The sequence below is a fragment of the Cantharellus anzutake genome (assembly GCF_015039405.1).
Source record: "Cantharellus anzutake strain C23 chromosome Unknown EI90scaffold_63, whole genome shotgun sequence".
NCBI lineage: Eukaryota > Fungi > Basidiomycota > Agaricomycetes > Cantharellales > Hydnaceae > Cantharellus > Cantharellus anzutake.
Genome location: NW_024067013.1, coordinates 281159 through 349942, shown reverse-complemented (window position 1 = coordinate 349942; position 68784 = coordinate 281159). Strand labels below are relative to the sequence as shown.

The 68784-nt window shown below is 48.4% G+C and overlaps 9 protein-coding genes across 9 annotated transcripts; 5 read left to right on the top strand and 4 right to left on the bottom strand.

The window, feature by feature from the left end:
* The first annotated feature begins 36890 nt into the window (after window positions 1–36890).
* EI90DRAFT_2366856 (uncharacterized protein) lies at window positions 36891–38359 on the top strand. Its single transcript, XM_039052936.1, has 4 exons — window positions 36891–37566; window positions 37618–37698; window positions 37760–38150; window positions 38251–38359. Exons 1-3 carry the CDS (start codon window positions 37009–37011, stop codon window positions 38024–38026), a joined length of 906 nt encoding a protein of 301 aa, XP_038911364.1. The 5' UTR covers window positions 36891–37008; the 3' UTR covers window positions 38027–38150; window positions 38251–38359.
* On the top strand, window positions 38056–39502 carry EI90DRAFT_3076250 (uncharacterized protein; the record flags this gene model as incomplete). Its single annotated transcript, XM_039061637.1, has 3 exons — window positions 38056–38158; window positions 38205–38519; window positions 38570–39502. Coding segments are annotated over 3 exons (866 nt in total), but the record flags the coding sequence as incomplete, so codon positions are not given.
* Window positions 39503–42284: 2782 nt separating this feature from the next.
* On the bottom strand, window positions 42285–43051 carry EI90DRAFT_3076248 (uncharacterized protein). Its single transcript, XM_039061636.1, has 3 exons — window positions 42978–43051; window positions 42587–42930; window positions 42285–42540 (listed from the first exon to the last, which is right to left on the bottom strand). Exons 2-3 carry the CDS (start codon window positions 42857–42859, stop codon window positions 42379–42381), a joined length of 435 nt encoding a protein of 144 aa, XP_038911362.1. The 5' UTR covers window positions 42860–42930; window positions 42978–43051; the 3' UTR covers window positions 42285–42378.
* Window positions 43052–43309: 258 nt separating this feature from the next.
* EI90DRAFT_2366715 (uncharacterized protein) lies at window positions 43310–45288 on the bottom strand. The gene is made up of 4 exons (XM_039052934.1): window positions 44983–45288; window positions 44191–44930; window positions 43755–44140; window positions 43310–43704 (listed from the first exon to the last, which is right to left on the bottom strand). Exons 1-4 carry the CDS (start codon window positions 45125–45127, stop codon window positions 43665–43667), a joined length of 1311 nt encoding a protein of 436 aa, XP_038911361.1. The 5' UTR covers window positions 45128–45288; the 3' UTR covers window positions 43310–43664.
* Window positions 45289–46435, bottom strand: EI90DRAFT_2366769 (uncharacterized protein). The gene is made up of 2 exons (XM_039052935.1): window positions 45666–46435; window positions 45289–45615 (listed from the first exon to the last, which is right to left on the bottom strand). The coding sequence occupies exons 1-2, from the start codon at window positions 46062–46064 to the stop codon at window positions 45451–45453; spliced, it is 564 nt and encodes a 187-aa protein (XP_038911360.1). The 5' UTR covers window positions 46065–46435; the 3' UTR covers window positions 45289–45450.
* Window positions 46436–46677: 242 nt separating this feature from the next.
* On the top strand, window positions 46678–47210 carry EI90DRAFT_2977346 (uncharacterized protein; the record flags this gene model as incomplete). The annotated part of the gene is made up of 2 exons (XM_039055909.1): window positions 46678–46816; window positions 46874–47210. The coding sequence occupies 2 exons, from the start codon at window positions 46678–46680 to the stop codon at window positions 46909–46911; spliced, it is 177 nt and encodes a 58-aa protein (XP_038911359.1). The 3' UTR covers window positions 46912–47210.
* Window positions 46977–50279, bottom strand: EI90DRAFT_3146937 (Vps16, N-terminal region-domain-containing protein; the record flags this gene model as incomplete). The annotated part of the gene is made up of 17 exons (XM_039065479.1): window positions 46977–47049; window positions 47101–47358; window positions 47396–47487; window positions 47622–47702; window positions 47820–47968; window positions 48026–48134; window positions 48185–48500; window positions 48540–48685; window positions 48743–48945; window positions 48999–49092; window positions 49160–49192; window positions 49232–49399; window positions 49434–49561; window positions 49619–49874; window positions 49930–50036; window positions 50090–50175; window positions 50227–50279. The coding sequence occupies 17 exons, from the start codon at window positions 50277–50279 to the stop codon at window positions 46977–46979; spliced, it is 2352 nt and encodes a 783-aa protein (XP_038911358.1).
* EI90DRAFT_2366551 (uncharacterized protein) lies at window positions 50085–51406 on the top strand. The gene is made up of 4 exons (XM_039052933.1): window positions 50085–50857; window positions 50910–50970; window positions 51024–51257; window positions 51315–51406. Exons 1-3 carry the CDS (start codon window positions 50530–50532, stop codon window positions 51214–51216), a joined length of 582 nt encoding a protein of 193 aa, XP_038911357.1. The 5' UTR covers window positions 50085–50529; the 3' UTR covers window positions 51217–51257; window positions 51315–51406.
* Window positions 51138–53747, top strand: EI90DRAFT_3076226 (uncharacterized protein). The gene is given in 7 exon segments (XM_039061635.1): window positions 51138–51257; window positions 51307–51642; window positions 51691–52054; window positions 52125–52260; window positions 52313–52927; window positions 52980–53718; window positions 53731–53747. The coding sequence occupies 6 exon segments, from the start codon at window positions 51246–51248 to the stop codon at window positions 53692–53694; spliced, it is 2178 nt and encodes a 725-aa protein (XP_038911356.1). The 5' UTR covers window positions 51138–51245; the 3' UTR covers window positions 53695–53718; window positions 53731–53747.
* The last annotated feature ends 15037 nt before the right edge of the window (window positions 53748–68784 follow it).

Sequence of the window (68784 nt, the reverse complement as noted above, 5' to 3'; positions counted from 1 at the left end):
ATAAGAGTCTAAAATGGGAAATTCCCATTTCCATAACAAGCTTGGCTTGTCACACTGGTCACCCACCTCCTCCACCATCCTCCACTCTCTGGACCAAGGTTGGCAAGCCCAAACAGTTTGATGGTAAAGACCCCTGTTGTCAGGGCGTGGGAAAACGTTACCGTGACTCGCCGTCGGCGACCGTTAAGGTCCGCTGCTCCGGTGTAACAGCCTGTCAAGGGCAGGGATGACAATCACAGCGGAAAGGGGTTTCGGCTTCAACGACTCATTCATGAGCGTTGCGCCTCATACTTGATGCAGCCCCAATATTTCAGAAGGCAGGAGGTGCGACTGGGTCAGACAGAGAGTGCAGGGGGTAACCCTAGTTGATTTTCGAACTAAAGTACGAGGTAGTGTACAAGCAGTATTTAAGTATAATGGGATGAATAGAATTAAGTTGCCAGATCTCACGGAGATTGCGGGCGGGGTTAAGAAGGAACGAAAACAAACAAAGAGTGTGGGAGAAGGACGGCCATGTACGGCCATCAAGAAAAACAAGCGTGATAAGGAAAGACTCATAGGCCCGTGACGGGCTGTGGAAACAGGTAGTGGTGACGGGGAAGGGTGGCAGGCTTGTTCAGGTGGCGTCGGGCGGGCGGTGGAGTCGACGGGGTCGAAGTGGAGGAGGGAGAAGGTGTGGGGAGTGATCACCTGACCGTGGGAATTGCCGGGTCGAGACAGTATCCCCCCCTTGGGACTGAACCCTTGAAGTCCCATGTGCGCGTGAGAATCCTGCGGCCTATGCCGGGTTTGATTCCAACAGCGATCTGAACAAAAGGACTTAACTTTGCTATCGCAACCCAAGATGCCCCCTAAGGCCTGCGCAATGGACCTCTCTTCCTGGAAGATTGAAGACCTCCAGTACAACTCCGGCGATGAGCAGGAGCTCATGCTCCAGAAATGCCAGGAACGCCACAGATGGCGCCGAGTTGAGGCTGATCATGTGGAGGAATTGCGTCGCGCAGAAGAGGCTTGCCGCAAGGCAGAGCGACTAGCGGCAGCTTGTCTCACTGCTGAAGAAGAGGAGAAGAAGAAAAGGAAAACGGCTGAGTCGGTGACAGGGAAGGTGAGTAGTTCTGGTCGACTGATTGGGGGCGCAGGGTGCTACTGATCATCCTGATCGTCTCAATCGCAGCGTCCTGCGGCCAGTAATCGACCATCTACAGTGGGAGATGATCCCCCACCTTGTGATCGTTGTGTCCAGCGTAAGGTTGCCTGCGTCTTGGGTACAGGCAATTGTGGTGTTTGCGCCGAGTGCCAGAGGCTGAAGCAGAAGTGTCGATGCAGGGACTGGACGTCACCCGTGGCGAAGCGCTGTAGGCGGGATAATCGCCCATGCGCAGAGCCGGCTCGGATACCCACTTCGACCATTCAGAAAACCCCTTCCATTCACACAATAACTCGACACGGATTTGGTATCTAAAAATAGTACTAATTCCTACGATCCCATCGATACCAAGAATGTCCTAATCGGTGGAGATTTGACGGAGTTCTATGTTGGGCAAGTTAGGCACGGGCATGTGCGGGCGTGGGAATCTCAAGCGGCAACCCAGAATTCCAGCCTCACTCGTTCCCACGGCGTCTAATAAATTGGTAAAAATGTTTATCGGCTGTGTGAGAGTTATCTCCGGCTACATTTCCAATTTCGGCTCATAATTCCGCAAATCCATTGAGAAATCGCGTATTTTCTTATATTTTCATATTTCACCATCATTTCAGTTATTGATTGATATTCTTTTATTGATACTGTTACCCTTTTCTATTATTTCGCCTAATAAGGTATGCAGGTGCCATATGGTACCAATATTTCCCATCAATTATTCTAAAAATAATTGTTCCTTATATCCTGTACATACCGGATTTTGGAATAGAAGTTCTCCCCTCCCCCAATTTTCTCTAAGGTGCTAGGACGCGCTAGAGTTGGTGTGAGTGTGTGGAATTCCAACAGTAGGAATAAGGGCAGCTGTCTAGCTCACAACGAGTGAGTAGTGGACGCTGAGCCCGGACCTTGCGGAAATCCCGGAGAACCCACACGGAGTTTAAGGATCAAGAGTCAAGCGAAGTTTGGAGAGAAAGTAGAGAGTTTAGGAGAGTTTGGCCCCACGAGCTTAGTCGGCATAGAGAGCCGCTAGCCCTCTTGCAGCGCCCACGAGTGAAGGGGCCTAAGGAGGACGCAGAGGTTTTGGACGTGGACGATGACGAATCGGACGACGAGGGAGAGCGTTCCACTGAGGATCACCTTGCGTGAATCCACAAGGCAATCCTGGCCGTGAACAAGACTCTGACGGGCCTGACCGCTATTGCGGGCCGCCTACTCGGATACGTCACCAATGCTGAGGAACGACGCCTAATGGACATGCGATCGAGGAGGGGACATGCGGAGGCTGAGGAACGGGGTGCAAGGTTGGGTGGAGAGAGAGCGGGACAGGCTGAGACTAGTACCTCTGACTCTTACTCTACTCTGTTGTTAGACTCTGCCTTTACCGACTAACAATCCCATCCTCTGTTGTCAAACGTGTTGCAGACCCACCAACCAGTGGCTGGTACTTCCGCATCACCATACACGCAGTACACCTCACGCATATTATTTGATAGGGAAGAGTCAGACAAACCGTTATTCAAGAGCTTCATGGCAGACTGGGCAGACTTATGGTCCTCAATGCTGGTGAAATGCCGTCAATACCGCTGGCAACGAACGCTGAGCGAAGTTGACAGCGATTCACTTGGTAATGAGGCTGAGTCAACGGCCCAGATACCAATCGAGCCGGTGCCAGAACCCAAACCAGAGCCCGAGCCAGCACCACGAGAGGAGCTACCCACCGATCCGCCAGTTACGGTCGATGAGATCGAAGAGATCGATATTGACCAAGCAGAGCAAGCCCTGCTGAGGGGACGCATGGCTTTCATACTCACCAAGGCAATCAGCGACCTTGCTCAAACCACTCGCGATATCCGCCAGATGATTCCGCCGCTGGCACCACCCCCAGCTCCTCCACCACCGCCTCGACCTGAACCGGCCTGTAAGAAGGTCCGTGAACCCGAACCATTTGATGGCTCTGACCGTAACAAACTCCATACATTCTTCGTCCAATGTGAAGTAAACTTTATGACCCACGCCCGAGCCTTCCCGACCGAGGCTGACAAAGTCCTATTCGCTGTCTCGTACTTGAAGGGGGCGGCACTGGACTGGTTTGAGCCCGATATCCTTTATGGCCACTGGCCCGGTCGAGAACCACGGTGGATGAACGACTGGACCAGGTTTGTGGGAGAACTTGAACGTAACTTTGGCCCACACTGTAGGAGAAATAACAGCCACACTATGGAAACCCATTATGGAAATATGCCAGATAAATCACAAAACCTCATACGACAAGTAGATATGAGAAAATAGAAGGACCTGAACTTTAACGAATTTTACGAATTTTTACGAATTATTATGACTATACACGATAAATCGAAAGAAAGAAAAATAGCAAAAATACTTCAAGCTTACCATCAACGAGACGGAATTCTCGGGGGAATTTATAGCAAATATTAAACCAAGAATTAGGACAATCGACCAAGATTTGACTATAAAAATAATCAGAGAACCTCCACGGAAACTACTTTCCCATGTCCGCACACGTAGCCAAGGATGGAAGTACCACGGAACAAAGATTCCTCAGGAACTAATGCAAAAGTCAAAGTCGTGTCTATAATAGGAAATGTAGATGTCCCCCAAACGGAACCAATGAAAGTAATTACAGGGGAAACTACCCATAAACGACGGAGATATGACTAAAACTCCTGCAAAACGAGGACAATGTCTAAAAGGCAAGCGCACAGATTAACTAGTAACGACCGAGACAAGCTTGATAGCCCATTAGAAAGGAAGGGATCTAATCTTAATCCTCCCAAAGTTTCATAATAAAAGGATCATGCGTTAATGAGATATCCAATAACAGGAATAGCAACATCAAAAGTCCGAGCTCAGGGAAAAGACGATGTTTGCGTAGGATCCATAATTAAAACATACAACTAAATTTACACAGAAATTATTAAAAATGGGGAACTATAGTTATGCAAATTTTCAGCCCAAATGGTCCAGCCGTTGTGAAGTTATACCCATGACAGGAATATAGAAATCCGCATCATGTATAATGACACGTGAGGGTGGCAATGTGCAGGGAACCGGCTGTTGGAACCGAGATCCGCACTTCGGCAGATCGCGAAGACCAATTTCCGTCCAAATAAGGAAGAGCCCGGTCAAAACAAAGCACGGAAAGTGCAAAACAACCTTAGATCATGAGGGAAAAATCTGAAATAAATCACAGAAGCCCATATGAAAGAAATAAACACCTGCGCATATCATGTATCCCGAACAATTAAACGAAAACGGCTCCCGCATACGAATGACTATGGGAACGATGCACGTGATTACTGAATGTGCGTGCGAATCTTTGCTAACTCAACGAATACCAGGAAATAGGACACAACCTTAGTACCATTGGAAAGGTGGGAATAAATAAAAATTTATGATACCAAGAACGTAAGAAAACATCCAGAAATGAATGAGATACAAGGACATGAAGTTAGAAACCTGAAAACGCGTGGGAAGACAGCTTCAAGAGGTCCAGAGTCCTAAATAAAATAGATAAAAATATGATATCTTCAAGGACAACCTACTATAACAACCAACAATACATATGGAGGATTAGGATGTGATAATACAAAGGGGAATCAGGGAATATGAACGAAATTCACGAAAACCACTAAACTACGATGGACCATGGCGGGAATTTTAGGGAACAATGTTCTAATGAAGTGGAGAGCTATAACACATTTGTTTGAGTAATGCTTGACTACTAGCAACTTTTTCTTTCAGTTTTAAACCTGAATAATTCACTCATTTATCATTTCAGTCTCATTTTAACTAAATGTCACTAAATAAAAATTGGAATAAATCAGCTGAAGGTCTCAGCACAGCCGTACGCATAGTAATGCGAAGTTTGAATTCAGAATCATCGAGTCATAGCAAATTTAATGGTATATATAGGGAATTTGAAATAGGTAACTGTGACAAATACAGCGCAGCCAAGTTCCAATTAACCATTAAAATAGCTTAGGCGAGGGAGGACAATAAGAATTCTAGGCACAGTCTGACCGCAGTAGAACCGCAGTTCAGCGCAGCACAAGCGCAGTAGAACTATAGCATGAAAATTTCATTTTTTATTCAGTTTGAGAAAAATACACTGTAAATAAATCCTGTAAATAGAAGGTAGAGCGTGAAAAAGGAAGGCGACCCAAGGAGTATAAAAGGGAGACCCTTTCTGCGACTTTTCGCCCCCCTTAGAGAAGTAAGAAAATAGAGTATTATTTTTCTCAAGCATTTCTGGTTGTCACTCCAGTGCGAAAAAGTGATATACAGTTAAGATTGCCACTGTAGTAAAAGGCAGCAATAAAGGAGAGAAATATTAAGTAGATATTTCAACAGGAGAGCTGGTTAACACTCCAGATTTCAAAGTGTAAACACAAAACAGTTATTTTGCTACTGTTAAAACAAGCAATAAAATAAGACAAAAATAAAACAAACTCAAGGGACACTCCAGACACAATCCAAATCCATTAACTGATTAGAATCTTTGAAACTTCACCAAGTAGAAGATTAAAATCCAAATTAAACAACGCTACACAGAATTACACCTAGACAAATTAAGAAATTTCAATAAAGAAACAGCTCCGCAGGGCTCGGTTTATCTGTAAGTCAATTCCCAGGAACTTTAAAACTAACCCATAAAAATAGAATTAGCCAAAACACTCGGATTGGTACTATAAATACAACAAATATTACTAGTACACTTCCCCATCCTAATAAAGAACCAGGGAACAGCTTGGTGGTGGTCTCGTTTGAACCTCCCAACTGACCTTCCTTCGTTCTCTCCTTCAACGCGACCCCGTCAGCGAAGCTGAAGAGCGTTTGTTCAACCTAACAATGAAGGATGGACAGACCATCGGGAAGTACATCACCGAGTTCAACCGCTACATGGGTAAGTTGGACAACTGGGGTGAAGGAGCCCTCTGCGCCCTGTTCTACCGCGGTCTGCCCAATCGTATCAAAGATGAAATCACTCGGTTCGGTAAGCCAACATCGTTATACAACCTATGGGACCTCGCCGATGAAATCGATACGTGCTACTGGGAACGAAAGACCCAGACCGATCGGCATAATAAACCCGCCTCCAACACCTACGATAAAGGCTCCCAGAAACCACACCCTGCCAAATCCCACCGATCCACTGCACCTTCCCCCGCCACACCATCCACATCCACCACCAATAAACCAAAGGACAAGCACCCTGACAGTAAGCCTAAATCTGACCTCGCTGCAAAACTCGGGAAAGATGGCAGGCTGACCAAGGAAGAGCGTCAACGGCGCTTCGACAATAACTTGTGCATGTTCTGCGGTAAGCCGGGACACGTAGCTGAAGAATGCTACAAGGCCGGGTCAAGTGTGGCCAAGGCCAGAGTGGCCAAAGTTGCCACACCAGAACCGGCCATGACACCAGAGCCGGAGTCAGACTCATCGTCTGATGCAAAAAACTAACCGGCAACCCTCCGGATGCCGCACGATCAGAGGGTTGTACTCAACCCCTTTGTGCAAAGAGGGAGGTACGCTTGAACGCATCCGCCCTATCGGACCCCAATTCTCTTTCTTTCTCTGTTTCTTTCGGTTCCTGTGATGGTTGATTTCCCGCTTCAAGGGGGAATGCCCCCGGCTCTCCCTTGTCTTCCAATTCCGGGGCCTCTGTCCCCCGTTCAAAAATGTTTTCCACTAATGGACCACCCTCATTTTCTCTTACCAACTGTGATCCCTCTTTTGTTTTTCCTGCTCTAATTGATTCAGGTTCTTCCGATTGTTTTATTGATACTAAGCTTGTTAATAAACACAATTTACAGACCTACTCCGTACCTGCTGAGGGAGGAGAACAGAAATCCTATAAAAGGCTGTTCTTTCTTCTGATACTTATATGTTAGTATTGGTACTTTAACTCAACCACTGTAGCGTTTTGGTTGCTTTGTGTATTGATATTTGTATGTGTTACTAATTGTTTGTGTGTCTATGTAACTCTCAGGGTTCAATTCACTTGTCTACCTGATTGTTCCACACGAAAATCGTGCTATAGACCTACTATTTTTAGTTGTTTCACCTCTGTCTTGTCACTTTTAACTCGGAGCGACTCCAACCGTCTTGACTCAACGTCACTATTTCTTAACTTCTTCTTAACTTTTTACTGAGGGTTGATCACTTTTACTCAGATGTGATCTGAACTGCACACTTATACTAATAAAACTTAATTTTTATTAGGATGCCTTATGACCTATGAGCCAGAGCACGTAGGGGAGAGGAGTAAAGAAGGAAGAGGGGTCAGACCAGAAAATGCAGTCTTTTATACCTTTCCTAAGGGCTCTGTTTTCACATGTCACTTTACTATTTACATTGCTGAGTAATCTTATATTGAGCTTAGCAATCCTCTTATGTAAGCGATCAGCATCCCATTCTGCTTCTAGAACTTTCTGGAAGTTTTGGTGTGGGAATTAGCCAATTGCATTGCCTAACACCCATCATGACCTTGTTTACCCTTGTTTACTCACTTTATTCTAGGTCACATGTCATGGGGTTATTTGTTAGCTTAAGAGTGTAGCTTTCCGTCGGTATAAACAACAGTAAACTACAAGGATTATTTATGAAGATATGAATTTTTCAAGATTTAATTTTGAGGTTCTCCAGATTGCTTTGGCATTAGCTCATCCATTTTCTTACGATTAATTCTGGATAAATTATGCCTTGTTCCTGGACTCAAACTCTTTAGTTTCGCATTTCTAGCTCATCCGTTTTAACCACAAACTCAGGATGTTTGAGCCAGTCTTCTCTGCAAGTGTGTTTTAATCTTGTTACATCCGTTTCTCCCTCAATTCTTCAGATTTTAACATGAAATCTTTTCGAACACAGACCTATACTTCAACTCTTTAAGACCGACAAATATTCATATTTTTCCCTATTTTCCTCGTATAAATATTTCCAATTCTTTCATCTTTTCCTCGTACCCGACCATTTTTCATTATATGAATGCCTTGATTTTCTTCCTATTTCTCTTTGTCATTCGTTTCGTACGTTCGTAAAACTATTTTCCCACGTTACCACGAATTTCTAATATTTTATTTGATACAGGAAACCTTGTTTTTGTTTTCATGTGAGTTTATTTGCTGTTTTTCTTCATTTTCTGAACCATCTTTTAATCCCTAGACTTGAAAGTTCGCGTAGATACTCAATCCATCGACTCTGTTCTTCATTATTTTTCCGATATTTTATTTCAATTCATTTTGTTGAGTTATGATTTTATTCCTATTTTTATTTCTGGTCCGTGGAGGTTGTATGATTTTTATCCAATTTTTTGTGATGGTTTCTGGTTGTTTTAGTGTTGTAACTTTTATATTCCTACACCGCGATGCAGCTCCACTTGTTCGACGGCACGACAAATCACATGATAACGCGCGCCATCGATCTCCCTGTCCACTTTGCTACTGGCAATGTTACCCCGACAACATTCTATGTCACCCCGTTGGATGGCTCTTGTGCTATCATCCTGGGACACAACTGGCTCGCCCGCTACAATCCGTTGATTGATTGGGCAAAGAGCAGTATATCTTTCCGGACGTCTGAACAACCCAGGCCGACCCCCCAGAGCTCTCCTGTAACCCCACCAAGTGTAGTCCCTCCAGCGGACACACCGGTCCCCGCCGCCAACACACCATGTAACCCTGACCACCAGGCCCCTTCCATCGAGTTTGTTAGCCCAGCGGCATTTGCCCAGGCCGCAAAACTCGACGGCTCTGTAACTTTCAGCCTGAGCATCCTGTCTCAAGCAAGCGAGCTGCATGCAACCGCGACCTCCGAGCCTGCCAACCTCGACGCTGTACCAAAGGCCTATCACGAATACGCCGATGTGTTTAGCAAAAGCAAGGCTAACACTCTGGCACCACATCGTGAATTCGACCTGAGGATCGAGCTAGAGGAAGGTACGCACCCCCTGTTGGGAACCTTGTATTCCCTATCCCCGACCGAGCTTGAGGCCCTTTGAGCGTTTCTCGACGAGCACCTAGCTACTGGCTTTATTAGGCCATCTTCGTCGGTGCATGCCGTGCTGGTGCTCTTTGTCCGCAAAAAGGACGGTTCACTCCGCCTTTGCGTAGACTTTAGGGGCCTCAACCGGATAACCAAGAAGGATAGATACCCGCTGCCACGCATAGCAGACCTACTGGACGCCCCAAGCCAAGCCAAAATTTACACCAAGCTCGATCTGCAGCATGCATACCATCTTGTGTGTATCGCCATGGGTGATGAATGGAAGACCTCCTTCCGCACCCGCTACAGCTCCTACAAATGGCTAGTCATGCCATTCGGTCTCACCAACACGCCCGCAGCATTCCAGCAGTTTGTCAATTCCATCTTCGCCAACCTCCTCGACGTCTGTGTTGTCATCTACCTAGATGACATTCTCATATACTCTGAAGACAAGGCCTCCCATGAGGAGCACGTCTGAGAAGTCCTCTGCTGGTTACGACAACACGGCCTCTTTGCAAACCCGAAGAAGTGTGAATTCCACACAGACACCACGGAGTACCTCGGGTACGTCCTTTCTCCCAACGGGCTAACCATGTCCACGGAAAAGGTTAAGGCCATCCAAGATTGGCCCAAACCCCGTAAGGTAAAGGACGTTCAGTCCTTCCTAGGATTCGCTAATTTCTATCGGCGTTTTATCCATGAATATTCCGATATTGTGGTACCGCTGACCCGACTCACCCGCAAGGGAGTCCCCTGGGTGTTCTCTGACAACTGCCACACGGCGTTTCAACGCCTTAAGCAGGCCTTTACCTCTGCCCCCATCCTAACCCATTGGGTCCCCGACGTGCCGATTATCATCGAGACAGACACCTCCGATTATGCAATATCGGGCATCATCTCCATCTGCTGCCCAGATGATGAGATATGCCCTGTTGCTTTTCGGTCAAGGACGCTGATGGTGCCGGAACTCAATTATGACACCCACAATAAGGAGCTTCTAGCCATCTATGAAGCCTTTCGAGGATGGTGGCACTACTTAGAAGGCTCGGGAACACCCATTGACGTGGTCACCAACCACAAAAACCTGGAATATTTTTGCACCACGAAGCTCTTGACCCGCCATCAGGCATGGTGGTCAGAGTTTCTGTCCCAATTCAACATGGTGGTCCGTTTCCGCCCGGGAAAATTGGGCACGAAACCGGATGCGTTGACTAGACGGTGGGACGTTTACCCCAAAGAGGGGGATAGGGACTACGCTCGCGTCAACCCTCAAAACTTCAGACCGGTGTTCGTGCAGGAGCAGCTCGCATCCTCCCTAAGAGCTACATACCTCGCCGAACCCTTCCTCTGCACAAGTTCCCTCGTTGACGTCAACGCTATCCATAAGGACATCATCACCGCCCTTCCCCATGACCCCACCGTTGCGGACTATCTTGTCAGAGACCAGACTCGAGATGAAGGAATGTCTCCGTAATGGAGGGCTTTGGCCTCAGCGACTTCTGCCAAGAGCGCTGTGCCTAGTGACATGTCCGTGCCCTAACTTACTGACTGGCAATTAGAACCTAGGGGGGGTAACTCTAGTTGATTTTACTACTGGGGCGTAACCTATGTACAAGTGGGATATATATATGGTTACAGTGGAGATGGTTCCGCAATTGGCGGAGCCGAACGGAGCGGAGCTAATGGGGTTGAACATTAGCCGACTGAATATTACCGACGAGTCGGTTTGTGGGGTTAACGGAAAGGCAGGCATTAACCCAGAAACGGAAAGGAGGGATAGGCCCGAAGGTGGGCTCTGCAGGGCAGGCGAGTGTATTGCCCAGTGGAGGCGGGGGTGTGCTAGCGGACGTCGGAGCTGTCCGGAAGTCTTCGGGGCTCCGTACTTAGGGAGGCGTAGGTAATAAATTGAAATGAGGGGGTGGTGACCATCGAGGGGTACCGAGAGGTTTGCGGAATATGGGGGCTCCGAGGTTGGTGAGAGAGGAGTGGAGTAGAACGGAGGGACCGGAAGTCGATGGCCGGGGATGGATATGACATATCTCACTGCTGTGATACCAGAGGATTCCCGCTGGTCTAGGGACGCAGACGGCCTCATAAGGCTAGACAACCGGATCTACGTCCCAGACGCCAATGACCTCGGGCTCCGCGTGCTGAGATACAAGCACAACCATCCACTCTCTGGGCACTTTGGATGGAACCGTACCTTGGATCTTGTCCACCGGGAGTATACTTGGCCGGGTGTGCGCACCTTCGTTAAAGACTACGTGTCTTCGTGCACCACTTGTGCCCGCGCCAAAACTCCCCGCCACAAGCTGTATGGCCTGCTCAAACAGCTCCCAATCCCCGAATGCCCGTGGCACTCCATCTCCATGGACTTCATAGAACACCTCCCCGCTTCTTCTGGTTACACCACCATATTGGTCATCGTTGACCGGTTGTCCAAACAGTGCATCTTCATACCATCTACAGACACCGTCACGGCGCCGGATTTGGCAAAGCTGTTCTTACTCCATGTCTTCTCCAAGCACAGCATTCCCTCCCACATCACCTTGGATAGGGGATCCAAGTTCATCTCCCACTTCTTCCGCTCCCTGGGCAAGGCCCTCGACATACAGCTACACTTCACCTCAGGATACCACCCTGAAGGCGATGGTCAAACCGAGCGGATGAACCAAACCCTGGAGCAGTATCTCCGCGTTTATTGTAACTACCAGCAGGACAACTGGTCGGAACTCCTGCCCCTCGCCGAGTTCACCTACAATAACGCCCCAAATGCTACCATGGGGGTCTCACCATTCTTCGCCAACAAGGGGTATCACCCCAACCTTGCCATCCACCCTGAGCGAGATCTGACCTCGGCACGAGCACACGATTACTTGGTCAATCTCGACTCTCTCCACCAGTTCCTCCGTGAAGAGATGACCCATGCCCAACAGTGCTACCAAGGCCCTGCAGACGCTCGACGGCTCCCCTTTCCACCGTTCGACATTGGCAGCTCAGCGTTTGTCAAGGCCAAGTATTTCCGCACTACTAGGCCGTTGGCAAAACTCGCTGAGAAGAACCTTGGGCTGTTTGAGATCATTGTGCAGCCAGGTTCTCATTCATGCACACTCTGCCTCCCCAACACCATGAAGGCTGTGCACCCAGTCTTTCATGTCTCCCAACTTGAGCCCGCGATACCCAATTCCATCCCCAACTGGGAACAGCCTCCGCCACCGCCAGTTGAGATCGACAGCGAACTCGAGTATGAGATCGCCAAGATCCTAGATTCCAAGACTGACCGATGGCGCAGCTGTAAGCTGCTGTACCTGGTATGTTGGCTTGGGTATGAGGGCACTGACGAGGAAACCGAGTGGCTCCCTGCTACAGAGCTAGAACACGCCTGGGATCTCGTTGCTGATTTCCACGCACGATATCCGGCGAAACCGGGACCAACCCAATCAACCCTATCGTCTCCGACCTCAAGTTGTCAACCTCTCTCACTCAATCACAGACCACAATTAATGGGGATTTGATTGTCTGCCCTCAAACCAGACTTGGACCTCCCATTGATTACACACATCATTAATGTACAGGCCAGATCTTACATCAACTACAAGAATGGGTTGAGATGGGAGAATCTCTCCCCATTCTCATAACACTCAGGGTACCAACCAGCCAGGTAAGGTTTGTTGAAGAAGATGGAAGGGAATGTATTGCAGGATACAGAATTGGGATAGTCAATGTCAGGGAGAAGAGTATGGTTGCCCACCTGAATGAGTCTTATGCATCAATGGAGTCATGATTGTTGGGAAGGGTGAGGTCCAAGGTTGGGCAAAGCACAAAGGTGATGAAAAAGGCAGTTGGATATTGTCAGGGAACCCACCCTGCTAGCCTGGACCTGGACCCACATATCTAGACCTACATGTGCACTCCACCCTGCACACTGCACACACCACAGAAAGAGGGCTTGCAGCTCTCTATGTGTGAGGTCTCAGTGGGGGTTGCTCAGCACATGAGGCCGTAAGTGAGATGAAGATGTGTATTCTACAGTGTGTGTAAGCGGTTAATGGAAGTTCCCACATGACTATATGTACATTGTAGTTACATATGGCTTGGGGTTTGGGGCTATTGCCCTGACATTCTCCCCCCTTGCGTTGCATTTGCGACACATACATGGTAATGAGGAAGGAAAGAAAAGAAGAAAAGAGTGTTACATTGAATTTGAAATTATCAATGAGTGTTTTGTTATCACCACTTTAAAGTGGATGATTTGTACATGTCGGCAAGAGAAATTGAAGGAGTGAATGGGGTGGGGCTGTCACTTTGAAGTGAATGGCGATACATGGGTATCACGAAGGGGAAAGTGATAATAGGGAGAACTTTTTTGAAAATAAATTTTGACCCAAGATTATATATCTTTGGTATTCCTCCTCACTTGTTCCATGAGGATTCATGTGTAAATGGTGTTTACACATGAGCAGTAGTGGATGTGGGTTGGATGGAGTAGAAATTTCCGTAATTGTTACTTGCAGTTCCTCACATACAATATTGTGTGTGGGGCCTCAGGTTGGGGGAAGGTGTTTTCACGGGCCCCTCAATGGCATATTACCATGTCACTTTCCCTTTCCTCAAGGGTAGAGTTATTGCCCCAGAGGAGGGTTTTCCTCTGGGTTGTTCATCTGGACATCTGATTGCTGCATCGGGTGCAATGTGTCAGGGCCCAGCCTCTGTCTGGGGGCAGCCCTACCTCAGAGCTGGACACTTGCAGTGTCCCAGGCAGCCAGGTGCTGGATCCTATCCTGAGCTCCTCAAACTCACTAAGCAGGGATTGAGTTGTCATGTATTATGGAAGGTAGCTACAACTTGCTTAAGTGGGGATTGAGTTGAGAAGAAGGGTAAGTTTCCCTATTCCCCACTTGGCTGCTATAAAAGGGAAATGTACTGTACAGTTCATAATGTGACTATGGGCAGAAGCCGAGCATGTTCCCACAATGCAGAAAAGGTGTCACATGGGTTAAGGCAAGTTGCTCACCTTGACCCATGTGATTTTTTCCCACAGGTTCACATGCAGGCTGTAGTTGTGAGAGGTGTGTAAAGATGGGAGGATGTGGGAAGTGGGGGGAGGTCAGGGAAGGTGGTTCTGGGGTTGTATGGTCAGGTGTGGTTGCCCTGACACAATGATGTAGCCTGAGCTACAGTGTCAAGCTGTGGGCTCAACAAAGTGGGTGCTTCCTGGGTCATTGTGTTCCTGAGCCACTTGGCTCAGGTGTGGAGTATGGTAAGTTTACTGTTCTTCCCATGGGGAAGGGTGGTCACTGGCTTGTTTGTCCAGCGTGGAGAATTTACTAGGGGTTCCCATGTGGTGTCCCCTAGCTCCCTTAAACCAGAGTTCATTATGAACCCATGCATGGTTTAAGATTTCCCGAACTACTGCTTCACAATTGGGGTCTTCCCCAAAATCGTAAAATATGTTTACTTCCCTATTTGGGAAGATTTCTTGGTTGTTCAGCTTGTGAGGTGCGAGCTGGGATACATGGAACCTTGGGTGGACTCCATGTTATTCAAGTTGTGGTGGCAACTTGAGGATGTAGTTCAATGTCTTGGGAAATATTTCCAGAATTTCATAAGGCCCTATATACAGGGGCTTTAGTTTGCCTGCCCCTCCTTTGGGAGGTTCAACCCATCCATGGATAAGTATGTGAGCTTGCCTTTTCTCAAAGGCGGGTCCGGGCATCTTTTCTTATTCACCTGGATTTTTGGGCAGTATTATTGCATCATGTGCTGCCATTAGGTTTTCCTTCACCTTTTGGGCGAAGTGGTTCACTCCTGGATAGTCTGAGGGTGGTGCTGTTAGGCATATCGTTGGCATGTGGCCATAGATTAATTCAAACAGGGCAAATCCTGTAGATGCATTTGAGCTCACATTGATTGCAAATTCTGCCATCGACAGCTTCACTGCCCAGTTGCGTTGATCTGGTCTGACCATCGCATGTAGTATCTGTACTACTTTTTGTATCATTCTTTCTGCTTGGCCATCACCTTGCAGATGGAATGCAGTTGTGAATTTCAACTGCACACTGAGTATTTGGTGTAGTTTGCACCAAAATTTTGAGTCTCAATCTGATATGATTGAGTGTGGTAGACCATGAAGTCTTACGACTTCGTGAAGGAATATGAACACTAGTTCTAATGCGTTCATTGTTGTTTTTATTGGGATCAGGTGGAGTTGGACATCAACCTGCAGATGATTACCCAGAGGTAATCATATCCCAAGCTTGTTGGGAATGGACCTGTGAAGTCCATGGCTATTGACAACCATGGTGTTTCCAGGGTCAGGAGTGGGTGAAGCAGTCTGGGATTTCTCCTGGTGCTTTTCTTTGTTGTCTGACAAGTTCTGCAAGACCTGCAGAACTTGTGGGTGTCCTTCCTCATCGACTTCCACCAGAAATATCGATGGAGGGTTTCCACTGTTTTCTTGGGCCCTGTCATGACCTGGCATATCCACCACTTCCATCAATGTGTCCTAGTGTCACTTGGCCCATCCCACCCGCTACCATCATCATCTGTCCATCCATCCTTCCACCTGTCACCCTCATCTGCACTTTCTCCCCACATGCATACCTTCTAACCAAGGTTACCCACTCAAGGGGTTCATTGTTGTCCGCCTGCCAGCTGGACGGCTTGCTAGATGGATGGCCTTTTCTCTCTTTTGTCTGCTTGTGGACCATTGTTCTCCCTTTGCCACTCCTTGTTTCTTACTTCCTTTTGTTGGCAAGGTTTGCCGATATTAGCCATTTGTCTATTTCTTCATTCATTAATATCGCACTTGATCCACCACTCCTTCCAGGCTGGTCCTATTTAGTTAGTTGTGCTTATAATGCATGTAGGTTACACTGGATGTACCTCCGTTCATACATTGACTTGGATTTCTCCCCCTTGTATCTTCTCCTCATCGTAAGGCTTCTGTCTGAAATTGGGACACCAACATAAGAACGAAGTGCAGCGCTCCACCTGAGTTGCTGAAGGTGAAGTCCCACCCCTCCAACCTTATGAGCCCAGATGACTTTGCATGCCTTGCAGACCATCTGGATATGCATCCGACACGTTCCTGACAGGCCCTAGGTGTCCAAGTGTTTCATGGATGTTTTTGAGGATTATTCCTCAAATGGACTTCCTTTTGGGACTACTATTTGGGTCATCCCTCCTTTGCCAATTCGGGTTATCAACCCATCTCTTGTGGAGAAGTTTTTGAAATTCCTGGGATTCTCTAGGATTTCCTGGTGGATCTGGCTTTGGATGTATCCAGATTTTATTGCCTCAATGAGGTCTTTTCCTTTGAATTGTTTTTGAAGGTTCTCTTCTGGAATTATAATTTCTTCCAGGTTTTGGGTGCTCCCCCTAGAGTTTCCTCTAGGTTGTTGCTCCCCCTAGAGCTTCCACTAGGGTATTTCTCATGCATATTGCTGCAAGTCTCCTTTTCTCTGAGTTTTCACTCAGAGTACTGTTTAGCAGCAGTTCTTCATCTCTGTTGGGGATGATGTCTTCTGCATTTTTATCCAGATGGATATCCACTGACATGTAGTTGTTGAAATGCAGATCCTCATCTGTTGACGAGTCGTAGTACCATGAAAGTGTGTCTGCCACTTTGTTCTTGTGGCCTTCCACATATTTTATTTTTCAATTAAAGCTTGCGAAAAAGGCTTGCCATCTTAGGTGTCTGAGTTGTACATCCCGTGGGGCATAGAGAATGTCATCTGGATCCATGTGTATTTGTTCATATGCATCCAACATATCGATCTTGGATTGGTATGTTGCACTGGTGACTGATTCTTGGATAGTTGCATGTCTGGCATTGGTGTGACATTGAGAATCATGTTCAAATTACAATTTTTTGCATCGATTACCATGCACAAAGATCCATCTGCTTTGTGGATGCACAGTAGTGGGCATGGTCACTCGCTGCTCATGGGATACCACCATCCTGTTTTCACATAGTGATCTATTTTGGCCACTAGTGCTTCCTGCAGTGCTGCAGGACATCTTGGGGTGTTTTCCCGAAATTTCTTGTTCAGATCCTTTAACGGGATTTGGTGGTTCACCTCCCTCAAGAGAGGCATTTCTAATGGCACTGGTGCCATTACGATTTCGAAGTTCTCTCTCCACCACTCCCTGAGTATTTCGAACTTGTCTGGAAGTTCTCGTCCTTCTGGACTAGGATTGGGCCAACCTTCAGGGTACTTCCTTCCAATTACCCTGAGATGTGTTTTTGTCTCACCTCCCTGTCAGGGAGGCTTCTTTTTTGGCTGTTCTCAAGCCCTTGCTCAAGTTTTCCACCTGTGTGATCTCATCACATGGTCTTCACTGACTCCAAGGGTGTCTATGTTGCCCTTGTTCACCATTCTCACTTTATGAGACTGGAAATCTAAACTTACCTGGTTTTTATTTAACCAGGGGGCACCAAATATGGCATTGTATATGTCAATGTTAAACACATCGAAATAGTGTTTTTCTATGTGGCCATTGATCTCAATGTCCACATTGATTCTGAACAAGATCTGTGATCTTGTTCCTTTCATCCCCATTTGGAGGACAACTGGGTTCTCCAATTGGAGGATTGGGATGTGGACTGCATGGACAAAGTCCGGCGATATTGTGTCCATTTCAGCTCCACTGTCAAATAGCACGTAGGCTTTTACACCTGCTATTTTTACGTGAGCCATCAGCATTCTCTTTGTTGAGAGTGGTCTGTTCACAAGATATTTTCCTGCATCTTTTGAGATGTGGAATTTCACATCAAAGAAGGGGGTTTGGGTTTTGATGGGCTTTTGGTCCTTCTTCCCTTTCTCCTTGTTTTCCTTGGGAACTCTTGCATATTTCCCCAAGGTGTTTGTTCTTGGTGCTTCCACCAAGGCTTCGGTGACTCTCTCATCTGCTGTGTTTTCTAACTGGCATGCCATGGCCAGTTTGATTTTGTAATTTATGTCATCATGGTCAATGACTGGCATTGGGCACCTAGACGACATCCTTACCTACTCGGAAGACATGACTTCACATCAGGAGCATGTCCGAGAAGTTCTTAGGAGACTCTGCAAACATGGCCTATACGCCAATCTGAAGAAATGCGAATTTCATATGGACACTACGGAATATCTTGGATACTGCCTTTCTCCCTCCAGACTCACCATGTCCATCAAGAAGGTCAAAGCCATCCAAGATTGGCCTGAGCCCCGTAAAGTCAAGGATGTCCAGTCCTTCCTTGGCTTCGCTAACTTCTATCGGCGTTTCATCCACCAATACTCTGACATTGTGGTCCCCTTGATGCGCCTTAGGTGTAAAGGAGCCCCCTGGTTATTCTCTGATGACTGTCACTCTGCTTTCAACACCTTGAAAGAAGCCTTCACTTCTGCTCCCATCCTGACACATTGGGTACCCAATGCCCCCCTCATTGTAGAAACCGATGCCTCCAATTACACAATCTCCAGAATCCTCTAGAACACTCTTGGCACCGGAGCTCAATTATGACACCCATGATAAGGAACTGCTTGCCATTCACGATGCATTTTGATCATGGCGTCACTATCTTGAAGGTTCAGGAACTCCAATTGACATTGTCACCGACCACAAGAACTTCAAGTATTTCTCCACCACCAAACTCTTGACCTGGTGGCAAGCCTGCTGGTCAGAGTTCCTCTCCCAGTTCCACATGACTGTCCAATTCCATCCTGGAAGACTCGGAGTAAAACCAGATGCATTGACTAGACGCTGGGACATCTATCCCAAAGAAGGGGATATGGGCTACGCTCACATCAATCCGCAGAACTTCTGACTGGTCTTCACTTTGGAGCAGCTCACTGCATCCTTACGAGCCATGTTCCTAGCTGCCACAGTAATCCGGGCAGCTGTACTCGTCGACACAGAGGCTCTCCATCGAGACATTCTAGCCTCCCTCTCCTCCAATACCACAATCTCTTCTCATCTTGCTTCCCCCAACCTCCCCAATTCCCACTGGTCCATTGATGCCGAAGGCCTGTGAAAGCTGGACAACCACATCTACGTTCCAGATTCCAATGATCTTCATCTCCACGTTTTGCAAGACAAACACGACCACCAGCTCTCCAGACACTTCAGTCAAAACCGGACTCTGGATCTAGTCCATCGTGAGTATACCTGGCTGGGCATCTGTAACTTTGTCAAGAGCTATGTCTCCTCCTGTACTTCTTGTGCCTGTGCCAAAGTCCCCCATCACAAGCCTTATGGCTTACTCAAACAACTCCCCATCCCTGAACATCCTTGGAACTCCATCTCCATGGATTTCATCCAACAGCTACCCTCCTCTTCCAGATTCACTTCCATCTTCGTTGTCATGGACCACCTGTCCAAGCAGTGCATTTTCATTCCTACTCACGATACCATCACCTCTCCGGAACTGGCTGAGCTCTTCCTCCTCCATGTGTTCTCCAAGCATGGAGTTCCTTCCCATGTCACCTCTGACAGGGGTCTGGAGTTTGTTTCTCATGTTTTCCACTCACTTAGTAAGGCCCTCAACATCCACCTCCACTTCACCTCGGGTTATCATCCAGAAGGAGACAGACAGACCAAACGGATGAACCAGATGCTTGAGCAGTACTGCATATCTAGAGTAACTACCAGCAGGATAATTGGTCCAAACTCCTACCTCTCACAGAGTTCACATACAACAATGCTCTGAATGCCACCACAGGCGTCTCTCCATTTTTCACCAACAAAGGCTACCATCCGAACATCACCGTTCACCCAGAGCGAGACCTAACATCGGTATATGCCCAGGAGTACTCTGTAGATCTTGACTCCCTCCATCACTTCCTCCGTGAGGAAATGCACCTTGCTCAGATCCATTATCAGGGCCTGGCAGACTCCTGTTGGAGTCCTGCCCCAGCTTTTGAGGTAGGAACTTCGGTCTATGTAAAGGCCAAGTATTTCCATTCCACCTGACCTTCCAAGAAGCTCTCCAAGAAAAACCTCGGCCCATTCAAGATCATTGCCCATGTTGGAACCCACTCCCTCACTCTCCACCTGCTGGAAAATATGCAAGCCATTCACCTGGTATTCCATGTTTCGCAGATCAAACCCTCCATCCCGAATGTCATTCCGAACCACCACCAGCCACCTCTGCCTCCCATAGAAATCGAAGGTGAAATGGAGTTCAAGATTGAAGAGATATTTGACTCCAAGATTGACCAACGTAGACGCAACAAGTTGCTCTACCTAATCAAGTGGCTAGGCTATGAAGGGACCGACGAGGAGACACAATGGCTCCTTGCCGGCAGACTCGATCATGCCTCCAACCTTGTCAAAGCGTTCCACTCTCGGTACCCAGACAAGCCTGGTCCCAAAGCTCCTTAGGAACCTCAACTCCTCTCCCATCTCTCCTTCTCTCCACTCCTCACTTCCGTTTTCATTTTTTTTCTTCCTTCTTTCCATAAGTACAGCTCCCCTCACCTTACTAATTCTGGGCCTTCAAGGGTTCAGGCCTAAGAAGGGGATACTGTCATATCCATCCACGACCATCGACTTCCACTACCTCTGATCCTTCCAGACCACCTCCACTCCTTCTTCACTAACCTTGGAGCTCCCATATTCTGCAATCACCTCTGCTTCCCTCAATGGTCACCACCCCCTCTTTTCAATATATTACCTACACCTCCCTAAGTACGAAGCCCCAAAGGCTTCCAGACAGCTCCGATGTCCGCTAGTGCACTCCTGCCTCTGCTGGGCAATTCACTTGCTTGCCCTGCAAGCCCTCCTTTGGGCCTATCCCTCCTTTCCGTTTCTGGGTTATCGCCTGCCATTCCGCTAACCCCATAACCTGACTTGTCGGTAATATTCAATCGGCTAATGTTTAACTCCGTTAGCTCTGCTCTGCTCAGCCCTGCCATTCACAGGCCCACCCTCGCTGTAACTATATATACTTAACTTGTACATAGGTTACACCTCAGTGATAAAATCGACTAGAGTTGATCCCCCTTTAGTTCTCGTTGCCAGTAAGTAAATTAGGGCATGGATGTGTAACTTGGCACAGCGCTCCTGGCTTGAGTCGCTGAGGCCGAAGCCCTCCGCCATGGAGACAAACCCTTCATCTTGATCTGGTCTCTGACACCCTTGGAGTCAGTGAAGACCTTGCAATGAGATCACACAGGTGGAAAACTCGAGCAAGGGCTTGAGAACAGCCAAAAAAGAAGCCTCCCTGACAGGGAGGTGAGACAAAAACACACCTTGGGGTAATCAGAAGGAAGTACCCTGAAGGTTGGCCCAATCCTAGTCCAGAAGGACTAGAACTTCCAGATGTACCACATCTGGAAGGTCTCTCCATGAACAGCCCCAAGTTCGAAATACTCAGGGAGTGGTGGAGAGAGAAATTCGAAATTGTAATGGTGCCAGCACCATTAGAAATGCCTCCCTTGAGGGAGGTGAACCATCAAATCCCATTAAAGGATCTGAACAAGAGATTTCAGGAAAACACCCCAAGATGTCCTGCAGCACTGCAGGAAGCACTAGTGACCAAAATAGATTGCTATGTGAAAGGAGGATGGTGGTATCCTGCAAGCAGCGAGTGAGCATGCCTGCTTGTTACAGGAATGGGTTCCGGGGAACCCAACCTGAGCTGTTCGGCTCACTAATGGAGGTGGCTGCATAGCCATCGGAGGGAGAGCAGAATAGGATGAGGGTATGGGAGTACAACCTGTGTGTCGGCCAACGGTAACTTGGCGCTCCTGGGAGCATACCGGTAGCGAGTATGATGTGGGCTCCTTGAGGGAGCCACCTGGCTGTCTGCTAATGGGGACTTGGCGCTCCTGGGAGCATGCCGGTAGCGGGTGTGCTGGGAGTGTCTGGCTAGCAGTGACTTGGCACTCAATGGAGCGTACCGGTAGCGAGGGATACTGGGACTCCCAAAGGGAGTCACCCAGTTGGTGGCTATCGGTGACTTGGCGCTCATGGGAGCGTACCGGTAGCAGGAGTTGTTGGGGAAAGTGGGCTGGTGGACCAGTGCACGGTAGTGGGTGACCGTGGGAAGTGGGACCCACGGGTGCGTGGCCAGGCATCCTGGAGCTGCCTGGACCGTATCCTTCTCCTGAGGAGGTGGGATAGGCTACAGTTCCTGATAGGGAACTTCTGGTTGGATGGGAGTAACCACTCGACCACCCAGTGGACTGGTGGGAGCGGACAGCAGGAGGCTGGGCATGGGAATGCCCTCCTCGTTGCGGTTTTGTCATGGAGAGGATGAATAGGGAGGTGGACATGGTTCCAAGGTTACAGGTTGAGTTTACAGTGGTGGCACAATGGTGAGGATGTTACAATTGTGGTACAAGGTTTTTGGGTTATGTATTTGATAATGAGAAAACATTTTTCGGCATCTGCCTTACACATCATATGACTTCTAACTATCTAATATAAAAGTCACAATGGTCAAGGGAAGTCCCTTGAAACTCAACAAATTCCCCAGCCAGCACCAAAACCCAGTGGGAAAGCTTGGCATGGGGTTTGACAGCGAAATAAAGGTGCAGGGACCAAGGGTTTGATTGTTCATAGTCACGGTCCATAAGATTCTAGGTCCATTCCTATAACACTGCTACTGTGCATCTGCAAAGCAGATGGATCTTTGTGCACAGTAATCAATGTAAGAAATCATAACTTGAACATGATTCTCAACATCACACCAATGCCAGACATGTGACTGATCCAAGAATCAGTTGCCAGAGCAACATACCAATCCAAGATCGATATGTCGGATGTGTATGAACAAATATGCATGGATCCAGATGGCATCCTGTCAGGGACTGGTCCGGGGTCGAGAGTGTCCGGGTATATTGCCCAGCGCTGAGGGCCCGGTGGGGTATGAAGCAGGCACATATGGGGACAGGTCCGGCGCAGGCAAGTGTCCCTGAAGTGGGAATAGTGTTAGGTATCATTAGAAGGAAAACTAAGCTACTTACCTGAAGTGGGAATAGTGAGAAGAAGACTGCTTCTCTGGTTCCCACCCCAGGTATGTTTATATACATGGTGCTCAGGTCACATGAGAGTTGCCACGTCGTCCCCATGCACAGCCCCAGCCACCCGGGTATCCCCATGGGGGATCCCAAAGGGATCCGCTGCAGGCACACGTGCTGGGTGTACCCGGGGGTCGTCCGGGGCATCCGGGGTTGGGTGCGTCGTGCATGGGTCACAGGTGGGTTAGTAGTACATCAATCAAGGGAAGTCGTCCATGTAAATAGAAATAGAAAGAATAGAGAATGAGACAGAGAAGAAATAGGAAGAGGGGGAAGTGGAGGGAGGAGGAGATAGGAAGGGGGAGAAGGGGGTAGCAGGTGGAGTGGAGCCAGGTGGAGCCAGGTGGAGCCAGGTGGAGCCAGGTGGAGCCAGGTGGAGCCAGGTGGAGCCGGGTGAGGCGGGTGTGCCCTGACACGTCCATAAGACAATGTTCTCTATGCCCCATGGGACGTACAACTCAAACATGATGCAGCAAGGTGACTGCAACACTCCATGTACTTTCCAGCATGCATTGACCTGGGAACAATGAGGAGAAGTAGGCAGATGTCTACACATCTGGTTCAATGACATCTTCACCAGCACAAGCTCGGTGGAGAACCACATCAGCAAACCTGGATGCGGAGGCCTGAGAGCTCATAGAGCTCATAGAGCTCTCAGAGCTCTCAGAGTTTCAGTACTTTGAAATTGCAGGTCCCCTTCTCTCAGAGCTCCCCAAAGTAGTCAAAGCTCATAGAGCTATATTTGCACACAGGGCACTATTATCTATATGAGCTCCCTGAGTATTTAATTTATCCGATATCAAAAATTAAAATTTAAGAGCATTGACTCTGGCATCATGTGATGAGTCACAGCCAAGTCCCTACCATGCAGGAAACTGAACAAACCAAGCTTAACTTTCAGCCCCCAATGCAGCACTACACACCAAGGGTATATAGCCAAATTAATATATAGACCAAATTTAGGGATATACATATATAGTTAATCTGAAATTACTCAAGGAAAATGCGGGAAAATGAGTGGAGAAATGGGGGGGAAAATGAGGGGAAATTTGAGGGGGGGAATGGGGGGAAATTGAGGAGGGAATTGGGGGGGGGAATGAGGGGGGAATGAGGAGGGAATGAGGAGGGAATGAGGAGGGGAATGAGGGGGGGAATGAAGGGAAATTTGAAGGGGGAAATGGGGGGGAATGAGGGGAAATTTGGAGGGGGGAATGGGGGAGAAATGGGGGGGAAATTGAGGTGGGAATTGGGGGGGGGGAATGAGGTGGGGAATGAGGGAAAAATTGAGGGGGGAAATGGGGGGGGGAATGAGGGGAAAATCGAAGGGGGGGATGGGGGGGATGAAGGGGAAAATGGGAGCAAAATGAGGGGGAACTGGGGGGTTTCTAAAAAGTCAGGGAAAATTAAGGAAAATTCAGAAAATGGGGGACTTTCTAAAAATGGAGAATGTCCAAAAAATCAGGGGAAATTAGGGGGAAAATCAGAAAATTTGGGATAAGTTAGGGAGAGATATTTCAGGAAATTGGGAATAATTGGAAAAGAAATTAAATCACTTTTTTGATAATTCAATGTGTATTGGAAAGTGCCAAAGTGGGGCAATGTAGCAATGCATGTTTCAGTGTTATGTCAAAGGCTTGGATGATATCTGAAGAATACATCAGCTTTTTGTTTGCTTTATTGGGTGGTATTTTTAATTTACTTCAGTTGGAACACTTTTTTAAAACTGATTTATACCCTACATAACATGCATGGTTACATTGCCACACTTTGGTGCTTTCCAATTCACATAGAATCATCAAAATTGGTTGAGTTTTGAGCAAGAAATGAGATGAAAGTGTCATATCCATACAATTCCGACCTCCACTCCGGGCTCCTGGAACTCCAAACTCCGACTTCCAGAGCCCTACTTCCCTTCCATCACCTTCTCCTTGCCGACTCCCAAGAGGTTATCCCACCTCCGGCTCGGACACCACCTTTGGTCCGACTCTGGAACATTCCGGGTCCGACCCCAACCTCGACACCTTCCAGACGAGTAGGCAAAACCTAAGCTCCTGACTCCGGACCTCCGCTCCAGAATCCCATTTGCGTCTCCGTCTCCGGAACCTCCGGTCTTAGCTCCGACCTCGGACTTTGACCCCACCTCTGCTTATACCCATTGTATTGGTTAGCTCATTCCATTTAATTATGTTTGCCAATATTCCGGAGTTTAACTTCCAAGTTCGGACTTTCCGGACTTACCTCGGACCTTGCAACTATTGCATTGTCCTATTCAATTCCGCTATACTCCCTCATTCCTATTTGGGCTGCTGCTTCCTTTCTATTCAGTCAGCTGGCCATTCCCCACTCCCATCCTCCTTCCTTCCTCCTTGGGCCTTGGCCCTTCATTCCTCCTTTGAGAAACACCATTGAGTCAAACCCTTGACCCTTGGTGTTGTTCCTCTTTCCATCTCCCTTTGTCTCCTTTCGTCCTACCCTCGCTCCTTTTGATTCCGGACCCCTCCTTATATACAATGTACATAGTAACTTGTAACCTCAGTCCGAAATTGACATGAATCCCCCCAAGAGACTTTCCCTCTGCTAGATCCGAAATTAGGGACCCCTAGGACAACCAGCAATGGCACAGTGCTCCACCTGAGTCGCTGAGGCCAAGGGCCTTCCACGCTAAGTCTCCAATTCCATTCCGGAGTCTCCGAATCTGCACGGTTCTAACAGAAAGATAAAGTGCAAATTTTTGAATTTCAGAGTTTTCCTCATATTTTGTAAATAGCAATAAACAAATAAGGTGCTGATTTTAGTAAACACGAAAGGTATATGAGCTTTCAGAGCAATGACAATGGCCATTTTACACACACATATATCCATATTATCTTTGCACTACTGGTGCCAAAATAACTAAGCAGATTTCATGGAGATATGAAGACCATCCATTATTTAAAAACAAAAAGCTCTATGAGCTTGATGCTGGCCATTTAATATGCATTTCCAAAAATGTATATACATATTATCTTTGCACTTCTGCATCCTTAGGAGAACAAAATCATTCAAACATTTAATTTTCTCCACCCAATGTGTAGAGGGTGCACAGCAAAAAGACTCAGTTTGCTCACAGAGCTCTGTGAGCTCTGAGAGCTCCCTACCAAGTTTGCTGATGCACAATAAAGCATTATTTTGGTTGTTCACTTGCCTCAAGGGGGCAAAGTTCTATATAAGCTGGAAGATATTCCAGCTGTTTGCTTGTCAGGGCACAACCCCTGACCCCACACACCCTCAGGTACCCTTCCCCCATTTTCTCCTATTTTTCCCTTCACTGTTCCACAATCCCGCATGCATGCAGACCCGTGGGAACGTTCTGGGTGAGTTACTTACCCAGAAACCATCACAGCCACAACTGTGGGAACTTTCTGGGTGAGCAGCTTGCCCAGAATCTTCCCACGGGGGGTGCCAATTATGGAAAGTCGGCAAAGAGCCTGTCAGAGACCAGATTCAAGACTAGGGAGAGTCTCCGTGACAGAGGGCTTTGGCCTCAGCGACTTATGCCAAGAGCACTGTGCCTAGTGACACGTCCGTGCCCTAACTTACTGACTGGCAATCAGAACTGAAGGGGGGGTAACTCTAGTTGATTTTATTACTGGAGTGTAACCTATGTACAAGTTGGATATATATATGGTTACAGCGAAGACGGGTCCGTGAATGGTGGAGCCGAACGGAGTGGAGCTAACGGGGTTAAACATTAGCCGACTGAATGTTACCGACGAGTCGGGTCACAGGGTTAGCGGAAAGGCAGGCGATAACCCAGAAACGGAAAGGAGGGATAGGCCCGAAGGTGGGCTCTGCAGGGCAGGCGAGTGTATTGCCCAGCGGAGACGGGAGTGCGCTAGCGGACGTCGGAGCTGTCCAGAAGTCTTCGGGGCTCCGTACTTAGGGAGGTGTAGGTAATAAATTGAAAGGAGGGGGTGGTGACCATCGAGGGGTGCCGAGAGGATTGCGGAATACGGGAGCTCCGAGGTTAGTGAGGAAGGAGCGGAGTTAGACTGGAGGGATCGGAGGGACCGGAAGTCGATGGCCGGGGATGGATATGACAAACATTGGCTAAGGGTGGTAGAATCGTGGGATTTGGCTTGTTTATGGTACACCAGCAAATCCCCGTTACACCGTGAGGTTGAGTGATCTGGGGGATTGTTTGGAAAGGACGTAAATGGCGGGTGGAGACACTGCTACTTTGGGTGTTAGCTCTGGGCATCTCTCACTTCTGTGGGTGGAGGATGCACTTTTCCTCTTTTTCTTTGCGATAACTCGATGAAATTTCTGCAGTGGCATTGACTCGTGCACGTTGCGGTATTTACATGGGTTATCTTTTACAGGCAGCCAACGCATCCCTCACCGGTTGCCTTCCTGAAAATCCCCTTCCTGGGGGTCTGGCCCCATCTCTCCCTCTTCTGCCTCTGGTCCCTCACCCAACTGCCTCTTCAGCCCTTCCATTAAAGCTCATAGGTCCTCCAGGTGCAGGCGTCGGACTCAGTGGACCTTGGGGTGCGGGCATTCTCATGCGACATGGCCCGGGGCGTTGCAATTGTAGCACAACCCCTTCTGTCTTTGGTCAGTCCTCGATCGGTCGAGGTCCATTGGTTGTGGACCTGTTCCTGACGTGGGACAGGTTGCGGGGGTTGGGGGTGCGGGTGCGGGCGTAGGTTGTGAGGTGGTGGGTGTAGGCCGCACATAGGGGGGGGTGGTGGCTGGAGGTGGCCTGGTTGGTGGGAGTGGGAGTCTAAGTGGGGGGGGGCTGTGGCTGGGTGGCTTGGAAATGTTGCCACTGGTTGTCGAGGAGGGTAGCCTCACGTTTCCATTCAGCCCAGGTGGTGGGCATAGGGCGGAGATGGTAAATGCTCTCGTGGAGCCGGGCATTGATCGCTTGCTTGAAGCGGTCAACCAGCCCTACATCACCCAGTCTTGAGGCAGGCCCTAATATTTCGAACTCCTGGATGACCTTGTCCACGGAGTCGCTTCCCTGTCAGATGGCTGCCAGCTTCTGCCAGGCAGTGGCTTCCTGATTTGGGTCCTGGAACATGTCGTCAAGTCCCATGTTGAACTCGTCCATGGTGAGTGCTGGGGACCCTGCCATCAGCAGCGAGATTGTGCACTGCATTGCCCATGCTCCTGCCAGTCCTCCCTTCATGTAGGACAACACAAAGAGAATCTGGGAGAGGGCGGTGGGGAACTCAGATGCGCGGACGTTGTAGGCGGGATAATCGCCCACGCGCAGAACCGGCTCGGATACTCGTTCACACATTCAGAAAACCACTTTTATTCATGCGACAACTCGATACGGATTCGGTATCTAAAAATAGTGCTAATTCGTACGATTCTGACGATACCAAGAACGTCCCAATCGGAGGAGATTTGACGGAGTTCCGTGTTGGGCAAGTCAGGTCACGAGTATGTGCGGGCGTGGGAATCTCAGGCGGCAACCCAGAATTCCAGCCTCACTCGTTCCCACGGCGTCTAATAAATTGGTAAAAATGCTCATTGGCTGCGTGAGAGTTATCTCCGGCTACATTTCCAATTTAGGCTCTTAATTCCGTAAATCCATTGAGAAATCGCTTATTTCCTGATATTTTCATATTTTGCCATCATTTCAGATATTGATTGATATTCTTTTATTGTTACTGTTACCCTTTTTTATTATTTCGCCTAATAAGGTATGCAGGTGCCATATGGTACCAATATTTCCCATCAATTATTCTAAAAATAATTGTTCCTTATATCCTGTACATACCGGATTCTGGAAAAGAAGTTCTCCCCTCCCCCATTTTCTCTAAGGTGCTAGGACGCGCTAGAGAGGGTGTGAGTGAGTGGAATTCCAACAGTAGGAATAAGGGCAGCTGTCTAGCTCACAACGAGTGAGTAGTGGACACTGAGCCCGGACCTTGCGGAAATCCCGGAGAACCCACCACGGAGTTTTAGGATCGAGAGCATAGCGAAGTCTAGTCAAGAAGTAGGAGTTTTGGAGAGTTTGGCCCCACGAGCTTAGTCGGCATAGAGAGCCGCTAGCCCTCTTGCAACGTGGAAGTAGATTCCACATTCGGCTTTGAAACGGTCCAGATCCTCGCTGGCTCCCAAGAAGGGCATGGGGGGCAACCTTAGGTGGCTTGGGCCTGGGAGCGGGTGCAGGGGTGAGTGCAGGGGTGGGCGTGGGTGCAGATGCAGGAGCGGGTGGGGGATGGCTAAGGACTTGGTTCTCCACAATAGCCTGCAGTTCCTGGAACCGGGCTAGGAGGTCATCGTACTGTTCTTCTGTCACCATGGCAGGGGAGGCAGGGGAGGCAGGGGAGATGAGGTTGAAGCCTTCTTCTGCTGTCAGGGACTCGTCCGGGGTCGAGGGGGCCTGGGTGTAGCGTCCGGGGCTGAGAGCCTGGTGGGGGGCGGATCGGGCATGCGTACTGACAGGGCCGATGCAGGACAGTGGTCCCTGGCCACTTCGACTGAAGTGGAAAGTTGTTATTATCATTAAAGGAGAAATATTGTACTGCTTACCTGAAGTGGAAAGTTGAGAAGAAGGCTACTTCTTCGGTTCCCACTTCAGGTTTGTTTATATACATGCAGCTTAGATCATATGATGGATGCCACGTCACCCTTGCACACGGCCGTAACCACCCGGGTATCTCCATGGGAGATCCCGAGGGCATCCGGTGCAGGCGCACATACTGGGCACAGCGGGAAGTCGCCCGAGGTGCCTGGTCCAGGTGCATGGTGGGCATGCTGCAGATGGGTCAATGGTACATTGATACAAAGAAAGTCGTCCATGTAGAATAAAGAGAGAAATAAAGAAGAAGTAGGATAAGGAGGAAGTGGGGAGGGGAGGATGAGGAGGGAGGAAGGGAAAGGGGGAGGAGGCAAGGAAGGGTGGGCAGCGGGGTACCAGGTCAGGTTGGGCCGGGTGGAGCCAGGTCAGGCAGGTGTGCCCTGACAATAAGGGGCACTTCCGACTAGAGTGATGCCTCTAACTTTGCGACTGGAGCTGTTCTCTCTCAGCTTCAAGAAGACCAGCAGTACCTAACCTGAAATCAAGGACCACCTTAGACAACAAACCAGCAGCACAGCGCTCCACTTGAGTCGCTGAGGCCAAGGTCCCTCCTTACTGAGTCCCTTCTCTGCTTCTGGACAATGTGCTCTATAACAGGAATGGAAAGATGAACTCCCTTTTGACTACAAAGAAACTGTAGTGCAGAGAGATCTAACTGAGAGAAGTATCCTGAGCTTAACTCCTTGAGTATTATCAGGAATCCCTGATGATTGTCCAAGACAGACCAGGTGTCTGGGATGGCTCAAGAGATGTGGGGGTAGTGGTGTAGTGCTTGGCACTAGTGGCCCAGACAGCAGCATGGTGGTGGGACTGTATGGTGGGATTGATGACTAACTGGCTAAATGTGAAGAAGCAGTAGTCCAAATAGGGGTGAGGGAGAAGTGCAAGATATACAGTACAAGTGGCAAAGGTGCTGAGGACAGTCCATGAAGCTTGGGGGTAGTGGAGCTTACAGAGCTTGTGGAGGCAGGGTTGGAAGTCCAAGGAATATTGGCAATTGTCATATCCATACATACCTGATCCCGATCTGACTCCCAGACCCTCCACTTCACCACCTCTGGAGTCCTACCCTACCCCTGTCCACTCCGATATTCACCTTCAGACCGAACAACACTCCTCACATTGCCTCCTCCCCTTTCATCCCTCTCCTACCCTACCTCTGTCCACTCCGATATCCACCTTCAAACCTGACACCATTCCTCCTCCCACTCCTCTCCCCACTCCTCTCATCACTCCAACCTGTCATGACTGACAAATCCTGGGGCTCTGTTGGCGGTGAACTAATGCCAATAGGTGAATCCACTGACCTGAAACCCATCCTAACCAGCCCCCAACCCACTGTCTGGCCCCCTGCCTTATTGCATGAGACTTGGCCAATAATCAGAACCTAGACCCTGCCGGTATTCCGACCTTACCTCCAGTTCCTGAGCCCTTGGTGCTCCCAGCATTCAGTCCCTCCAGTTCCTATGCCTGCCTTGTCTCCATCTGAACCACACTCATTGCTTCCCAGTATGTGGTCACAGCCATGCCCCACTTCCATGCATTCCACACCCTCTGGCCACTCCCTGCCCGCTGCCCATCTCTGCACCCTCTGGCCACTTCTGGTTGCCCTTGACACCTCTGGTCAGGTCAATGCTCCCACTCCCCTCTGTACCTCTGTTGGCCTTCGTGCTGTCCTTGTGTGACAGTGCTGACAGATCAACCTCTGTTCGCAGACTTGTGTCAGCACCGCACCAACCCCGCTTTTTGCGGACTTGTATCGGCGCCGTGCACTGACCTCCACTTTTGTCCTCTGGCCATTTTTGTCACTCGGCAACATAACATTCATTCCTTGCTGAGTGCCTATTATGTTCACCCCAATATTGGCATTTGATCCATGTGCTATTGCACTTTCCTATTCATTCATTTGATCTGTCAATATTGGTACTTGATCCACTTTGACTTTATTCATTCCTTGCCTCCCATTTCCCAGTTCTTGTCCTTGGTTTAGTTTGACAAGTCCCCACTCATTTCCGCTTATTTCCGCACCGGACCAACCAGTCCCTCTTTTGATTTCTCTTACCTACTTATACCTTGTAAATACTTTCGGGGACCTCAGTCTGAAATCAACTAGAGTATCCCCCTGTTCTGGTCTGAGTCCCTCCTTCTGCAAAGGGGGCTTCCCCCCCTCTGAGTCCATGCTCGCAGAGTCTGTGCTCCTCCTACAGGTCTGCTCCACCCACAAGTCTTGTTTGAAGTCTGCTGTAAGTGTCAGTCTTTAAATACAGGATCTCCCCCAAACATCAAGCTCAGGGCACAGCGCTCCACCTGAGTCACTGAGGCCACGATCCCACTCTGCTAACCTTGAACAGCGCTTCCAGACGCGCTGCTAATTTCCGCCTGCATATCCACCTGTGCACACTCCAACAGACCTCTGCCACAACATCCAACCCCAACTCAGACAGAAACCCAATCTGCCTTCCATCCATCTTCTGACAGTTTGTCCATCTCTGACAATATTCCAGTCTCTGACACAACCCTCTTCCACCAACCTCCACCAAAGTTATGACCTTCCGCCGCAGTCCTGTACCCTGTACTCGGACACTGCTCGTACCTTCACTCCAAAATCCTGTCAGGGTTCCGACCTCAGACTCTGACTCCACCTCAGTTGCATTGGTGACCTCATTCTGCATAAACCCCATTGCCAATATTTCTCAGACTTTCAACCCTGCCTCTGCAACCTCTGTAAGCTCCACAACCTCTGAGCTCCACAACCTCTGAGCTCCACAACCTCTGAGCTCCACAGACCATACTTGGCACTTTCACCACTTGTAATGTATCTTTCACACTTTCCCCTCATCCCTATTTGGACTACTGCTTCCTTTCACTTTTTAGCCAGTTAGTCATCAACCCCACTTCACCTCATCCTCCTGCCCCTCTGGGCTTCGCTATCAGGACACGGCAAGGAGGGGCAGCGTGCCTGGACCTTTCCCCAGAACGGAGGCCAGAGATAGAGGATGGGCAGAGGGACCATGGCCTCAGCGACTTGGAGGGGAGCACTGTGCCTATGTTCGATAATGCTTAGTGTCTGGTCCTTAATTTCAGAACAAGGGGGGCACGAACTCTGGGGGGATAGTCATTATTGTTGATTTTGCACTGAGGTGCCATCAACTACAGTACATGACTTATATACATAATACAAGACAAATTGGGACAAAGGGAAAACCCAAGAGGGACTTACCCACTTGCTGGGTCGGCAAGCTCATGAGAGAGTTGCCTTATTGAGCATTGTGGAGTGGGTAGGTGAAGGGTGGAATTAGTGACAGCTATTGGAAAGTGGGAAAACCTTTGCAGGGTTGGCAGAGGTCCTAGGAGGTCCATAGTAATATTGGGTAGGTAGAAATATTATTAAACATCTAAGATGAGGATAAGAGGTACTGGAGAAGGTACTGGAGAAGGTACTGGAGATTGGAGGTGGAGGTGGACCAGAGGTATACTGGAGGGTATGGCAGAGGTGAGGGAGAGGACAAACTGGAGGTGAACTGGAATGGTGGTGGAGTCAGAGGTTAGGTGGAGTTGGTATGGATATGACATTCACCCTCCCTATCTCCTTTTGGATGTACCACAGAGTCTAACCCATGACCTTCAGTACCACTCTGCTTCCATCATCCCTTTGTCTCCATTTGGACACCTTTGTTCCACTTTGGACCCCCTTTGATTTCCTTGTGCTTTCATTTCTCCACTATATACAGGTGCTTGTACATACTCATTTTGGACCCTCAGTCTAAAATCGACCAGAAATACCCCTAGAGACTTCCTGCTCACTGCTTCTGAAATTAAGGACCAAATGGACAAACAGCAATGGCACAGCGCTCCCCTTGAGTCGCTGAGGCCAAGGTCCCTCCTTGCTAAGCCTCTGGTTCCACTCCGGAATTGTCTGCTCTTGCCCAGTTCTAACAGCAATGGTGTTTACATGAAATGAGGTCACCAATGCAATGGACTTAAGCCAAGGTGGAGTCAAAGTCTGAGGTCAGGAGCATGATGGAATCTTGGAGTGGAGGTATGAGCGGTGTCCAAGTATGGGGTACAGGACAGTGGTGGAAGGTTGTAACTTGGTGGAGGTTGGCAGCAGAGAGTCAGAAGGAGAGGAGGGTGGTGTTCGGTCCAAAGGTGGAGATCAGAGCAGACAGAGGTGGTGAAGAGGAGGGCTGGAAGTTGAGTCAGGATCAGGTATGTACGGATATGACAGAAGGCAGACTTGCAGGGCAGGCAACTAAATGGCCCAGTGGAGGTAGGAGTACACTTGTGGATGTTGGAGCTGTCTGGAGGTCTTCAGGGTTCCATACTTAGGGAGGTGTAAGTAATATATGGTGGTGATGGGGGCCTCAGAGGAGAAGATGGGATTTGGGGGTTCCGAGGTTGGTATGAGCAAAGCAGAGGTAGTCAAGGATGCCCAGAGGTGATGGAAGGTGGTGGTGGTGGTGGATGGATATGACAGTCTATTCCACTAGGGTGGTTTCCACATTGAGCTCCTAAGTATCTTGTGGTTTGGCCATCTTGGAGGATTGTTATGTCATGGTGGAAGGGAGTAGGTGAGTTGGGGTTGAGTACCTTTGTGTTGTACAGGTTTTGTCAGTATTCTGGGGATCTGACTGGGATGATCACTGATTTTTCTTTGTTGAAGCAGGCACCTGAGGGGGTGCACCATGTGTTAAGGATGTTGTACCTGGGCAAGAAGGCTGCCCAGGTGAGAGAGTAGGGACCTGGGGGAAGTGTCTGAGTTGGGGAGAAAGGAGGGAAACGATAGATGGTGGTGACAGTGCTGATACTGTGGGTGCTAGACAATCAATCAATAAAATCTCACTAAATCAGTACTCACTCCTGGTCCTTCTTGGACAGTCATCAGGGTGCTTCTTTAACATATGGAGGGATCACTCAACACCACATTCTTTGTAGCACAGAAGAGGGGTCCAACAACTGTAAGTACAGTGTAAACTGGGTGTATATATAGAAAAAAGATAAAAAATGAGAGAAATAGGCAATAGATGGTGGAAATGGGAACAGGAAGAATGTTAGCATCTCAGCTAAAGAACAATAAGGCAAAAGGGTGGACCACAAGGTGACAATGAAATTCATAAATGAACCCAGAATTCAATATCAACCATCAATCTCGCTTCTCCACTGCATATCCATCATCCTAACTCTTGTCCAGTCATTCCATCCTCTTCTCCTGATCCTTCGCTGTCCATCACGCTCAGAATCATGTGAATTGGTAGAGATTTGGGGAAGGTATGGGGAAAATGGTAGATAACCGTGGATTTTGGGGAAGTGGCAATATGAGTCTTGAGAAAAAAAATTGAAAAAAATGGTAAAATGTGTGGCATAGGTGTTGTGTCAGAGCTTGAGGGTGCTCATTGGAGCCTCGAAAATGTGGTTCTGGCCTTGTTTGTATAGTACTTGCTGTGGGGGTTTTTGGGGTTCTAGATCATATGGGTTGAATTTCATGGTTAGGTTCCCTAGGATTTTCTCTGCAGAGTTATAGCAGGTGTTGGGGTTTTTGCAGCTCTTGGATCTGTAGGTTGTGCAGGGCCGGCATGGGCAGCTTTTGGATTTCAGGTGGTGAGTCGCTTTTTCCGCGATGCTGGCTTGTATGACTAGGTCTCCGGTTTTTTTTCTCAGGCATTTCGCCTGCAAGCTTCCATCTTGGTGTGCACCATTGGTTTTTTTACTTAGGTGGTGCCACGCAGGTAAGTTCATTTTTATTTCATTGGGGAGGTATGGCACATCTAATTTCAGGTTGTATTTCGATCCAGTGTTTAGTATTCAACTCAGTTCTTGGGGTAGGGTCCTGCTGGTGTATCTCGATTTCTGGAACAGCCGTTGCGTGTAGATATTCGTTATTTTTTTCCAGTTGATTTCTTAGCGGTTTTTTGGTTTCTTTGGTAGTGAGTGGGCGGGGGTAGTTCGGGGGTGTCTATGCCGCCGGAAGGTGTGTCTGGGCCTCATCCCTCTCAGTGGAAGTTTGAGAGCCTACATAGTAGGCCCCGCCCTGGTGCGGCGAGTGGGGCAGGGTTCCTGGTCCTGCCAGGTAGCTGGTCGTGCCCCCGAGATTGCCCTTCTTCCTGGGTCTGCGGCTTACTTGGCATGTACTTGTTTACTTTTTTTACATGCCCTCGGGCTATATCTCGACTTTGGCCCTTCCTTGGATCGGAGGAAGCGCTGATTTTCGGCCCTTTCCTGAGGGTTCTCGGAGCTTGCCGGGGTCCTAGCGCAAGGTAACCCAGATTGCCAACCCTGCCATGAAGGATGACAGCGCATTGCAAGGCATGCCCCAAGAGTTTGGAGCTTTTGTCGATCTGGTTCGTGATACCCTCAAGGAGTTTCGACCTTCCGGTGGTCCAGGGTCGACCTTTCAGCTCCTTGCGCAATACCTCCAAGGGTTCGATGCCTGGAGGAAGGCCACCAAGTCAGACATTCACCTGTGCGCATCCGCCTCACACCCTACGTTCAAATCGAGAGTAGCCAAGGATATCTTCCCCCTTATTACATCCTCTGCTCTCTTCGTTCGCGCCCATTGGGCGATGGACCAGCTCTCCCCCGATATGGCAGCAATTGGCTTCGTGCTACCGTTCATTTCTCTACCCCATGATAGGGACAGGTGGGCTGTGCGGTACTGGTTGGACAGGATACCAGAGCGCCTCGTTGCATTACGTCGGCAGTTCCCCCATTTTCTGAAAATCACTTCCCCGTCCTTCCCTCCTGGTAACACAGTTCCCACCACTCAAGACCTCATCAACTGCGCATCACGGCTAGAAATGACGTCCCAGCAGCTCCGTATGATAAGTCACATCTACTATTGTGCCGCCGCTGTGAGAGAGATGAGAGAGCTGGGACCGGAGAAGTTTTTTGTGAGTGTTGTCAAACTTGTCCCTTCCCATCTTTCCCTGAAGATCAGTGTTCACATCATAGGAAAAGTGTCACTGCGCTTGCTCTGAACGGTAAGCCGTTTTATTCTACGTAGACCACACTGACGATTTGGCAGTTACTCCCATGTTAGCCCCTTCACTATGGCGATATTGGTATCGCCACTTGTCTTGCTCTTCGATGCCACTCTCACTAACCCATCGGCTCTTCCTTCCATCACCGGCATGCTGTCGTATGCTGTCTTGCGCGGGGGGCTCAGGAAATCGAATGGCCTTCGGAAGGTGCTCGAGAGTGCCGTGCTTAATCTCGTATTTTCTGTTTCGCAGACAGGGCAGATTTCGCAACACGACCTTGACAAATTCCATGCCGCATGGACAATGGTCTTGCCATATATACCTCAAACCATCACTTCCGTCATTAGCCCTCCCGACATGGACCCCAGGGAAATCGGGAATGAATCCGCCTCTACCGCTCCATCCTCCGTGGAGCAAGCCTCGAGCTCGCATTCCTCGACAATTCAATCCCCTGCAGCCGCCGAAATCCCAATCATTACCCCGACCCCGTCATCTGCCGACCCGATCATCCCCAAACCATCGACCATTCCTACCGTCCACCCACAGTCAGCACCCAACGCTCCGGATGACAGGGATGAAGAATCGACCACCGGTCAAAAGGAGTCTAGACAGAGCCGGCCTTTGACCCAGACGTCTTTGTCCACTGGCCACAAACGCCCCCGTGGGGGGCGATATCAACTCGGGAACAGGACATGTGCGCGGAAACGGATTAAATTGGGGACTGGGCAGATTCAGGAATGTTACGGGACCAAGGGAATGGTACCCCCTCTGTCTCTAGACGTCTGCAAGATGTGGCCCCCCATCTCCAATATAGACAAAACGCTGGGCGTCCCAGGGCTCAATGCAGATGCTAGGTCAAAGGTAAGTTCAGTATAGGCCGAAGCCAAACGAAGCTAACAGGTTCCTCCACAGCTCCTCCATTCCGTAGACTTGCGTGTCATCCCTTGTTTTTCCCAGACTGAGGCATTCGTTTTTCCGTACCGCGGAAATTCTGTGAGTCGTTTCCCATTCCTTCCCACCTTGACAACTGACCGCATTGAAGCCGTCCCTAAAGAAATTGAAGCAGTACTTGGAATCTCCGCGGCATGATTCCAAAAATTGGAAGCCCGTTTTGATGACAGCAAAGCAAGCGTTAGCGATGGGCGCACGAGTGTTTCAGGGTAAAGTTAACGACGGTACCCCGATCGTCTTGGTGGACCGAACACCGCAGGTCCCGTTTTGCCTCTCTGGCATCGTTAAAGTTGAGCCCAAGGTTCGGTGTATCGGCAAGTTGTGTCTCCCATCATTTCATCCTGTTGACCGACCTACTTTTAGATTCTGACCATATTGCATCGACCGACCCCTCCCTAAAGATGGCCCCAGGTGATGCTTTTCGCGAGATATGTGATTGGCGGAGATCCAGGCCATTGATCTTTACCCAACCATCCGCTAGCCACTTTCAGCTGGTAGAGAGGTGTGTTTATTCATTTTTCTCGGCCACGTGTCTCACATCATTACAGCCTCCTTAATACTCATGAGGCGGCACTGGAAGATTTTCCTCTGCAGGACGGCCCAATTGGTGACCGAGGCTGGCGATATCTGATTGTCGCGGCCGCTGGCTCTATACACCCCCCTTGCCAGGGTCCAAACGGCATTGGCACTAGCCTTCACTGCCTTCAAGGTTATGCCATATTCTTCATTCCTGTCCTCAAAGAAGACGAGTTTATCAGGAGCTGTTTCGGCGTCGCAGACGCGCACCCCAACCTGGATTTTTCATACCTCTACGAAGCTCCGTATCGTTTTGCCTCTTTTGTTCTCTCACCTGGCCAAACGGTGTAAGTAATTTCGATGCCTGCCGGATTCTATTTAATGCTTCTATCCTCAGTATCTTTCCCCCTGGCCAAGTTTATGCCTACGCATCACTTTCTCAAGAATCAAACAGTCGATTTATCCCCGGATGTAAAATTCAATGCTCACACTTTCTCGCCGCTGGATGCATGAAGCGATCGTTTTTCACAAGCTGGTTTCATCGCAACTCTGCCAACCAATTCAAGAGTGAACACTCCTGGGATACCACCCTCACATTATCCTTGATGGCCATGGTATGGAACGCGGTGTGTGCCCTATCGACTGCGCAGGAACAGCCCATCCATTCTCCAGATATTGTCAACCTCTTCTCGTTGGCACTCATGGCTATGGAGTTCGTTGGGGATCGTGAGCCGCGCTATTCCGAAATGACGAAGTCATTGGGGCGGTATTGTGCAGAGCAAGGAGCGGACTCTTGCTCTCGATTCCTCAATGAATTCTCGCGCCTCAATAAGTTATCCGCATAAATTGGGCGAGTGCGACCCTGGAGTTCACTTCCCCAGCCCACAATTACGTAACTTCTGACGCTGAAAATGAATATTTCTTCTCCATCTTTATGTAATATCAGTTATGCTGCCACTCCACTTTCGACCTCCTGTTTAACTCGTTCAACTGCTTGTCCTCTTCTTCCAGCACTTCGCATGGTGTCTTTGTGAATAGTGCATCCTTGAAATCACGTATCAGGCATATGTTTGCCCCCTCTTGCATGTGACAGCGTCACTTGAAATTGTCGGAAAATCCCGTATATCGTTTAAATGCCCGGGAAATGTTTCATGGCATTTATTTACAACAACTACCCAACAGCCGATGAGAATACATTGGTCAGATGTGGTGGTACTTTATGTGTTATATGAGACGGGTTTTTGATGATTTTGATGCTGTAGGAAGCATTTATGACACATCTAATCAGATGGTATGAGCACTTAGTGTAACGGCCGGAACCTGAGCTGGTGGATTGATGTGCACAGGCATTGTGTGACCCATAACCTCGATTTGATAACTAGGATGGTGGAGGGGCGGCTGGTGGTGCAATTAGGGATAACTGATTAGCATGATGCCCATTGAATGCGGATACTCCAGCCAGCATGCCTTGCAGCAGAATCAGAATCTGATGAAGATAAATGTGAAAGGCTTCAGAACTCCAGTGACCAATACGCTGAATATCACCAAAGAAGTCCCAGCCAAGGCCAGAGCAGTTGCACCTCCAGACCTCAGGGAGTGGCCAGCAAACTCTCTTCCCAGAAAAAGATTGCACAATTTGTCAATATACCAAGAATTAGTGGGCATGCAACCCAAAGAATGCAACCATAGCTCTGGCAGGTGGGGGAAGTGCAAATCCCATAAGGACAGATACTGTTTGAAAATGGATAGAGGGTCTATGTGAGGTCTCAGTGGGGTTGCTCAGCACACAAGGCCATAAGTGATATGATGGTATGTATTTTATGGTGTGTGTAAGCGGTTAACAGAAGTTCCCACTTACCCACATGACTTTATGTACATTGTGATTACATATGGCTTGGGGTTCAGGGCTATTGCCCTGACATTCTCCCCCTTGCATTGCATATGCGATGCATACTGTGATGACTGTGCAGCGCGATACCTCAATTAGTTAGGTATGAGTAGTGATGGACGGACTTGCCTGCGCAGCGCGATACCTCAATTAGTGAGGTATCAGCTGCTAGCGCAAGTCCGGTCCTTATATACATCTTGTAATGACTCTACGCCACTGAGGTGAAACATAAATGGTAAACAACAAGTTGAAAACAAAAGCGCAAAGCGCAAAAACAAAGAGTCCAAGAGGTTGCCGCCGTTTGTGCCTCAAAGCGCCCCTCCCCTTCCCAAAGCGTGAATGTCCGGCCCGGGTGACTCCCTTGACCACCAGTGGCGTTGGGCTGCAACTTCTAACACATACATGGTTAAAGAGGGAGAAAAAAAAGGAAACAGGAGGAAATTACATTGAATTTGAAATTATCAATGAGTGTTTTGTTATCGCCACTTTAAAGTGGGCAATTTGTACATGTCAGTGGGAGAAATTGGAGTGAATGAGTGTGAGGCCATCACTTTGAAGTGGACTCTGTGTACCTGTTCTGCACTCCAATGCATATATAGTGCATCAGGAGGTCTTGTGCCTCGCCTTCAACGGCAGTTGTCAAAGTGTGGACGTGAAACTTGTTATAAGCTTCACCCTTCCACCCACACGATGACATATAGGCTAGCCAGGAGTGCAGCCAGTTGTGGAATATCTTCGAGTTATTCTCTCCAGACCATTTGATGGTCGGAGTCAGTCCCTGCATCTTTTTGAGCAGTTCTGGGCATACATCTGCAGGCAGTGGCTGTAGGATTCAAACCTCTAGTGTCCCAGGCAGCACAGAAACGGAAGTTTCATGCAACTGAGTAAGTAGTTCCGCAGCACAGGACCACCATCAGCAAAAGTCCGTTATGCTCCGGAGCATCAAGAGTGGCTGGAGCATGTGGGAGACAAAACAGCAGATTGGGCACTCCTGGAGCCAATAGTGTTCTCCTGGGAGGGGGTTCAGGAGCAGCTGGGAGTGGTGAGGAGTATGTAATGTGCCAGGAGCAGTGGGAGGAAAATTTTGGTCTCTAAAAAGTTGAAAAAAAAAAAATTAGGGAAAAATCAAAAAAAAATTCAGGAACTATAGTGCCTTTAAAGTGCTTCCAGGACATATAATTATTTGCAAAATTGAGGAAGAAATGATGGAGAAAAATGGAAAATACTTTCGGAGACCCGAGAAATAATGAGAACTGAATTGATGGGGGAGTCTGAAAATTGAATAGGAAAGTGAGGGGAAGCCTTGTAAGCATTGTTATTTTCTGCTGTTCTGATTTTTCCTGATTGTTCTTGGTCTCACTCCCAGCTGCTCCTGGACCCTCCCAGGAGCTTTCAGGAGCTTCCAGGAGTATTGAGGAGCAGCTGGGAATGAGACCAAGAAGAATCGGGAAAAATCAGAACAGCAGAAAATAACAATGCTACAAGGCTTCCCCTCACTTTCCTATTCAATTTTCAGACTTTCCCATCAATTCAGTTCTTGGGTCTCCAAAAGTATTTTCCATTAGCTGCTCCTGGACCCTCCCAGGAGCTTCCAGGAGTATCCAGGAGTATCCAGTAGCAGCTGGGAGTGAGACCAAGAACAATCAGGAAAAATTAGAACAGCAGAAAATAACAATGCTACAAGGCTTCCCCTCACTTCCCTATTCAAGTTTCAGACTTTCCCATCAATTCAGTTCTCATTATTTCTCGGGTCTCCGAAAGTATTTTCCATTTTTCTCCATCATTTCTTCCTCGATTTTGCAAATAATTATATATCCTGAAAGCACTTCAAAGGCACTACAGTTCCTGAATTTTTTTGATTTTTTCCCTAATTATTTTTTTCAACTTTTTAGAAGTCCCTATTTTTCAAATTTTCCTCATTTCCCTCTATATCCCCCCCTCATTCCCCCCCTCATTCTCCCCCTCATTCTCCCCCATTTCCCCCTCCCCCATATTCTGCCAGCCCGAAAGTGATTAAGTTGCCAGATTAATCATATATCAGGCCATAAATTTTGATTGTGTATTGGTGAGTCTCAGTGTCCTTGATATATAGTATAGTGTTTGATCTAAATGTTAAGCAGTGTCTTGTTGTGTTTGTCTTGTGGTAGGAGGTATTCATGGGGGATCTTCCCTCTTTTTTTCCTTTTCATTTTCAAATGCTCCAGGAGCTCCCAGAAGCTTCTCACCCCTATACACTTTGAAGCATTTAAATTGTATTTACTGGATATGTTTGTGCACAAAGCAATGCTCCAGGCCCTCCTGGGAGTGCCCTGGAGTACCTAGCCAACTCCGGAGGAAATGGGCTGTTCCTGGACCGGCCAATCTCCTCCTGATTCTCCCAGTGCTCTCGATACTCCGGAGCACTCAGGAGCATAACAATTTTTTGCTGATGACAGGCAGAGAGATTGCAGTAAGCCATCAATCCCAGCTGTCACATTGTCCTGTAGGTTCTTTAGTGGCTGATGTATTCAACATTGAAGGACACACCCTCGATATTTGGATGGAGGAAAATGCCTGAGAAGCCAGTGCAGCTGTTAGTAATGATGAGAGTCGGAAGTTAGCTTTGCTCGGTCCCGATGATGGCCTCTCTGCTTCGATAATCTCCATCAGTGCCAAAGCATTATTGTACCCTGCTAACGCCTGATCTGCGTCTCCCGTGCTTGCTATGTGGACTGCGTACTGAAGGAATAACTCCACCTGTGTTTCTTTCGTGACAGTGCCCTTGTAATCACCCAATACCGCGAAGGCCTCGGCATACATAGTGGTTGCGCGCTGAAAATATTCCAAACAACGGTATTCCCGGGCTAAATATACTAAAATCCTAATTCTGGCTAAATGGAGGTTGTGAGGATGTTGTGCAAAGTTCTGTGGAACTCACTATTTTCCCATCTTCCAGGGAACTTCGCCAGACCCAATCTGACTCGCAGAACCTCCAATTTTGGGACGATGAGCCCTACACTACCGAAAATCCGCCCAAGAAGATCTGAGAAACTATTAGACCCCAAATTGTGTCAGTCTCGTAAGACTGACCTAGGTGGGAGTCGACAAACTCGATGTCGTCAAATTTCGCCTGTGATGGCTTTGTAGCACCGAGTAGACAATTGATGGGTGTAGAACTGATTGCCTTCGTCGTTTCTATAAAACGTAAGGCTCAGGATGAAGTGAGGAGAGCTGACAACGCACTCTTAGACGCCTGCATCAATTTCCCCTTGGTGCGCTGTTTTCTCCTGGGTGATCTGTTCTGAATTTCTTTAAGAGCACCAGAGGCACTATGTTCGATTTCGGATTGCGCAGGGAGCACGTAATCGCGAAAAATTATCACCGACAAAGAAGCTTGGGAGCGGATATCACATAAAAGTGTGGCAGAATCCCCCAAACGATGCGTGATAAGAGCTGAGAGCAGCGACACAGTAGCGAATTGTGGAATAAAGGTGTCAGGAGAGCATCACGAGTGTCTCCATATCGCTTTGGAATGGAGTCCAGGTTCGGGGCACTGACTGTGTGAGCATCTAGGCACAGCAGCCTTTGAAGTTCGTTCCGGGTTTCAATGGCAGCAGCAATATCGTTATTGAGGTAAAAAAAATGTTAACATTTTCATGAGAATCCTTGCATCCCGTATGTTAGACAAGTCATCGTCTTCTCAGGATTCGCTCACCGTATTCGGCGAATCGGATATTCCAGATTGTATACGACGAGGCAGCTGTCCATGATCTTCTTTTGCATTGTTTGACTTTCTTTTAAGCGAAAGCCAGGATGTCTGCGGAGCGTTGACAATTGGACTTCCATAAGCATTGCCTCCTTTTCCTCGTCAGTGGTAGGAATGTCCATGTCAGAGAAAATGTCAAGCAGTGTGACGGGAGAACAATCAAGCAGCTCGTGGGTCGTGAAAAGCGTCAACCTCTCCAGGAGCGACTCAAGGGATCGCATGCCAGGGCTCGAAAGAAAGAGATTCGCGGGCAGAATCCGGTGAGATAATCCTGCAACTTGGGGGAAAAAATGTCGTGAAGAAACAATGCCGCGTTGAAACGCATCATATGCAAGCTGGATGCGAAGATGAGTGATCTGACATAGGGAAGGGGGTGGCCTCGTACCCTACGATCTCCGGTGCGTGACTGACAGAAGCCAAGCAACTCCCAACGCTTAGGCAAGACGTTGGATATTGAAAGTTGGTTAGCCTGTAGCCCTTGATCTGCCGCGTTTGGCAACTTTAACCCTTGCAATTCTTGTACCAGGTGACAAGATTGGGTCAGGAAAGGTACAGCTGTCGCATGCTGACCCCGATTAAATAAAGTAACCGCAACAGTCCAGAAGGCAGAAGATGTGGACTTCAACAGTGCACTCGATTGGGCATCTAGTTCAGATGCCAATTTGCGGGCAACTGACGCAGCTCGATCCAGGGACTCTCGAATGGTTCTTGGGTGAATGCCTGGTTGTGCTAAATTGATACGAGCAAGGCATATCAGTGAGTCAACGCATGAGACACCATACTCCGCAACGGGTGCCACCTGAGAATTTGTCAAGTGAATCGATACGGCGGAAAGTAACTTGGAGGCAGCAACGGTATATGCGCCTTGCAACGCATCGTGAGACTTTGTTCGTCTCGCAACAGGGGTGCTTGGTCGCGATGAGCCATCCACAGAAGCTTCAACTTCATTATCATCGGCTTCTAAATGCTCAAAACGAGAGACTAGGAGTTGAGTACACCTTTGCCTTAGTTTATTGAGCTCAGCGTTGATCTTTCGGGTGCTCTCAGGGGCAATCGCTCCCTCGGCAATCAGCTGGGTGCATTCATCGACGGTTAAGGCACCCAAGCGAAGAGCGCTGAAGTCGGCTACATGGTTTTTGAAGTCAGAAAATCCCGACAACAACCTCGGAGAACGGACCTTGAGGATCGGAGTGCAAAATCTCCAATATTGAACTATAGTCCGACACCATGGTACACAACCGAACGACCTTGAGGTCAGCGCCTTTTTGCACATCGTCATCTTGGCTGTCAGACTCAAGACTCTTCGACGCATTTTCGAGCATTGATTTGAAGCGGTCAATTTCAGAGCGACTTTTTGTCTGAATGAAGGGGGGGTTAAAACAGCCATGATAAAGCCTGAATAGAGTGATAACACTCACTAGTCTAGCCAGTTTCAAACCATACTCGCATATGCCGATGAACCCTTTCCCATGGAAAAATCTGGAGGTGTCTTTGCGCTCCGATGCTTGCAAGAATAGGTCGTCCAACAAGCCAGCCACCGGCTGTCGTGCGTTATCGCCGACAGCTCGAATGTAGGAGGCGGAGTATTTCCCCGCCTGATCCCAGAAAGGTCCCTCCTTCAAAATGGGACTTGAAAGGAGACACTTCAAACTCCAAGCGCGGATACGAAACAAAGTACAAGCCGATAGCGGAGGCCCACATTTCGCTGCAGCCTGAAAGGCGCTCGTAAAAAGGGCGGCGCACTGTGACCGGACAGGTGTTGATGCAATACGGTTGACCACGATAGCAAGGTGCCGTTGTTCAAGAACGCCTGTATGACATGGTGAGATGTTGGGCTTATTGTTTGACTGAATGGCGTACATCAATAGTTTGTTCAGTTGCCAATGGATGGTATGACTGAAGACTATGAAGTTGGTAGGCTGCGGCCAACGACGGCAGGTTGTCATCATCGACAACATTCCCCGAGGCTGGCGAGGGAAGACCGAACGCGACGCCCGCCTCCCCGGAGGGCCCAGAGAATTCTCCACCCATCTGTGGCAGCAGCGGGCAGACGAGTTTCAGAACATACGGTCGCGCCTCTAAGGGTAACCTCGAGGCATCCTCAAACCGAGCGAAAGCTGCTGGTGAGCAAGTGGACAACAAAGTTTCAAGGACGGATTCACCAGTTCCAATGAAATCGCGCGCCCAATAATCTGAGCTGCCGATTTCTCTACATCCATTGGACGTGCAACAGGAGATGCTCTCAGTTGACTTATACATTTACAAGCGATGGATAGAGAACTATCCAACGACTTCCGTGAGATATCTTTAATAGGGGTAGATACTCTCCATCCAAGCTGGACGGCATCGGCGAGCTTCTGTGATGAGATTTTCAAATCAACCAACGCTTGGGAGGCGACCTGTCTTGGGTCGTCAACAGTCGTGGCGTTCCCCTTTAGCTTCCCGGCCTCAGAAGTTGCAGTATTCGGGGAGATATGAAGAGTCTGGTCAAGCCTTTTGGCTAGTAATTCTTCCGGGTGCGTTTTCGAAGAGGCAGTGGCTCGCCTCGTGTGGCGTAACGATGAAATGGTCGAGATTGTCTTCTTTCAAGAGGTATCAATGTGAAGATTTGCGTCCAGTCTCTTCGAGAGCTCTTCAACATATGTAGAAACCGCATTTTGAGAAACTTTGATGATGACGGTGCGTTGTGACGAAGAACATTCGAAGAAGTTGCTAGTGAAGATCCTGCGGATTTTCCAGCAGATATATACTCCCAGAGCGTGTCGTTGTCCTCCCTAATGGTCTTGACGGCATTTCCGGGCCCCCCTTCCTCATATTCCCAGTACAAACGCGTCCAACAGATAGTGCAAGAAACGAGTTCGCGGTGTGTGGCATGGCTCAATGCTTTCTTGGAAAGAATCTGATATCGCTCTCCAGCAATGCACTCACTGAATTGGGGCTAAGGCGATACTGCTGCCGACGCATGGTTTTAACCCACGTTGATCTCATCGAAAAATTACTACAGTACAATCGTGAGTCATTGCTCCTCGCTTGCGGCGCGCAGTTCACTCAGCTTCTGTACCGTCTAGGTATGGAACGATCCAAAGACAAGAACATTGGGGGGTAGAAGAATTCAGAACACGTACCATTAACCCATTCCGAACCCATATAATTCGAGACTTAACATCAAAGTCAACCCATAGTTAGAAGCACCCCATCAAGTTCCCTGGCTACGACGTTATTCGGACTCAAGTGTTTCAGTTCCCTGCGTCGCCTCGCATTTAGTGCTGTGTTAGAGACATCCCATGCCACTCACTGAAGTTTTGCCTTTTCCCCTCGTTCTTTGCACTCTTGAGCCGCCATCTTCCACTCATTGCATTTGACGTATAGATCCACCCGTAACTTAGAGTCGCACTTGGGGACAAAGGATGCTGCTTGCTTTGGGTATCCCTGACTCACGAGATACTCGACGAAAGGCTCGTAACCAATGGGGCTACGCTTCGATTTGGCGAATGCATCCAGCCCGTCAAAATCTTTGACATCCACCAAAGCGTGAAGTTTGGTATACCACCATCTAAATACGCGGCTTGAGGATCATACTGAAATTCAACACTCGGACGAATCTTTTGTCAGGCACCTTGAAGTCGTTTCGCAATCGTTCCACTTTTTTGTGAAGACCCGCGACAATGCATGCTCGGATGGTCTCTGTAATACTGAGGCCAACGAATTGTTTTGTTTCGTCTAGAGCTGCTGCTGAAAGGCGAGCAATTTGAAATATTCATCCATCATCTACTCATCATCAGTCACACGTCACTGAACAGGGACAATTCCTCCTACTTTGGCTTCAAAAGTCCTTTGTTTATCCTCCGAGAAAAATTTAGCCGCAATTTTGATATTCTCAATCTTCGCTGCTAGGCCCTGAGTGCTGACTCGTAAGTACCCTGGTAACACACCCTGGGCTGTTAGCTTACCGTCGCATTCGCAGCTTCTTCCAAAGCCAACGTTGCACTTTCAGTCCTCCTGTCATCTTGGAACCAGAATTCTCAATAGTTCTCTGTTCTGTTGCCGGGCGCAAACCTGAAGTAAATCTGCCGCCAGTTTCAGCTTTGGGCCGCCTTCCTCTATCAATCGGAAGAAGTCCCCCAGATTTAGGCGAGGTTTGAGGTGAAGTAATACATAATAAACTGTGAACATCAGAATTGTAAGTCAATGAGACGTGGGAGATATTCCTTGGAGCAAACCCAGATCGGTGTCTCCGCTGTCAACCGCTTTAGTGAGGGCCAGCTGGCCTTCATTCATCGTAAGTAACAACGGGACTTGGTCTCCTGCCCTCGGTTCATGATCCAAAAGCTGACACGTGTTATTTTCCCATCTATGACTCTTGCAGGAGCAGTACCAACCATCGTAGCCAGACGACTCCTTCCAGCACTCCAAGCTTTCTTCGCGATTTCAGAGTAACTCACACCCTGGGACGCCTCCGGTCCAAGAGCCTCGAACTTAGCAACAATCAACCTACAGACTTCTTCATCGTCATTCTTCGCCCGTTTTGTTTCTTCGTCGATCTCCGCTCTCGATTGCGAGATCTTGGCAGACGCCCAATGTCGAAGTACGACGTCAGGTTTAAGCTTGATATACATAGATATCCGAAGCGCAAGGAGGTGGAGATTGCGTGTGGTGAGGCGGTTGATGAGATGGTGAGGGGAAGCTTGGATGTACCTGCCGTCGCCGGATGAGCTGCTAATGATTTATGACGACGTGGAGATAAGAGCATACTGGGTATAAGTGATGGGTATGCCGATTTCGAAATAACGAACAGCGTTCAACACTTTAAGCGCTTGACCCATCTCCACGAGATCTGTTGGGTTGTAGAGATCGAGGAAAGCACGACCATACAATGCAGCCTGGAAGAGTCAATACACGTTACTTCAATCTCAACGGCACGATGAAAAGGACATTACATTCAACAAGCGCTTTTGCCAATATGGCTCAAACTCGTGCCCTGCTGCTGCAATGCATGTATCAACGGCCCCGGCAAGCTCTGGTCGTATACTTCGAATAATTTCATCCGATCTCGGGGACTTTTTCTCAAATAGTTCAAGTGCGTCAAAAAGAATTGCGGCCGCAGAAGTAGATTCAGGTTTAAAGACCATCTCTGATGGCCCTGGAAAAGCTTAGAGATCATCTCGGCTCCATAGCAAAATCGAACAGACTTACGGGGCACCTTCTGCAAAAAATCACACCTATCGCTGCTGATTATCCGGACGCCGTCGATCTCCGAAATGAGATGTGTTGGCGAGGTGTAATGTATCTGTGTAAGATTGGAGGGTTGAGTCGGGTATCCAAGCAAATAGCCCAGAATAACCTCACTTTAGCACAGTCCCGAAAGGACCAACCATAACCACTGTCATCTCCCAGTTCATAACCAATGTATCGTTACCGCATCACACAAGTTGTTGCGGCGGGCCTTGCATTCCTTCAGTCGTTGTATCATACTCGGTATAACTCTCCTGAAAATTTGATGATACGACCCAAAGAGTCCCGGAGCCAGTCAATAGAGCGATGGCCTTTCCACTTGGGGAAATGACTATGTGTTGAAAAGGTCCCCTGGGAATTTGCTGATAGATTACAGAAGGCCATTATGTTGCGTACTTGGTCAATGCTTTCCAAGCTATCAACACTCAGTATAGTATTTTCATATGGGAGCAATACTTCGACATGACAATTGAGACTTTGATCGGGGGGAACAATGTCCCAACACAGCGGTGGCTGCGACAGAGCTGGAGCATTCACGTATCACCAATAAGCTCGCTATGGAATATGCATGGCGCTCTTACCTGTGGAGGCCAATGACACTGGTCTACTACCCTCCCAACCTTTCACTTCCATAAAACCCAAATTACCAGTAAGTGCCACCATCCCAAAGTCATGAATAACAGCGTCGACGACTCCTGAATCTTGTGCTTCTTGTCCCAGGGAATTCTGAGAGTATTCTCCTTGGAGATCGTACACCCGGTAAACACCGTCTTCGTTGAGTATGACGAGTTGTTCATCATATGACCAACCCATTTTCACTATTTTGCCTAGCTCCCACTACAAAAAGTTATTCAGCAATCACAATAAGCAAGTTAATGTCGCACAGACACACCGGTATTGTGATAAGCAGCGCCCCAGAAGAGGAGAACACCTGTACTTGGGGCTTGGATGTGGTATGTTGCGCATATTGCACAGTAACTGACTCATTTCGGCGAAGTGCTACATATCGTCTTGAGAAAAACGGAAAGACCTGATGATCGATGGGATTTCACCTATCGGTCCACCACGTTTCGCACCAGCGACGATGAAATCGGAGAGCGATGCAACGCTCCATTGCATCGCGTAGACCTCCTGTCGCCTGATAAAGCCGTTAAAGAGACGTTTCCCTCATTGGGATCTTCTAAAGAACGATGTGCCATCTTGATTTGCCTCCCACGCAGTAGTGGGATGCTGCACTGACATGAATTCGACCACACGCAAGGCCGAGCGAACAGCCACTAAATTCGCACGCATATCATAAGCATAACCACCTAGGAGTTGGGAGGGCCCTGGGTTGGCAATAATAGAGGACCTTGTCATCAAACGCGTTCAATCAGGGGTCGAAAAATTTACAAGACCCGCTACAGAGTAGCGGAAATTTAAACCTTAACGCCGTTAGGTCCGTGACACAAGGTTGGCTTAGCTGCGGACGACTTGTCACACAGGTTCAACGATGGCTGACAAGATGGAAGATGTGAAATATTCCTCTCCTGCAAGAATAAGTGACAAAGATTTAGGTGTGATCCGTCGGGCCAGTCAGCCATTTAGTCGAGCATCGTCTAGTCTCCTAGAGTTCGCCGAGGCGGATCCAGCAAGGTGGAATGATCTCCTTCCAAACATTCTGGGTGCTCTTACTATCGGTCTGGAGAAGGCGTTTTTCGATGTTGTTCCAAACAACGAACAGACCTCCTCGACCATGGAAAACTTCAACAATGTTGAATGTCGGGGATTGATCACTGATGCTCTCAAACAGAATCGATGGAGGCCCTTGATCGAGTATGGTATGTACCAACCAGCATTCAAGGCACTGATTGTCATTAATTGATGGTACAGTGGAAGTGAGACTGCGACGCGCTAGGGATACCAATTCCCCAAATCTTCGATTGATTGCTAAGTACGCTTGTTCAACATCGACCTTACTTCTTACTCACGTAGCTCTGTTTACAGGCTTCTCAATAAACAAAGTGAGTCTAAAGTTTGTATTTTTTCCAGGGTTCTGATTAGCTGCCAGAGCTTGCTGCCGCATACCGTTCCCCTTTTGTTGGTGGTGCGCCTCTCACTTTCATTAGGCACCTTGACCAACTCGACCGGGATTCGGGAAACCGCAACCGACCACGTTATGCCAAAGCCATCTCAGTAGTCCAAAGCTCTGGGGTTGGGAAATCGCGTATGCTGACGGAGGTGTGTTTGTCCTCTGATCCTGAAAAAGGAATGACCTTATTTGCTCTAGGTTGGTAGACGAGTCTTTGCCCTCCCTATCTGCCTTCGTAGGCCGGATAATCCTGGTTACCCGTTATCGGACGAGCCCGTGTCCACCTATTTTTGGGAGCTCAAGACCAAGTGCGGCGACAATAGCCCTAGCATCAGCACACTTTCGGGTATCGCTGATTTCCTTGCAGCTGCGCATGAGATTATGGTAGAGTCTCTCGAAGATATTGTTGTTGAGCTTCGTCAAGAGAATTACACAAGGGCAGATGTTCTTGGTCGTTGGCACCAGAAAATGGAGGGGGAAGGCCAACGAGATTTTCGGGTGGAGTTCTACAAAAGGGTGATGGAACGCGTCCAGGCAAATTTCCGTTCTTGTCCTCTCTGCTGAAGCTGATAGATGGCTTAGCTACATTTAAGTGATGATGCAAAACCAGGGAAAAGTCCCAAGCTCGATGGGACAACAAAGGAAGAAACAGAAAAGGCCGTCGGGCTTGCCCCGACCTATTATGAGCGTGCAAAGGAAGCGGTTGAGAACCTTATGGCGTTCATCAAGAACCTTCCCAGCGAACCACCTTCCGATGATCTACCCTACGACGGCCTACCCCAGGGCCCACTGTGCGTCACATACTTTGATGAAGCTCACGAGTTGGGAATGTGCTTCTGGATTATGTTACGTTTATTGCAAAACCAAGCCGAATCCGTAAGAATGTGGTATGTTTTTATGGGGACGAAGGCAAGCGTAGCGTATTTTGCACCTCGTTCTCAAGACAGTGAGTGTTTATGTAGTTATCTAGCTAGACCTTGTTGTTTCGCACAGTGGTTTCCGCAAGACTCAGAGAGGAACAACTTCGCCTAGACCCCCCTACTTTGCTCTTGGTTTTGATCAGTGTGCCAGCGAGCATGCCAAATCCCTGACACCCGTCAAGATCGGTTATTTCGAAACAATGGAGCATATCAGCCAATATGGGCGGCCATTGTGTGTCCTTTCCTCCAGATCACGAGGGCAATTACCCACTCACTTCTGCTAGGTGGCGCGCCATGTTACCCAAGAAAGGCAATGAACTGGTGAATATTGCGGCTTTCAAGCTCACTGCCGGTGATAAGGGAGGATTCCATCCCCACGATAAGCGCCATGTATTCGCTGTGCTTTCACAGCGGCTTTGCCTCGATCCTGTTATAGCGAATCGTGAGGCCGTCATGTTAGCCGATCGGAGCGTCTCGCATCACATGAGGCTCCTCACGGGCCTCTCGGTTGACAACGCGTTATTCTACACTCATTCACCCTCGGAACCGGTTCTGGCCTTGGGTGCTGCACTACTCTTGTACGATCATCCTGGGCAGTTACCTTTGGTTCTGGATACGTTGAGCCAAGATTTGTGCCTTGCTGGTCTGGTCGAAAAGGGTCTTATGGGTGAACTTGCTGCCCGTTTCCTTCTCCTCACCGCGCGCGACTATGCGGCTCCATTTGATGCTGAGGGGCACCGAAACCTGCTGAAACCCGTTCATCTGTTGGACGTCCTTGAAATGCTTTTTGGCAAGGACTGGTGTAATGATGATGATTTCAAAACGGCTTTCAGTGACGCATTTGTCAATTTCACACATTGGGGTGCCAGAGATTTTTCCTTACCTGAGCCGCCTCCTCGGTAGTTATTCCTTGTATACTCCTTCACGTGTTCGCTGACCGAGGCTCCTCAGAAATTTACTTTCTAACCTCTGGGCTCGGGGGGTCATAATGCAGTGCTGCTTCAATCAAACATCGATCGATTTCTTATGCCCGGTTTATTTTGGTTCCATGGATCCTGGGGCTAATTTTGATTGCGACCAGCTGTCGGGATTTGTTATTCAAGTCAAGAACAAAAAGAAAGGAGATACTGATACTGGTGCCCAAAGGAACCTGCGACCCAATGGAATTATCCGCGATCCTGAAGACCCACTCCCCTATCTTGCCCTGCTGATGGAGCTTGGTACCGACTCCCAGTATCGAGAAGCAGAGTTCATCACTTACTCCCTCCCAAAGCATTCCAAGTCCTTCCAATATGGTGCCTTGAAGAGGGAGCACCAGAGTGCTCTAGATAGGCTATCCACGCATAGGAACCAAATTCCCAAGGGCAAAAAAAATCCTGAGGACAAAAAACAGTTGAAGGTGCTGGAGGTGGATGTTCAAGACAAAGAGCTGCAAAGGGATTCATATAATCGCTACTTGATCTCTGCCCGAGGTTCAAGCCCTAAGACCTATGACATACTTACGACAGCAGGAATTGAGCAGCAGTTTGAAACCTTTCTTGGCATTGTCCTGCCTCAGGAATTGTCTCATGGGGATGAAATTGCTCAAATGTGGCCTCTGAATCATATGGAGGATCATGACTTGTGGATTACCAATTATGCAGAGAATATGTCTGATGAAATGTAAATTAAAATGTGATTCCAAATGTATCTGATCAAAGACTTTTGCTTATTGACCCCTTTGTCTTCCATCCATGCAATACAATCACATAAGATATCACACTCAGCCCTTACACACCATGCTTATATGGATATATACTGGATATGTGACACAGAACAAAGTGTTATGTCAGGACCATGTGGGATGTAGGGGTGTTCATGGATGAGAATCTGAGGATGACCCAGGATGATCCAGGATTGTGATGCACCCAGGTTTCAATAAACTTTCCTCATTTTGCGGAAGCATGTTCTCACCACAGGTCTCAATAGGGTTTCTGTCAGGGACAGCTCCGAAAGCGGTGAGGTCCCAGTGCGAGGGACTCAATGGGACAGGTGTCGGCTATGCATAGCGGTGGTCCCGTCGCAGGGTGAGCATCCCCAACCACTTAGTCTGAAGTGGGAAGTTGAGAAGAAGGCTGCTTCTTCTGTTCCCACCCCAGGTGCTATTATATACATGTGGTTAGGGTCACATGGGGGAAGCCACATCATCTCTGCACACAGCCGCACCTCCCTGGGTGTCTCTGCAGGAGATCCTGGAGGTGGCTGCTCAGCAGGCGGGAGTGCACACAGCATGTGTGGCGATCAGGGGAGCAGGGTCAGGTATGTAGTGGTACATGGAGAAAAGGGAAATCGACTGTAGAATAGAAATAGAGAGAAAAGGGGAAAAGGGGAAAGGAGGGATGGGGAGTGATAGCAGGGGGAGCAGAGTAGAGCAGTATGGCGCAGGGTGCGGCACAGGGTCAGGCAGGTGTGCCCTGACATCACCCCCCCCTTAAGCTGCTTTGCCTCAAAGTGGCTGGGCAGTTCTCTTTTTCTCTCCCTGGGGTGTGGGGGTGTGTTTGATGGAACTCAACTAGGTTGGAGGTGTGGGTCAGGTGGTCACATGTGAGCCATTGGTTTTCCGAGTGTGGCCAGCCTGTATACTTTATGTCAGGGCACACACCCTGACTAGCCCGGACCCGGACCCGCATGTGTGCTCCGCCCCGCACGCTCCGTGCACCGCATGCTCCGGGTGTCATATCCGTTGAAGGAGAGAACGAAGGAAGGTCAGTTGGGAGGTTCAAACGAGACCACCACCAAGCTGTTCCCTGGTTCTTTAGTTAGGATGGGGAAGTGTACTAGTGTTATTTATTGTAAATAAAGTACCAATCCGAGTGTTTTGGCTAATTCTATTTTTATGGGTTAGTTTTAAAGTTCCTGGGAATTGACTTACAGATAAACCGAGCCCTGCGGAGCTGTTTCTTTATTGAAATTTATTAATTTGTCTAGGTGTAATTCTGTGTAGCGTTGTTTAATTTGGATTTAAACTTGAATTTAATCTTCTACTTGGTGAAGTTTCAAAGATTCTATTCAGTTAATGAATTTGGATTATGTCTGGAGTGTCCCTTGAGTTTGTTTTATTTTTGTCTTATTTTATTGCTTGTTTTAACAGTAGCAAAATAACTGTTTTGTGTTTACACTTTGAAATCTGGAGTGTTAACCAGCTCTCCTGTTGAAATATCTACTTAATATTTCTCTCCTTAATTGCTGCCTTTTACTACAGTGGCAATCTTAACTGTATATCACTTTTTCGCACTGGAGTGACAACCAGAAATGCTTGAGAAAAATAATACTCTATTTTCTTACTTCTCTAAGGGGGGTGAAAAGTCGCAGAAAGGGTCTCCCTTTTATACTCCTTGGGTCGCCTTCCTTTTTCACGCTCTACCTTCTATTTACAGGATTTATTTACAGTGTATTTTTCTCAAACTGAATAAAAATGAAATTTTCATGCTATAGTTCTACTGCGCTTTTGCTGCGCTGAACTGCGGTTCTACTGCGGTCAGGCTGCGCCTGGAATCCTTATTGTCCTTCCTCGCCTAAGCTATTTTAATGGTTAATTAGAATTTGTCTGCGCCGCATTTGCCGCAGTTCCCTATTTCAAATTCCCCATATTTCCCATTAAGTTTGCTATGACTCGGTCATACTGAATTCAAACCTCGCATTACTATGCGTGCGACTGTGCTGAGACCTTCAGCTGATTTATTCCAATTTTATTTAGTGACATTTAGTTAAAATGAGACTGAAATGATAAATGAGTGAATTATTCAGGTTTAAAACTGAAAGAAAAAGTTGCTAGTGGTCAAGAATTACTCAAACAAATGTGTTATAGCTCTCCACCTCATTAGAATATCGTTCCCTAAAATTCCCGCCATGGTCCGTCGTAGTTTAGTGGTTTTCGTGAATTTTGTTCATATTCTCTGATTTCCTTTTGTATTATCGCATCCTAATCCTCCATATGTATCGTTGGTTGATATAGTAGGTTGTCCTTGAAGATATCATATTTTTATCTATTTTATTTAGGACTCTGGACCTCTTGAAGCTGTTTTCCCGCGCATTTTCAGGTTTCTAACTTCATGTCCTTCTATCTCATTCATTTCTGGATGTTTCCTCACGTTCTTAGTATCATAAATTTTCATTTATTCCCACCTTTCCAATGGTACTAATATTGTGTCCTATTTCCTGGTATTCGTTGAGTTAGCAAAGATTCGCGCGCACATTCAGTAATCACGTGCATCGTTCGTATGCGGGAGCCGTTTTCGTTTATTTGTTCGGGATTTATGATATGCGCGGGTGTTTATTTCTTTCATATGGGCTTCTGTGATTTATTTCAGATTTTTCCCTCATGATCTAAGGTTGTTTTGCACTTTTCGTGCTTTGTTTTGACCGGGCTCTTCCTTATTTGGACGGAAATTGGTCTTCGCGATCTGCCGAAGTGCGGATCTCGGTTCCGATGGCCGGTTCCCTGCGCATCGCCACCCTCACGTGTCATTACACATGATGCGGATTCCTATATTCCCATCATGGGTATAACTTCACAACGGCTGGACCGTTTGGGCTGAGAATTTGCATAACTATAGTTTCCTATTTTTCATAATTTCCGTGTAAATTTCGTTGTATGTTTTAATTATGGATCCTACGCAATCATCGTCTTGTCCCTGAGCTCGGACTTTTGATGTCGCTATTCCCGTTATTGGATTTCTCATTAACGCATGATCCTTTTATTATGAAAATTTGGGAGGATTAAGAGTAGATCCCTTCCTTTCTAATGGGCTATCAAGCTTGTCTCGGTCGTTACTAGTTAATCTTCGCACTTGCTTTTTAGACATTGTCCTCGTTTTGCAGGAGTTTTAGTCATATCTCCGTCGTTTATGGGTAGTTTCCCCTGTAATTACTCTCATTGGTTCCGTTTGGGTGACATCTACATTTCCTATTATAAACACGACTTTGACTTTTGCATTAGTTCCTGAGGAATCTTTGTTCCGTGGTACTTCCATCCTTGCTACGTGTGCAGACGTGGGAAAGTAGTTTCCGTGGAGGTTCTCTGATTATTTTTATAGTCAAATCTTGGTCGATTGTCCTAATTCTTGGTTTAATATTTGCTATAAATTCCCCCGAGAATTCCGTCTCGTTGATGGTAAGCTTGAAGTATTTTTGTTATTTTCTTTCTTTCGATTTATCGTGTATAGTCATAATAATTCGTAAAAATTCGTAAAATTCGTTAAAATTCAGGTCCTTCTATGTTCTCATATCTACTTGTCATATGAGGTTTTGTGATTTATCTGGCATATTTCCATAATGGGTTTCCATAGTGTGGCCGTTATTTCTCCTACACCGTGCATACCCGATCCTGACCCGACTTCCGGACCTCCTTCTTCACCACCTCTGGAGTCCTACCCTACCGTTGTCCGTTCCGATATTCACCTTCGGTCCCAACACCACACCTCCTCTCACCTCCCATGCCACCTCCACTCCTCCATCCCTCTCCTCTCCTATCTCCATCTGCTCCGATACCCACCTCGGACCAAACACCACCCCTCCCGCCACCCTCCTACTACTCCTCCTCCTACTCCTACACTCCCTCCTCACAACGCCTCCACCCTTCCGTCATCCTCCTGTCAGGGCACACCCGCCTGACCCCACGCTGCACCCTGCGCCATACCACACTACCCCATTATCACTCCCCATCTCTCCTCCCCCATTTTCCCCCTTCTCTATTGTATATACATGTGATAGTTGTGGCTTGGGGCCGCATGGTAGAAATGGAGGGTTTGGGAATAGAAGTGTCACGTCGGGTACAAACCTGATGTGATAAATAAAGAATGAATAGGGTAGGCCGCGAGTATGTGGCCTATATCCCTTACACTCTCCTCCCTTGTGATATTAATATCACACAGGCAGGTATAACAAGAAGTTGTCAAGAAATTAATATAAGGTGGGGAATGGCGATTAAGCCATTCCCCTCAAAATTTTACAAGAATTATCCAAGAAAGAATAAAAATGATAGCTGTTAGGCCATCCAGTAATTGCAAGGCTGTTAGGCCTTGACAAAACCGTTATTATGACAGTTTCTGGATTAAGTGAAAGTAGAGGCTGTTAGGCCTCCACAGATCCGTTGTTTCGATGGATCCAGAAATTATTGCAAGGTAGAGGCTGTTAGGCCTCCACAGGTCTGTTGTTTCGACAGACCAAAGAAAAGATATATAAAGTAGAGGCCATTAGGCCTCCACTGACCCACTGTTTCGGTGGATCAGAGGAAATAAGCAAGTGAAGGCCATCAAGCCTTCACACAACCATTGTTATGACGGTCCAGAGAATGGAGTGGAGAACATAGTAAAGCAAAGGCTGTTAGGCCTTTGCAGAACCGTTGTTAGGACGGTTCCAGAGCAGAAAACAAAACAAAGAAAGACGATGAATGAGGCCGTTAGGCCTCAGTAGTATGAACGATGCACCAGAGCGGATGATAGAACGGGGGGGGGGTGATTAACCCCTCCATGTTAAATGAGGCACATATACCTCGACGAAGAGAAGGTGATTAAACCTTCTTGGAGGAAGGGCCAGCGGCAGCCAAAATGGCAGGACTAGAAAGGTCCAAAGGACCAGCAACAGTGGCCTTGGTCTCAGACCAGATTGCAGCAGGGAAACGTTGTTCAGGAAGAGGAGCAGCCTCGTTCACTGACCCTGTAGTCGCCTCACCATCACTCTTCATATCCTCATCCTTGTTGGGGATAGGCAGTGGGGTGGGAGGGCGCACTGCAGTGGGTAGATGACCATAGTTGCCATCCATTAATTGAGAGAGAAACCTGTGTCTTTTGTGGAGGTGTGGGTGGAGCTGGTTCAGGCACGAAGTGCCCTGACCACGATGGAGGGGGAGGAGGTATGGGGTAGTTGCCCACATGCAGTTTCGAGAATTTGAAGGTGGTCGTATTGGCCACCCTACAAGCCCTTGCCTCGTTGGAGGGATGATGCCTCCACAACGACAGCAGGATGTACTTCATCCCTGCCTCGTTGAGAATTTCGGGAGTCCTTTGGACATACCCATACCTCTTGTCGAAGTCATCTGCGGAAGGATTCCTTCCGCCCTTGAATTTCAGCTCGAAGTAACGAGCGTGAAGGTTGCAAACATCGCCTGGGGCATCATTGATAACCCCAGCCACCCCAACCTGCTGGTCAATCCACTTGAGGTTGACCAGGAATTTAAACCCATTCACTGTAATCAGGAACAGGAGTATGAAGTTGTCCCATTGCCATTGATGATGGCCTATTTCGGTGGTGATGAGCCACCTCTGGCCACTAATGGTAACTCCATGTACGAAGTTGTTGGTGCAGAAGGAACCTGGGATGGGTATGTTCCTCCACGTCCCAGGAGAGGGAGAGCGATTCTGGCTAGGTAGCCAGAACCATGAGTATTTGAGTGGTAGGAGGGGGTGATGCAGTGCCTGCTCTTTTCCTGACTCAGGATTGGATGTATTAGGTTGGACCCTACAGCCCACCATTGGGTCAACAACAGGTACTTGAGGATGGGCTGATTTGACTGGTCCAGGGTGTGGATGAGGGTTGATGTCTACATGATGCGCCCTCTCAACGGGGGCATTTTGGGTATGCGCTTCTGTGTGAGGGATTTTTCGAGGGCATGATGCCTCATCTTCCTCGCAACCCTTTTCATAGGCCTTGAGGTCCCTTTCCAGCAAGTTGCACTTTCGTCAGAGGAAATCCCAGTGTAACGAGACTTCCCACAACTCGGTTGTGAGGTGTTGATTCTCAAGCTTGAACTCAAGTTTGAGGTTGAAGAGTTCCTCTTGGAGCCCTAAATTTTCATCCTGAATATGTCGAGTCCCTTCTTGAGACTGCAACAGTTTGTCGTCAAGACATCGAACATGTGTGTTTGCATCCATAAGGAGTTCAGTCAGGAAAGACCCTGACATTGTAGCATGCGGCTGGTGAGCTGCTTCAGGAGTGGGTGCTCCATGAGGGAGGGAAGGGTGGTAACCCCAGGTTAAAGTATGGCAACGGTGGTGCTTGTCCTGGTGCCATCAAGTCCGTGAAAAATTGCGGGCCCATTGTTTGATGGTCAGACACAGTGTAAGCTGCAGTAGCTTGCACATCCATCACAGGGGAAGGACACCCTGATACTGTTGGTATCGGGGTAGAATTAGGGATGTTGGAGATGCTGGGGGCCTCAGCACCTGGCATCGAAGTATGTTGAACATTGTCTAAAGCCGGACCCATGGTCTCAGTGTCCATGGGGGTGGTGTTTGATCGTGGGCTTTGCCCACAGTTGTTGTTGGGTGGCATTTCTCTCCTGAAGTTAGCTTGTACTTGCTCAGACATCATGGGGGAAAAGAAGAAGGATGAAGTTTTGTCCATGGGAACAATGTTCATACCCCGGAGGCAAAACCCAAATATGGCAACTAGCACCATAATTGTCCTTCATTAGGTCATAGGACTATTCCCAAGTGGGTAGTCTGTCGGGAGCAAGTAGGACAGGGCGCTTTATTAGCCCCTCATGTGGGAATAGAAGGAAATTTGCTTTCCTTATTCAAATTTTCTACTGCATCAACCCCATGTAACAATAGGTAGTCATCTAATGCAGCCAATTCGTTGCAATGAGTGAGAGGCTCCCATGTGAGATCCCCCAGGCCCCATTTGATGTGGAACCACAGGCTACTGCCAGTGTCCCAGGAATGGTCCAGGATTTCCTGGACCTGATATTCCCATTCAGGATCTTCACCAAAGTCATAGAAGACTTGGGCAGCCTGACCTGGGAATAGCAGTGAGTCGTTTGGCTTGTGTGGGGCCAAGTGAGAAACATGAAACTTGGGGTGAATACCCCTATTGAGAAGCTCCAGAGGGAGCTTGAGTGTATAATTGGATGAATCCTCGAATGCTTTGAGGATCTCATACAGCCCAACATATTTGGGGAGGAGTTTCTTTGCTCTTCCCTTAGGCAGGTTAAGGTCCTTTGTCGCCAAGTAGGCAAAGTCGCCTACCTTCAGCTTAGGCAGATCTGGGCGCCTATGCTGATTGGTTTGGACCAATTGCTCGACGTGACTCTTTATTATCACATCATGGGCACCCTGGAGGTTATCTAATGCTTTCTGTGTGAAGGTGCCCACTCCAGGGAGGTTATTCAGTGGGACTTCCACTGTCATACAGGGTATTGTCCCATAGATAAGTTCGAAAGGGGCATACCCTGTCGATTTATTCATGCTCAAGTTTATCGTGAACTCGGCAAGAGGGACTTTTAGTACCCAGTCGCACTGATCTGGCCGAACAGCTGCACAAATTACTTGGACAATGCTCTGAACCATTTGTTCAGCTTGTCCATCGCCTTCTGGATGGAAAGCAGTCGTCATTTTTAGATGAACGCCAAGTAACCTGTGTAATTCCATCCAAAATTTGGATGTAAACTTAGTGTCTCTGTCAGACACTATGGATCTTGGGAGTCCGTGAAGGTGCATGCCACCTTTCAAGAACTCATACATGAGTTCTAGCATGTTGATTGTGGTTTTCACAGGTATCAAGTGAACCTGTGAAGTCAAACGGCACATAACTACCCAGAGGTAGTTATGATCTAGACTCACTGGGAAAGGACCAATGAAGTCCATCGATATAGAGGACCATGGGGCCTCTGGAATCGGCAGCTGGTGAAACAGCCCAGCTCTTTGTCGAGTAGACTGCTTGGTGGTCTGGCACGTTTTGCATGAGGAGACATACTTCTCCACGTCGTGTACCATTGTAGACCACCAATAATAGCAGCATAAATATTCTAAGGTTTTATGGAATCCTAGGTGACCTAGGATCTCATGTGCATTTTGGACAGCGATCCCAGTCGTCTTCTCCCCTTTATGAATGACGTCTGGGAGAACCAAATGTGGTTCTTTCAAGTCATTCAACTTTGAAATAAGGCTGTTCTCGACCTTAAATCTTGGGAATTGTCCGGGATTCTCTAGAATCCCTCACCAAGCTGCATGCTTGGCATACCCCTCTTTCACAGAGGAGAGGAAGTTGCCTTCCTCAACAACACTCCTGAGCGAATCCTCAGGCAGTACGATGTCAGCAAGCGTCAGCTCGCTCCTCCCTGAACGATTGTTGGGGGGGTCAAGGATCGCAGCTTCCAAGTCATGATCTTTGATCACACTACTTGCCGAAGCAAGTAGTAATGATAGTCGGTGCAGAAGGAGCATTTCTTCTGCCTCTTCAATATGACTTAGAGGGAGATCTTCCCCAAATTTGTCTATGCAGACATCCGCAGAGACAAAGTCGTCATAATGAAGGTCTTCGTCTGATGAAGACTCGTAATAGCAGCTGAGTGCATCAGCCACTTTGTTTTTGTGGCCCTCGACATACAAGATGTCGCACTTGAAGCCATAAAAGAAGTTTTGCCACCTTATGTGGCATCCAGAAGTAGGTGAGGGCTTTATGGTCTGTAACGACCGTAAATTCATGCCCTCCAGTCAATTTGTCCATCCACTTGGACAGGGCTTCCAGTTCATATGCGAAGTATGAACATTGTGTTGAAGTAAACTTCTGTCAGAGACAGGATTATTGTTGGAGTGAGGAATATTGTCGGAGTGAGGAATATTGTCGGAGTGAGGAATATTGTCGGAGTGAGGAATATTGTCGGAGTGAGGAATATTGTCGGAGTGAGGAATATTGTCGGAGTGAGGAATATTGTCGGAGTGAGGAATATTGTCGGAGTGAGGAATATTGTCGGAGTGAGGAATATTGTCGGAGTGAGGAATATTGTCGGAGTGAGGAATATTGTCGGAGTGAGGAATATTGTCGGAGTGAGGAATATTGTCGGAGTGAGGAATATTGTCGGAGTGAGGAATATTGTCGGAGTGAGGAATATTGTCAGAGATCTGAAATATTGTCAGAGACTGGATTGCTGTCAGAGACTGGGGATATTGTTAGAGTCTGGCAGACTGTCAGAAGACGGATGGAAGACGGATTGGGTTCTGTCTGAGTTGGGGTCGGAGATTGTGGCAGAGGTCTGTTGGAGCACACATGCGGATATGCAGGCAGAAATGTGCGGCGCATCCGGAAGCGCTGTTCAAGGTTAGCAGAGTGGGATCGCGGCCTCAGCGACTCAGGTGGAGCGCTGTGCCCTGAGCTTGACGTTTGGGGGAGATCCCGTATTTACAAACTGACACTTACAGCGGACTTCAAACAAGACTTGCAGGCGGAGCGGACCTGTAGGAGGAGCGTGGACTCCGCGAGCACGGACTCAGAGGGGGGAAGCCCCCTTTGCAGAAGGAGAGACTCAGACCAGACAGGGGGGGTACTCTAGTTGATTTCAGACTAAGGTCCCCGAAAGTATTTACAGGATATAAATAAGCAGGAGGGAAACACAGAAGGACCGGTCAGTCCGGTGCGGTCCGGCACGGAAATAAGCGGGGATTGTCAAACTGAATGAAGGACAAGAGCCCGGGAAATGGGAGGCAATGAACTAAACAAAAGCGGATCAAGTGCCAATATTGACAGGTAATAAGAAGTGCATCAGCACATGGATCAAGTGCCAATATTGGCAAGTTAAGCGAATGAATGGATGAACAATATAGGCACTCGGCAAGGAATGAATGGTATGCTGCCGAGTGACAAGATGGCCAGAGAAAAGCGGAGGTCAGCGCACGGCGCCGATACAAGTCCACAAATAAGCGGGGTCGGTGCGGTGCCGACACAGGTCCGTGAAGAGACATGGAAATCAGCATGGTGCTGACAAGTCTGCAACAGAGGGTGGTCCATCAGTGCCATCACAAACAAGGGCAGCATGATGGCCAGCAAGGTCGGAGGGGAGTGTTGGCCTGACCACAGGGTGTGGAGGGCAACCAGGAGTGGCAGAGGTCCAGAGGGTGTGGAGGTGGGCAGAGGTACAGATGTGGGTGGAGGTCCGGATGCGGGCAGAAGTCCAGATGCGGGTGGAGGTCTGGATGCAGTGCATGGTTGATAGGGCAGGGGGCCAGACATCGGATTGGGGGCTGGTTAGATTGGGTTTTGGGTCGGCGGATTTGCCTATCGGCATTGATTCGCTGCTGACGGAGCCCCAGGATTTGTTGGTCATGAAGGCAGCTGGGCATGATAGTTCCCAGCTGGCACCTTGAGCCAAAATAGCCCTGACGCCTGCAGGGCAGGCGTCGGTAATCACCCAGACTCGAAATCTGTTCCTCTGTTGTTCAGAGAGGCCATCTGGTACTTGCCAGATGATTGGCTTAGAATCAGTGTCTTGCATGGGAGATTCTTTATGTTATTGAAACACTTCTGGTGCAGCGGCAACCAGAAGAAAGGCAGATTGTTAGTGCAAATGGTCTGCAAAGGACCAGTGTATGCACTAACATTAGTCATGAATCAAGCAAGGTACTCTATTAGGCCTAGGAAGTGTAGCACTTCCCAGTGGTCTGAAGGTTCATGCCAAGCGTGAAGCTTCACCATTTTATCAGAGTCTGGAATATTGTCAGAGTGTCAGGGGACGGACCCTGGGTCCCCATGACCCCTCTCTCTATAGCCCACAGCCCAACCCGTAACAGCCTAGTCTCAAGGCAAAGAGCTACTGTGGGTAAGAAAGTGATATAAACAAAGGGGCAAGTAGATACACTTGCCTACTGTGGGTAAGAAAGTGAGAAGAAGGTTAACTTCTCACTTTCCCACAGTGGCCCCAATATGGCGAAAACTTCCGGGGATACCCGGAAGTCACATGAGGTGGGATCCGGGGTCGGATCATGCGGCGCACGGAGCGTGCGGCACAGGAAGTGTGCGGGAAGTGGAGCGGGTCCGGACGCGGGTCCGGGTCCAGGCTAAGTCAGGGTATGTGCCCTGACACAGAGTGAGGAATATTGTCAGAGTGAGGAATATTGTCAGAGTGAGGAATATTGTCAGAGTCAGGCAGACTGTCAGAAGACGGACTGAAGACGGAATGGGTTTCTGTCTGAGTTGGGGTCGGAGGTGATGCAGAGGTCTGTTGGAGCATGCGCGCGGATATGCGGGCGGAATTATGCGGCGCGTCCGGAAGCGCTGTTCAGAGTTAGCAGAATGGGATCGTGGCCTCAGCGACTCAAGTGGAGCGCTGTGCCCTGAGCTTGACGTTTGGGGGAGATCCCTTATTTACGGACTCACATTTACAGTGGACTTCAAAAGACTTGTGGGCAGAGCGGACCTGTAGGAGGAGCGCAGACTCCGCGAGCACGGACTCAGAGGGGGGGAAGCCCCCTTTGCAGAAGGAGAGATTCAGACCAGACAGGGGGGTACTCTAGTTGATTTCAGACTGAGGTCCCCAAAAGTATTTACAAGGTATATAAATAGGCAAGAGGGAATATAGAAAGGCCGGTCAGTCCGGCACGGAGATAAGCAGGGATTGTCAAACTAAATAAGGACAAGAGCCCGGGAACTGGAAACGAGGAACAGATCAATAAACAATAAGTGGCAAGGGTTATTGATGAATAACTGAATGAGATCAATAACCTAGTGCCAATAAAGAGGGGATCAAATGCCGATATTGGCAAGGAAGCAAACAATAAATGGCACTCGGCAAGGAATGAATGATAAGCTGCCAAGTGACAAATGGCCAGAGGAAAAGCGGAGGTCAGCATGCGGCACCGATACAAGTCCGCAAATCAGGATGCGGGGTCGGTGCAATGCCGACACAAGTCCGCAAAGGGATGCGGGAATCAGCATGGTGCTGATGAGTCCGCAACAGAGGGTGGTCTGTCAGTGCTGTCACAAAAGGACAGCATGATGGCCAGCAAGATACGGAGGGGAGTGTTGACCTGACCAGAGGTGTCAAGGACAACCAGAAATGGACAGAGGTTGCGGAAGGTGCGGAAGCGGTGCATGGTCGATAGAACAGACATCGGGTTGGGGCTGGTAAGGATGGGTTTGGGTCGGCGGAATCGCCTGTTGGCATTGATTCGCTGCTGACGGAGCCCCGGGATTTGTCAGTCGTGACAGGACCCCATGGCCATCAACCTTGCATCCCAGAATGTCGAGAACCGGGGCAAACGGTTCGAATTTCTTATGGCTAATGTATAGCCGTTCAGAATTTAGTCAGTTGTGCACCCACTGAAGTTTCTCATTGTGTTCGGAAACCATATCGGTTCCCATAAATATGTCATCAAACCATGCATGAACAGCCCACCCAATATTATCTCGGAGGACCCATGACACAGTTCGCTGGAATGTGGAGGGACCATTACAGTCCCCCTGTTGGAGTATGTTTGAAACGTATGTGCCCCAAGGAGTGCAAATGCAGTGCGTGGAATGCACTCAGGTTCCACGTGAATTTGCTTGTAAGCATCTGTCATATCGATCTTTGATCGATATGAATTCCTGGCCAAGCTATCCATAATGGATTGCATGTCAGGCATCGGTGTGATGTCGAGAATTGTATTTGCATTACGATTCCTTGCATCAATAACGGTTCTTATTGAACCGTCCTTCTTTATGAGACACAGTAATGGGTATGCCATAATGGCTGGTCGGCGAACCCACCAGCCTGTGTGCTCATATTGAAGAGTTTTCTCTTGTAGCTGTTGCTCGAGAGATTGGGGGCACATTGCATGCCTCTCATGATACCTTTTATTGGGATCGATTAAGTTGATCCTGTGATTAACCTCCCGGAAGGGAGGTAAGATCTCAGGCACAGGTGCCATGACATCCTCAAATCGCGACCTCCACCAGTTGCGGAGGGCACTAAAACCATCGTCTGTCATTGGGTGATTTTCAAGATGAGAACAGTCTGGTAACTTCCCAGACTGGGGATCAGGCCAGTGAGCTGGGTAACTTAATGCATCTGTTGTGGATGCATTGGACATGGCCTTCATAGCAGATATGCTATGAAGACCCTGCTCCTCCCTAGAGGAGTGATTGGACAGCAAAGTCTCCTTTGCCTTATTGAGTCACACCTTGGGTGTGTTGGTCGAAGCAGACACACGGCCGCTTGTGGGTGGAGGCCTCTTAGAGAGGCTAGTGAAATTTTGATGGGCCTGGTGGCCAGTCGACACAAAGGAATGTTCCATAGGAACGTCAAAAGTGGAGATAAGACTGCCCTTCACATGGATGGTGTGCTTGCCGAAGTCCAGCAAAGCTTTGTAGGTGTTCAACCATGGAGCACCTAGAATGGCATCGTAACATTCGATGTTCACGACATCAAAGCAGTGTTTGTTTTCTGACCAAGTATGGTCAGATCAGCATTGGTCCCGTAGTAAATACAAGACCTACTCCCCTTGGTGCCCATTTGGAGCACGAGGGGATTGGGAAGTTCAAGGAGTGGGATGTGACATGCTCTGACAAAGTCAGAGGATAACATGTTGGTTTCTGCCCCACTATCGAACAATGTGAATGCTTTGGTCCCATTGATCTCAACGAGACCAGTCAGGGTGCGATGTAAGTCAGCACTCCGATTGGCAGGGTATTTACCTGCCTCACGTGAAAGTCTGAACTTTGCATCGAACATAGGCGGGTTTTTCTTTGTGATTTTTGCTGGGACTGTATCAGTCTCCGGCTTCGGGAGGGGCAACTGCCCCTCAGTCTTAAATTGATGAACTGGTTCATCTACCAGCTCAGTGACGATTTGCTCCTCAGAGAGGAGCGAGTCGGCTCTTTGAGCTGAGGCTAACTTAAGGGCATAGTTGTCCTCAGATGGGTCAATAATACCCATCCCCTGTAAACTTAAGCGCCCAAAGACGACCTCGTCTTCAGGTTCGCTGACTGTCTCTTCAGGAGGGCCAGCTGGTTCATATGGGTCCTTGATGAATCAATCATCGGGATCGCCATCTTCAGCGGTAACTTCTTCTTCTGGGGCCTCCCCAGATGGATCGTCTTCGTCTCCCTGACCCTCCGATTTGTGGGGAGGGTCTTGGTCCTTCTCTTCTACGCCCAGAGTGTATAACTTGGCTCTGGGTGGATGGTTTGGACACTCAAAAGAGTATCTGATCTTGCCACATTTGTAGCAGAGGGGGCTGCCCTTCGAATCCTTTGAAGGGCATTGTTGGGTGTTATAAGAATTACTGGTATTCGAAGAATACCGGTTGTTTGATGAAGAAGGGGCCTGGGGAGTCCCTTTGGCATGTGAAGAAGACGAGCCTGTAACAGGCTTCATCGTAGCTGCAGCGGGCTTCTTGCTATTAGAGTAAGAAGTGAAATTCGGGTAGCCCCTGGTTGGGGCTATCCTGGGAGCAACTCCTGATGATCCCCTTGTGGACGGGGTTGAGTTGTTGGATACACTTGACTTGCTAGTTGGGTGCATATTGGTTGATTTGGAGGGGGCAAGCCCTCCTTTATACGTGTTATTGCACACATTGAGTCCATTGCATTGTCAACGCGAAGAACAGCCATCTACAGTTCATCTTTGGACATGAAGTCGACCAAAATTCGGTCACATAGTACGAGCTCTTCCCTTATATGATAGGGGAGAGCGTTTACAAAACATTCATTGAAACTTGCCTGGTCAGGGCGAGTGATCATCTTCTCCGATGCTTGGAGAAGCTGAGTATAAAAATGCTTAATCCCCTTTGTGGGGTCATAAGCGAGCATTTTGAAGAGTTTGGTGGCAGGTACTGCCACTGACCTCTTTGCATATGTGAGCATCAGCTTTGTTAGAAGCTGAGTGAATGTGGGGATAGTCCCACTCTCGAATCCTAGCTTCATTTTGTGAAGCACGATCTGTTTAGGATCGCCATCTAGGGCATGAGCAAGAGCATCTATGTGAAGCTCGTTGTAGCTCTCGCCCTTCCACCCATTTCCTGAA

Bases quoted from the DNA above. Each gene is read 5' to 3' on its own strand.
- EI90DRAFT_2366856 (XM_039052936.1), top strand. From the start codon at position 37,009: ATGGTCTTGCCATATATACCTCAAACCATCACTTCCGTCATTAGCCCT. The intron at 37,567-37,617 runs GTAAGTTCAGTA...GTTCCTCCACAG, and splicing joins ATGCAGATGCTAGGTCAAAG to CTCCTCCATTCCGTAGACTT. The intron at 37,699-37,759 runs GTGAGTCGTTTC...CCGTCCCTAAAG, and splicing joins TTCCGTACCGCGGAAATTCT to AAATTGAAGCAGTACTTGGA.
- EI90DRAFT_3076248 (XM_039061636.1), bottom strand. From the start codon at position 42,859: ATGTATGCCGAGGCCTTCGCGGTATTGGGTGATTACAAGGGCACTGTC. The intron at 42,541-42,586 runs GTGTGTCCTTCA...AAGAACCTACAG, and splicing joins CCTCCATCCAAATATCGAGG to GACAATGTGACAGCTGGGAT.
- EI90DRAFT_2366715 (XM_039052934.1), bottom strand. From the start codon at position 45,127: ATGCTCGAAAATGCGTCGAAGAGTCTTGAGTCTGACAGCCAAGATGAC. The intron at 44,931-44,982 runs GTCCGTTCTCCG...AAAACCATGTAG, and splicing joins TTTGCACTCCGATCCTCAAG to CCGACTTCAGCGCTCTTCGC. The intron at 44,141-44,190 runs GTACGAGGCCAC...CTTCGCATCCAG, and splicing joins CACGCACCGGAGATCGTAGG to CTTGCATATGATGCGTTTCA.
- EI90DRAFT_2366769 (XM_039052935.1), bottom strand. From the start codon at position 46,064: ATGTATAAGTCAACTGAGAGCATCTCCTGTTGCACGTCCAATGGATGT. The intron at 45,616-45,665 runs GTACGCCATTCA...CATGTCATACAG, and splicing joins CAACTGAACAAACTATTGAT to GCGTTCTTGAACAACGGCAC.
- EI90DRAFT_2366551 (XM_039052933.1), top strand. From the start codon at position 50,530: ATGGCTGACAAGATGGAAGATGTGAAATATTCCTCTCCTGCAAGAATA. The intron at 50,858-50,909 runs GTATGTACCAAC...TTGATGGTACAG, and splicing joins GAGGCCCTTGATCGAGTATG to TGGAAGTGAGACTGCGACGC. The intron at 50,971-51,023 runs GTACGCTTGTTC...CTCTGTTTACAG, and splicing joins AATCTTCGATTGATTGCTAA to GCTTCTCAATAAACAAAGTG.
- EI90DRAFT_3076226 (XM_039061635.1), top strand. The intron at 52,261-52,312 runs GTGTGTCCTTTC...CACTTCTGCTAG, and splicing joins AGCCAATATGGGCGGCCATT to GTGGCGCGCCATGTTACCCA. The intron at 52,928-52,979 runs GTAGTTATTCCT...GAGGCTCCTCAG, and splicing joins TTACCTGAGCCGCCTCCTCG to AAATTTACTTTCTAACCTCT.